Source organism: Mya arenaria, chromosome 14, assembly GCF_026914265.1.
Source record: "Mya arenaria isolate MELC-2E11 chromosome 14, ASM2691426v1".
Taxonomy (NCBI): Eukaryota; Metazoa; Mollusca; class Bivalvia; order Myida; family Myidae; genus Mya; species Mya arenaria.
The window spans coordinates 23,698,485-23,770,573 of record NC_069135.1 but is presented as its reverse complement, the minus strand read 5'-3'; the positions used below and the strand labels follow the sequence as shown (position 1 = coordinate 23,770,573).

The 72,089-nt window shown below is 34.2% G+C and overlaps 2 protein-coding genes across 4 annotated transcripts; one reads left to right on the top strand and one right to left on the bottom strand.

Moving 5' to 3' along the window:
- Positions 1-16,438: 16,438 nt before the first annotated feature.
- LOC128217365 (thioredoxin reductase 1, cytoplasmic-like) lies at positions 16,439-37,378 on the bottom strand. Its single transcript, XM_052924480.1, has 19 exons — positions 37,255-37,378; positions 35,273-35,436; positions 34,684-34,744; positions 34,164-34,250; positions 28,958-29,088; positions 26,756-26,828; positions 26,247-26,315; positions 25,772-25,822; positions 25,216-25,253; positions 24,506-24,610; positions 24,149-24,264; positions 23,707-23,932; positions 23,403-23,492; positions 22,998-23,071; positions 22,341-22,497; positions 21,846-21,953; positions 21,307-21,402; positions 20,345-20,479; positions 16,439-18,871 (listed from the first exon to the last, which is right to left on the bottom strand). Exons 1-19 carry the CDS (start codon positions 37,334-37,336, stop codon positions 18,809-18,811), a joined length of 1,926 nt encoding a protein of 641 aa, XP_052780440.1. The 5' UTR covers positions 37,337-37,378; the 3' UTR covers positions 16,439-18,808.
- A 162-nt stretch (positions 37,379-37,540) lies between these two features.
- LOC128216875 (DCC-interacting protein 13-alpha-like) lies at positions 37,541-71,515 on the top strand. 3 transcript variants are annotated; one of them, XM_052923577.1, is made up of 23 exons: positions 37,541-37,689; positions 38,152-38,310; positions 38,917-38,988; positions 39,809-39,896; positions 40,259-40,300; positions 40,683-40,789; positions 41,118-41,296; positions 42,642-42,806; positions 44,011-44,092; positions 46,623-46,732; positions 47,725-47,767; positions 48,259-48,333; positions 49,135-49,205; positions 51,872-52,021; positions 52,901-53,031; positions 54,677-54,785; positions 55,434-55,520; positions 56,478-56,559; positions 56,898-56,948; positions 57,483-57,530; positions 60,212-60,232; positions 63,927-64,115; positions 66,710-71,515. In XM_052923577.1, the coding sequence occupies exons 1-23, from the start codon at positions 37,636-37,638 to the stop codon at positions 66,779-66,781; spliced, it is 2,187 nt and encodes a 728-aa protein (XP_052779537.1). In that variant the 5' UTR covers positions 37,541-37,635; the 3' UTR covers positions 66,782-71,515. The 3 variants fall into 3 exon arrangements, with proteins under 3 accessions (XP_052779537.1, XP_052779539.1, XP_052779538.1); XM_052923579.1 differs by lacking the exon at positions 51,872-52,021; XM_052923578.1 differs by lacking the exon at positions 60,212-60,232.
- The last annotated feature ends 574 nt before the right edge of the window (positions 71,516-72,089 follow it).

Genomic DNA, 72,089 nt, shown 5'->3' with positions numbered 1-72,089 from the left:
CTTTCAATATATGTTTTTATGATAGTTAATAAAAACAACTTTGGTTTAAACAAATGCATATTATATTCATTTTTCTGTTATTAAAATCTCAACGAGGAAAAATAAATTTAAAAAAAATCAATACTTTAAACATCTTTATTAAAATTTAGTTTGATAATTGGACTTACCCGTGTCGTTAAATGTAATCAGGAGAGTCTCATTTAGAATCTGACACAACAAATGCCGGAAGTAAGGTGGGCATGATGGAGGTTGTCTTAAACTGCTCAGTGCCTCCATAATAACCTTTCTAAAAAAAACAATTAAAAAAATGTTAGGCCACACCTAATTGATGATTTGATCCGCGAATTTCTCGCAATTATGAAAACTGACAAAGTTATATTTTATTTTTTCACTAGCTCGCTCCAATAAATTTTGGTAAAAATATCAGGTACAACTCATTAATTTAAAAAAATGAAAGTAAAATAGCATTGTATGTTGTTTGTTTTTTTTAAAAAAAATGCTTAATGCAACTTCGAGTGCTATTCCACATTTGTGGCGTACTTTATTAAATTATATAAAACTTAATTCTAAACTACGGACTCAAATGTTTTGATAGATTCATACAATCCTTAGCCAGAATCATGTGTCAACAACTGAAAACGTCTACGGTGAACCTTGCAACAATCTGAACATAACAGTTTTTAAAAATAGTTTTTTTTTAAAACTTGGTTGTCAAAAGCAAACTAACACAAGCTTTTGTAGATTGAACAAAACGCTCCTGACATCGGCACCAACAGAGAAACATGAATTTTGATTGGAACGCAAATTCATTCAAAAATCTAGACTCAAATGATCTGAATGTTTATACAACCCTTTGCCCAATCAAGAAAAAAATGCCCCTAAATGAAAACACTTCTTAACATGACTGTCCAAGACTGAAATCACAAACTATTTTGTCAATGACAATGCCAAAAGCTTTCCAGAACCTCTTTTTTAAAACTTCCAGTTAAGGAAGCATTTCGTCTGATCAACGAAATGTTCAAGTATTGCTATACTAATGCTAGGAGCTCATTGTCTGCACATAAATGAATTCACTGCAAGTTTACACTGCCATAGCAGCAGTCTGAACCGTAGCAATTACTAGAATAGTCTTTTTTTACACGTTGATAACCTACGGCAAGTTGCCACAAGCTGTTGGAGAAAACAATGCTTCTGGCATTGGCCTAAACAAGACAAACAGGATTTTCAATTGGAACTCAATTTAATTCTTACATACATGTAGTAATAACACGTTTCAATTTCTGTAAGCCCAAGTCCCACCGATCTCCGTACATCAGTAAATGTCTACTTATTGGGGCAAATAGATGAGAATGACAGAGAAAATGGATGAATAACATTCTAATGCAATAAGGAAATTAAGCATGTATATATACGTATGCCCAAGACGTAGTCGCACATGCAAATTAAGCAACTGCATTTCAATGGCTCTGTAATTATTTACGGTCGCTCATTGAATCTTTGAAAATGTTGCCTGTGAGTTCGACTACTGGAGACAGGGAAAACGATGCTCAACCGTTTAACTGATAATTCGCAAAAAAAAAACAAGTCCAGTGATTAAAACTCAAACTTTATTATTATATTTCAGTTGTATGCGTACATATAACGGCGTTCAGTTACAATAACTAACACTCTCCATCGCCGGCTTTCTTGACCCCCCTGGAAAAGAAACAATGACTGATTACATCAACAGCTCGTAGATTCATACACATGACCTTCAGTATTAAAGCTGTACTCTCACAGATTGACCATTTTTAAAACTTTTTTGTTATTTTTTGTCTTGGAAAAGAACATTTTTTGCGTAAATATCTGCACACCAATGATATAAGATTGCTGACAAAAAATCAGATCATAGATTTTCATATTTTCGTTTAAAAATTAATGTTTTATGACTTAAACCGTAATTAACGGTTTAAGAAAAATGCCTCAAACATCAATTTTTGAACTTAAATATAAAAATATGCGATCTGATTATTTGTACCAGTCTTATAGTACTGGTTTCCATGGATTTTCGCAAAAATTGGCTCATTCCAAGACAAACGATAAAAAAGTTGTCAAAACATTTAATCTGTGAGAGTGCAGCTTTAATATAAATACTAGACTATCATCTGGTGGGAAACATGCATACATTGCTTCACATGCACTACTAAGTTACACTTTAAATTATCATTAATAAACTTTGTAGAGATACTCAAATACTCATTGCCAACTTTGGAGAAATCAAGTGAAGCGAAAGTGCGTATAGACTTATATATGGGAAATATGATTAAACAGTTCTCACGAATTAGTCTTTAAACAATACGGAATATACCGAATAACTTATTGTAAAATAACAGCTTTCATCACATGTAATGCATGTATCGTAAAGAATTACTCACTACTGATTGTACTTCATAACATACGCCGGGCCACAATATCACGAAAGTACTCACGTCAAATCCCAATCTCATTCTCTTTCCACTTTACAGTATGACATTATTCAAAATGACTCATGTTTTACTAGTTTAAAGCTCTTTCTCTTGTGCATTATGTTGATTAAATTCATTACTCACTATTCGAAAAGGAAATATTTGTATAGCACCAAACAAAACTCAAAAACAATAAATAAGACTCAAGAACAGTTTTTGATCTCAAATATTCTTTTCTATAAAATATTGACCAAAAAGTTTAATCAACACTGTTATTAGATAAAAATGAGTTGAGATTGAGATTTGACTGAAGTATTTTGTGATATTGGGGCCGGATGTAAACTAAATTACATTTAGTACTTACACGCAGTTCATCATACACTCGTTGCCATAGGTGATCCCGTCCTTACCGCATACGGAGGCATGAAGCATTATGCAAGGGCTTGATGGACACAGGCCGTCACTTTTTTGGTGTATTTCTGAAAATAAAAACTTAAATATACGGCCATCATGTAAATGTTTGCAGTGTCCCAACTGGCGCTAAATAATGCATCGATTCGATCTTTTTTGACCCCAGAAGTAGATACACGCTGGTATTTAGAGCTCTAACTCATTGAAAAGTCTGATTCGGGCAATGGAATCGAATGACTTATTTATGTCAATGGAGGCCGCTTACCTAACGTATATGTAAATATATAAAATAAAATTGTATTTAAATTACCCTTATATATTTATATATGATGTATTGCCATGGGTATTCTTAAAAGGAGAAAGCTGTACACATGTATATTATCCCATATCACCATAGGTCAAACTAAGTCATGTGCAGTTTATAAAGACGTATTCATGTACATACGCGCATTGTCGTTCACAATCGTTGGGATAGCTCTTTCCGTCCCTCCCACATACGGGCTCATAGACTTGGGCACACACGCAGGGTTTCTTGCCTCGGGTAACTGTCAATACAGAAAAAAGAAAAGCTTGTATATATATTATTATTATTATTATTATTATTATTATCAAACGCGTTATTTTATTCATTTTGTGTAACCTGAATATTCCTTGGAAAGATTCCAGTTCTTTAATTCATTATAGGATAAACAAGTTCAGTTTTCACGTACACTAAGAAAAAATAACATTTAGTTTAGAGCTAATTCAACAAATCCTTTTTAATTTTCCTTCATATTTTGATAAAAAAAATCATGGTACAACATATACTGACTTTTGTACTGTTCCCGCTACAATGTACAATTTGATTTGAAAATATAACTGGAACTTAACTTTGTGAGATATTATGCACTCATTGCCGAAATAAATCTGTCTATCTATCTAGACTATTATTATTATTATTATTATTATTATTTGATAACAAGAACAACAAAAACTAAAAGAAAAGATGAATTGTCCATTTCTATGATAAAACCGCCAAAACAGGATAATCAGATCGGAGATCTGATAGAAAGGAAAAGACAATGAAGATATAACTCAATACACAGAACTCCAATGGGGGGGGGGGGGTCACATGTAGATAGTTTAACTTTAATTGACTGAACTAAATCCTATTAATTATAAATATCGTTTAACTTTTCCAATCAATGATGATTGTACTTGATAAATTTAACAGAAAAAAATAACTCTTAAATATAAATTTAACAAGACCATGACAAACTACTCTCAGTAATTACTTTCCATTCTACAAGTTAGAAATCACCCGTCGGAAGAAATTTCCCAACCGTTTTGTACCTTTAAAATTTGAATGCAAGTCCTATCATAAAGTGAATATAAATGGCGTTTTATTTCCCACTTTTTTAAAAAGCAAAATGATCTGTATGGTTTAATGAGCATACTAAAATTAAAATCCTCAGCCATTGTCTTATTTTAAAATAAGAATTTAAGCTGACAATGGAATTCTTTGTAGAGGTTTCCGATGATACAGCCTTCGATGAAATACTGCTAATATTGTTATGATGAGTGTAAAGTCATATAGTCAAGTGACTATATATTAAATAACATTAAAAATGTGAGGTAATATTTTTAATATAGAAATACTAGCGATGTTGTGCAACTATCAAGACAAAACTGCCTGCTTAGACCATGCGGGCTGATATATATAATTACACTAAACAAAATTCAGTACTTTTTACAAAAATCAAGCGAATGAAAAATCAGACCCAAAAATGTTCGAGCCAACGGGTATCGAATGTACATGGATTTGCTACATGCATATCAATGCCATTGCAGCCATGCAGAAATTGTACTACCCACATAGTATTACTAAATGTGCAACTGAAGCACTGACCGCCACTAAAATATTACAGTCAACTAGTACGAGTCCACGTTCAAAAATGAAGCCTCAACGCCAGTAACAGAACAATCTGTGACCGAACAACAGCGGAAAACACTCCTTGCTTGTCAGCGTGGTGTTCCATTTTTTAATTTAACGCTAACAGTTTACGAATATATCGTGCAGCCTTCGGCCTTAATATATTAATTATTATATCTGGCATGTTTGCGTGTACCATTTGGCTTATTTAATACGGGTCAATTGTTTTCAGGTTAATATGCAATCGCTCCTTTTAAGCAAGGTTTATATGTTTAAAAGCAAGTTTCTTGGACAATTTGTATAAGTGCATGCATGCTTTCTAAAGATGGTATTAAGTCAAAGACTATCCGTTCGACGGTTTTTCAGACTGTGTAGGAGGTCAAATCCCTTTCTTGCATGCTTTATCATCATTATTGTAACTGATAGGGCCATGAAACGAAAGCTATGAGAAAGTTAAATGTCGTCCATTGCAAGTTTTTTTCAAAAGATGGTCAAAGACATTATGGGATCAAATTAATTGTGCGGCCAATTCTAAATCAATGACAAAAACTTAACACATGTCACATTTTTAACCTGTCTGTTTTTGTTTTGTTTTTTGTTTGTCTTTTCCATATGGCATTTCCCCGACGGTTCTTGCCCTTTGGAGTGATGGCGAAGGATGGTTAGACGGGTCACAGCTGTGAATTATATGTGTACACGTGTGTACTATGTATAAAAGGGTGATCAGGATTATCACTTCATTAGCCGACATCGTTGCTACTTTCCGCTTGAAATCCACTGGTAAGATTTTATTTTGTATGTAAGCTTTGTGTGTGTAAACACTATGTGAAACATTTGTGAATGCATGGTTCAGTGTTTACACGGTTGAACATTTGAGTAATCTCTTTGATACCATCTGATTTGTTTTTCACAAACTTATGTTGCAATGTTTGCTTTTTTCTCAGAAACAATGAAGGTCCTTGTACTGTGCGTTGTTGTTACTGCGGTTTTGGCGGGTAGGTATTTTTGTATTCATTTACATACATTTAGATGAAAGATGGGATTTAGTTCAAATACGATAAGCCATACGGCCCATTAGGACAAAACACTAGCAAATATGTACAATGGAACATACTGCTACATATAGGTATGTAATAATAATAATAATAATAATAATAATAATAATAATAATGATAATAATAATAATAATGAGGAGGCACTTTATGTTTGTTTAACAATGCACGAAAGAAATTAGTAAGTTGTGATACATTGCAAAAATACACTGTATTTCTATTTAATGTATAACAAGTTTTAAAAAGGTATCTCATTATAATATTAGATATTATGCCGGCTAGATAGACGGATAGTATATTTCGGCAATGAGTGCATAATGTCGCACAATTTGAAAGTTAAGTCTCAATTATACTTTCAAATAAAAGTGTACATCGTAGCGGCAACAGTACCAAAGTCAGTATATTTAGTACTATGACTTTTTTTATAGAAATATGAAGGTAAATTAAAAAGGATTTGTTGTATTAGTTCTAAACAAAATGTTATTTTTTCTCAGAGAACGTGAAAATTGAATGTGTTTATCCAATTATGAAAGTACTGGACACTTTTCAAGGATTCAATATTCAGGTTATTTAAAAAGAAATAAAATAACACGTTTTTAAGCAACAAATAAAGGCATTTCTGTATTGACAGTTACCCAAGGCAAGAAACCCTGCGTGTGTGCCCAAGTCTATGAGCCTGTATGTGGGAGGGACGGAAAGAGCTATCCCAACGATTGTGAACGAAAATGCGCGTATGTACATGTATACGCCTTTGTAATCTGCACATGACTTAGTTTGACCTCTGGTGATATGTGATACTGTATACAGCTTTCTCGTTTTAAGAAAAACAATGGCTATACATCATATATTAATTTGTAAGGGGTCGTTAAAATACAATTTTATTTTATATATTTACATATACGTTAGGTAAGCGGCCTCCATTGACATAAATAAGTCATTCGATTCCATTGCCCGAATCAGACTTTTCAATGAGTTAGAGCTCTAAATACCAGCGTGCACCTACTTCAGGGGTCAAAAATGATCGAATCGATGCGTTATTTAGCGCCAGTTGGGACACTGCAAACATTTACATGATGGTCATATTATATTTAAGTTCTTATTTTCAGAAATACACCAAAACAGTCTGACGGCCTCTGTCCAGAATGCGTTTGCATAATGAGTTATGACCCCGTATGCGGCAAGGACGGGATCACCTATGGCAACGAGTGTATGCTGAACTGCGTGTAAGTACTTAAAGTAATTTAGTATACATCCGGCCCCAATATTCCAAAATACTTCAGTCAAATCTCATTCTCAGCCTCAACTCATTTTTAGCTCATTACAGGTTTATAGTGATTCTTAATTCTCTATGTTATCCCTTTTTAAAGAGCATTTCCACAAAGATAATGTTGATTAAACTTTTTGGTCGATATTCTATAGAAAAGAATCTTTGAGATCAAAAACAGTTTTTGAGTCTTATTTATTGTTTTTGAGTTTTGTTTGGTGCTATACAAATATTTCCTTTCAGAATAGTGAGTAATGAATATAATCAACAGAATGCACAAGAGAAAGAGCTTTAAACTAGTAAAACATGAGTCATTTTGAATAATGTCATACTGTAATGTGGAAAACTGAGTTGAGAATGAGATTGAGATTTTACGTGAGTATTTTCGTGTTATATGGCTTAAGCTATGAAGAATAATCAGTATAGTGAGTAGTTCTTTACGATACATGCATTATGCGCCAATCAATTGTAACCACGCCCCCCCCCCCCAGGTCAAGGGAATAGCGGGGACTTTGACTTTCGGTCCAGCCAACCCCGGGTAAAATCCCCGTCCTGCGGGGACGAACTGATGGTAAAACCCCGGCCAAATGCCCCCGCACCCCAGAGACTCAATATAAGGCCCAATCTCCACTAAATTTGGCACTAAGACAAAACCACCGCGGTCACCCGGCCCTGTGGGGCCACCTGGAAAGTAAAAACACGGCCCTTTTCCCCGGCTATCCCCTGTATATCCCCGGACCTGGGGGGGGGGGGGGGGGGGCGTGGTTACAATTGACTGGTGCATTACATTTAATGAAAGCTGTTATTTTACGATAAGTTATTCCGTATATTCCGTATTTTTAAGATTAATTCGTGAGAACCATATTTTCCCTATATAACTCTGACTTTCGCTTCGCTGGATTTCTCCTAAGTTGGCAAAGAGTAATTAAGTATCTCTACTTAGTTTATTTATGACTATTTAAAGTGTTTCCTAGTGGTTCATGCGAAGCAATGTTTGCAAGTATCCCATCAGATGGTAGTCTAGTGTTTATATTAATACTGAAGAACATATGTATGAATCTACGAGCTGTTGATGTAATCAGTCATTGTTTCTCTTCCAGGGGGGTCAAGAAAGCCGGCGATGGAGAGTGTTAATTATTGTTACTGAACGCCGTTATATGTACGCATAAAATTGAAACATAATAATAAAGTTTGAGTTTTTAATCACTGGACTTGTGGGCTTGTTTCGCGGAATCATCAGTTAAAAGTTAAGCATCGTATTCCCTGTCTCCAGTAGTAGAACTATCAGGCAACAGTTTCAAACATTCAATGAGTGACCGTAAATTATTACAGAGCCAATGAAAGACAGTTGCTTAATTTATATGTGCAACTATGTCTTGGGCATACATATATACACATGTTTAGTTTCTTTATAGCATTACAATGTTAATCAACCATTTTCTCTGTCATTCTCATCCATATGCCCCAATTAGTAGACATTTAATGATGTACGTGAGATCGGTGGGACTTCGGCTTAAAGAAATTGAAACGTGTCATTACTTTAAAATCATCCAACCAGTGCGTAAAATAGTAGGTATACTAAACATTATAATTCTTCAAACAAATAAATAAATAATCCGTAATGAATAGCATGTGCAACAAACAGGCGTGTAGCTACCTAAACGCGAATACTCGACTGTATCCGCATGATTATGATAAACAAATAAAAAATTAAAAATAATAGAAATCAGCCAAAGTTGCAGAATGCGTACTTGACTTCATGACCCTTAAACTGTCCATTTTCAGTACTAATAAAGCACCTAAGATCACCCAATGCACCAGATTGCACCATGGTTTTTAAAATTTTCCCTGCTCCCCAAGCACAATTATGAATCCACATTAATAAACGGCTAGAAACGCCCCTGTCCACAAATGTTATATCCTCTATATCTCATTCAGATTTGAACAACTGGTTTCCTAATACTTATATTGTTATATGTAGGGGATTTATTGGCATATACTTTCCTTGTGGCAATCAAGCAATGAATAAATGGATTTGTTTCCGTACAATCAACCAACGATCAAAGTAGAGGACTCTTGAACTTGCAAGATGACTTGAAATGAGATTGCTGCATCTTGAACGTGAAGGAAAAGTAAATTTTAAGACTGATTGTGATTGTGCCCAAATGGGAAAAATTTCAGTTTCTCTTTTGTTTGTAAATTGATACGCTATTTTAAAAGCTTCCTTACAATGATTCGAAAACAAATATGTAATTTCTTGTATAAATAAATCGAAGCAACAAAAACAGCAACACTTTTTATGCGATGTTACACCATGACACTGCAAGTATTGCCTGTAAATATTATCCTTTTTTGTTTATTGGCCAAGAAAGACAAATTGAATGACAATTTCACATTTTGAATACTTCTAATTATTCATAACTGTTAAAAATAAATAAACGACCGTTGTTTGAATGATAAATGTTAAGACATAAACTCAAATAAACGTTTATTGATCTCGAGGGATATAAACACGGGAGTGTTTACTTTGGCAACCCGAGTCTATACATAAAATATAATATCACGAACCTGCATGTATTTGCATTTAACTAGTGAATTGATTCGTTATCTGTGGTATGGTTATAGTTCGGTTGGGACTTGAAAATATTTTGTGAACTGTATTGTGTTAAGAACTTTGCCAAAATGAGCAAAGAAAATACAAGACTCTGTGTAGAGGATATAGGAAGTGTTGAACTAGATAATAACAATGCTAACATTTCAGCCATGATTTTAATAGAAGACAAACTCATTTTGGCTGACCGAAAATCGAACGTTTTGTTGATGTTCGACAGCAATTTACGTCACATATATACATACCCTTTTACATCGCGACAAACCGGATACTTTTGGGGCCTCGCCGATCTAGCTGTCGTGGAAAAGCACGAGTTTTCCGTGCTTGTCCCTGGATTCTTTTCGGACAGTGAGGTCTGGTTTTTTGAAGCTGATGATGGTGAAATAAAGCCAACCAAAACGAGGAAGCTAAAATTGGATTCTCGTTGTTTTGGGATATGTTTTCAAAGAAATTATCTCTTTGCCACGTTCGCACCACGTAAACGTGCCGGTTACGTTAAAATGTATGATGTACTGAATGGGGATATGAAAAAGGTATTCCGACCCGAAGAACTATCACTGACAAGAGGATTATCCAAAATCTATGTGGATTCACAATTCAGGATTTTCCTTAGCGATGAAAATAATCGACAACTTCTCGTGTTTAAGCGAGACAATTTCAATGATGAGAAATTGGGGTTTGAAGTTAGTCACAAGTATTCGGTAAAAAGCATGGCCGTGAGCAAGGAGGGTTCATCGTTTTTCGCGACCAGTTCAGAAGACGGAGTAATTCTTATGCATCCTGGTGGTCGGTGGATTTTCAACAACTTCCTTCCGGTCTCAATGCTGGATGGGAAATCTTGTGCTGTAGCAGTAAAGCAATCGAGTGATGAAGAAATTCTCTACATCGCTGTGAGCAAAACCAAATTGTTCTTAAGAAGCTCTTGCAAGATCGTTGCCTTTAAGTTGGTGCCAACAAAGAGTACGGACGTCACAGTGCAGTTAGAGTAAACCAAACATTAGAGCGTGCAAGATCGCTGCCTTCAAGTTGGTGCCAACAAAGAGTACGGACGTCACAGTGCAGTTAGAGTAAACCAAACATTAGAGAGTGTACGATCGCTGCCTTTAAGTTGGTGCCAACAAAGAGTACGGACGTCACAGTGCAGTTAGAGTAAACCAAACATTAGAGAGTGTACTATCGTTGCCTTTAAGTTGGTGCCAACAAAGAGTACGGACGTCACAGTGCAGTTAGAGTAAACCAAACATTAGAGAGTGTACGATCGTTGCCTTCAAGTTGGTGCCAACAAAGAGTACGGACGTCAAAGTGCAGTTAGAGTAAACCAAACATTAGAGAGTGTACGATCGTTGCCTTCAAGTTGGTGCCAACAAAGAGTACGGACGTCACAGTGCAGTTAGAGTAAACCAAACATTAGAGGGTGTACGATCGTTGCCTTTAAGTTGGTGCCAACAAAGAGTACGGACGTCAAAGTGCAGTTAGAGTAAACCAAACATTAGAGGGTGTACGATCGTTGCCTTCAAGTTGGTGCCAACAAAGAGTACGGACGTCACAGTGCAGTTAGAGTAAACCAAACATTAGAGGGTGTACGATCGTTGCCTTTAAGTTGGTGCCAACAAAGAGTACGGACGTCACAGTGCAGTTAGAGTAAACCAAACATTAGAGAGTGTACGATCGCTGCCTTTAAGTTGGTGCCAACAAAGAGTACGGACGTCACAGTGCAGTTAGAGTAAACCAATCATTAGAGCGTGCAAGATCGCTGCCTTCCAGTTGGTGCCAACAAAGAGTACGGACGTCACAGTGCAGTTAGAGTAAACCAAACATTAGAGAGTGTACGATCGTTGCCTTTAAGTTGGTGCCAACAAAGAGTACGGACGTCAAAGTGCAGTTAGAGTAAACCAAACATTAGAGGGTGTACGATCGTTGCCTTCAAGTTGGTGCCAACAAAGAGTACGGACGTCACAGTGCAGTTAGAGTAAACCAAATATTAGAGAGTGTACGATCGCTGCCTTTAAGTTGGTGCCAACAAAGAGTACGGACGTCACAGTGCAGTTAGAGTAAACCAAACATTAGAGAGTGTACGATCGCTGCCTTTAAGTTGGTGCCAACAAAGAGTACGGACGTCACAGTGCAGTTTGAATAAACCAATCATTAGAGCGTGCAAGATCTATGCCGTCCAGTTGGTGCCAACAAAGAGTACGGACGTCACAGTGCAGTTAGAGTAAACCAAACATTTGAGAATGTACGATCGTTGCCTTCAAGTTGGTGCCAACAAAGAGTACGGACGTCAGAGTGCAGTTAGAGTAAACCAAACATTAGAGAGTGTACGATCGTTGCCTTCAAGTTGGTGCCAACAAAGAGTACGGACGTCAAAGTGCAGTTAGAGTAAACCAAACATTAGAGAGTGTACGATCGTTGCCTTCAAGTTGGTGCCAACAAAGAGTACGGACGTCACAGTGCAGTTAGAGTAAACTAAACATTTGAGAATGTACGATCGCTGCCTTCCAGTTGGTGCCAACAAAAGAGTACGGACGTCACAGTGCAGTTTGAATAAACCAATCATTAGAGCGTGCAAGATCTATGCCGTCCAGTTGGTGCCAACAAAGAGTACGGACGTCACAGTGCAGTTTGAGTAAACCAAACATTAGAGAGTGTAAGATCGCCGCTTTCAAGATGGTGCTAACAAAGAGAACGGACGTCACAGTGCAGTTAGAGTAAACCAAACAATAGAGAGTGTAAGATTGCCGCTTTCAATCTCGTGCCAACAAAGAGAACGGACGTCACAGTGCAGTTAGAGTAAACCAAACTATAGAGAGTGTAAGATTGCCGCTTTCAATCTCGTGCCAACAAAGAGAACGGACGTCACAGTGCAGTTAGAGTAAACCAAACTATAGAGAGTGTAAGATTGCCGCTTTCAATCTCGTGCCAACAAAGAGAACGGACGTCACAGTGCAGTTAGAGTAAACCAAACTATAGAGTGTAAGATTGCCGCTTTCAATCTCGTGCCAACAAAGAGTACGGACGTCACAGTGCAGTTAGAGTAAACCAAACATTAGAGAGTGTAAAATTGCCGCTTTCAATCTCGTGCCAACAAAGAGTACGGACGTCACAGTGCAGTTAGAGTAAACCAAACATTAGAGAGTGTAAGATTGCCGCTTTCAATCTCGTGCCAACAAAGAGAACGGACGTCACAGTGCAGTTAGAGTAAACCAAACTATAGAGAGTGTAAGATTGCCGCTTTCAATCTCGTGCCAACAAAGAGAACGGACGTCACAGTGCAGTTAGAGTAAACCAAACAATAGAGTGTAAGATTGCCGCTTTCAATCTCGTGCCAACAAAGAGAACGGACGCCACTGTGCAGTAAGAGTAAACCAAACATTAGAGATTGTAAGATCGCCGCTTTCAATCTCGTGCTAACAAAGACGGACGTCACAGTGCAGTTTAAATAAACCAAATACACAATGGCAACGATTTATGGAACTACATGGGGCCTCTGGAAATCATTTGCTTGGCTTAAAATGGGGTACGCGCTCCAAAGCACATGGACTTCATCAAAACAATACAAAAATCAAATAATTGTTTATGACGACTTGACATTTTTCTTGATGTCCGCTACAGTTTGTTTATATCACAGCGCATCAGGTTCAAACTAAACTTGAATAGTGGTACGCAGATAGGTCGTGGTGTACATTCAACACAAATAAGAGTGCGAAATTTAGGGCAACGTGACCCGATGCGGTTTTAATGTATGATTTTAACTTGTCAAATTTCCTTCTTTGCCTTAGAGGTATAGAATGACATAGTTTGCATTCGTTTAAGCACGACTCTTTACAATTGCAATCTCAAGAACTGAGTTGGAATTCTTTTCATAGAAAAAATCGACAAAAGCAAAATAAAATATTTTAAGATTGTCATTCATTCTCCGATTCTTTATTGTTTTTATAAGCCTTTTACTTCACAGATGGCGCAAATACGCGCTTTTGAACTGTTTTACTTTATTTGTATGCATAGGTATTGGTTTCGCATCGATACAATACATCTATCTTTGAGTCCTTTGTAAAAGCTGGGAGTAGTATTATTGGTAAAAGTAAGTGCTACATCTAGATCTTTAAAATCTGGCCTGAAGGTGTGGCAAATGATAATTTAACAAGAGATGTTTGTCATACATTATGCCTCCCCCTCCCCCCTGAGCGCCATGTCAGATTATATGGACAATTGAATGAAATATGCATGGACCGAAATGACAGCTGATTTGTCACTGACATTGGATGCCGTTGAGGCAGTTTTAAGAGTATGACCATTCAAAGTTTGAGAATAGAGTGTGTTATGACCATGACCTTTGACTCTATGACCTCAAAATCCATAGGAGTCATCAGCTGGTCACCAAAAATCTAAATGTCAAATTTGAGGGCCATGGGTGCAGGCATTGACAAGTTATAACACAGACAAGCTTTTTTTGTTCAAGGTCACTGTGACAGGTCAGACACAATTCCAAGTCAGGTTCGAGGGCCATGGGTGCAGGCATTGTCCAGTTATCACTGGAATCATTTTCGCATTCAAGGTCACTGTGAACATGACCTTTGACCCAATAACTCCTAAAATCAATAAGGGTCATCTCCTGGTCAGGCCCAACTTCCATGTCAAGTTTGATGATCATCGGTTCAGGCATTGTTGAGATATCACTGGGAGAAGATTTGTTAACTTTTTTGGGTTAAAGGTTACTGTGACCTTGACCGTAGCCCAATGACCCCCCAAAACAATAGGGGTCATTTACTGGTCAAGTAACCAAAAACCTCCAAGTCAAGTTTGAGGGCCATGGGTGCAGGCATTGTCGATTTATCACTCAGCCTTTTACCACTCAAAGCCACTGTGACCTTGACCTTTGGCCGATGACCCCAAAAAACAATACGGGTCATCTACTGGTAAGGCCCAACCTCCAAGTCAAGTTTGAGGGCCATGGGTGCAGGCATTGTCGAGTTATAACACAGACAACCTTTTACCATTCATTCAAGGTCACTAAGACCTTGACCTTTGGCCCGATGACCCCCAAAAACAATAGGGGTCATCTACTGGTTAGGCCCAACCTCCAAGTCAAATTTGAGGATCATGGGTGCAGGCATTGACGAGTTATCACACGGACAACCTTTTACCATTCAAGGTCACTGTGACCTTGACCTTTTGCAGGACGACCCCCCAAAACAATAGGGGTCATCTACTGGTCAGGCCAAACCTCCAAGTGAAGTATGACGACTATGGGTGCAGGCATTGATGAGTTATCACTCGGACAACCTTTTACCATTCAAGGTCACTGTGACCTTGACCTTTGGCCCGATGAAAGCCCAAAAACAATAGGGGTCATCTACTGGTTAGGCCAAACTTCCATATAAAGTTTGATGACCATATGTCTAGGCATTGTTGAGTTATCACACGGACAAGCTTTAAAATTATTTTACCTTACCATTAAAGGTCACTGTGACCTTGACCTTCGACCCGATGAGCCCTTTAATCAATAGGGGTCATCTACTGGTCAGGCCCAACCTTCATGTCAAGTTTAATGACCATACAGCCAGTAATTGTTGAGTTATCACTCGGACAAGCTTTGGTCTACCGACGGACCGACCGACCTACTGACCAACATGTGCAAAGCAATATACCCCTCTTCTTCGAAGGGGGGCATAATAATATGTAACCATTAAAAGGGAAGGATTGAATGTTCATACATTTCAGGACATAATTTCATCAATAACAATGTACATCAAGGAATTTTTAACTAGAACTGTAAGCCATAGGCTAACGAATACCCCCCACCCCTCCATGTCTAGGTTGTTTGCCCTGGAGTTAGGCCGGACAAAGCTAATTTTGCCTACAAGAGGAGATAACTCCAGTCAGGGTCATGTGACCTGTACCAAATTCACAGAGGCGAAAGTTTACAACATGGCCATTAATTTCTGAAAGTTTGATAAAGATTTGTTGAATAATAACAAAGATGAATCCCGGACAGGGCTTATTTTGCCTACTTTAACACATCAAGGGGAGATAACTCCAGTCAGGGTCATGTGACCTGTACCAAATTCACAGAGGCGAAAGTTTACAACATGGCCATTAATTTCTGAAAGTTTGATAAAGATTTGTTGAATAATAACAAAGATGAATCCCGGACAGGGCTTATTTTGCCTACTTTAACACATCAAGGGGAGATAACTCCAATCAGGGTCATGTGACCTGTACCAATTTCACAGAGGCGCAAGTTTACATCATGGCCATTAATTTCTGAAAGTTTGAAAAAGATTTGTTGAATAATAACAAAGATGAATCCCGGACAGGGCTTATTTTGCCTACTTTAACACATCAAGGGGAGATAACTCTGGTCAGGGTCATGTGACCCGTACCAATTTCACAGAGGCGCAAGTTTACATCATGGCCATTAATATCTGAAAGTTTGAAAAAGATTTGTACAATAACGACAAAGATGAATCCCGGACAAAAAAAAACCGGACGGACGGACAGACAGACGGACGGACAACCCGATTCCAGTATACCCCCCCAAACTTTGTTTTGGGGGGTATAAAAACTTTGTTTTGGGGGGTATAAATACAGATAGAGGATGCATATACATTTATGTATCAGAATCTGTCCTATTAAAAGCAAAATATAACTGAGTTTAATTCATGTCAATTTACTAGGTAGTGACGTGCATCTGAGAACCATGACTTTAAACTGGAAACAGACCAATAACAAATAACAACAGAATGCCATTTCATACTGGATTTATTTATAATTTAGTATAATATGAACTTGTTTCATCTTAGTTTGGGTACAGTGTAAGATATACCTACTATTACTAAGGGATGATACAGCTCAGGAACCAGGGTTGAGGGCTTTCAATTTCAGATAATAGAATAGTTGTACAGTTTACTGTTTGCTGGCTGTTTACATTTAAATGAGAAGAGTATCTTGAATTGGATCTAAATGGCTCAGGGCTAGTATTCATAAAACATCTTAAGTCATTCCCCAGCTTAAGCCATTTTCCCCATGTCAATTATCCCACTTGTCATATGATATAATAACTTAATAATATATAAAACACTTAATTGTCATTTATTTGATGTAATATATAAATTTCATGTTAAAATCACTTTTCTTTAAATCCCACTACATTAAATCCGACTACAAAAATCTCAGGAAATAATCTTAAAAGATAAGAATTGTATTAAGATGTTATATTAATTCAACAGAGATCTTAGCCCCTTAGTCCTGCATTTGACCAGAATCTCTCAGGATTTGGATGTAGATCTGTCAGCGTCCCTGAATACTTTAAGCCGATCATTTTGTTTTTAAATGAAATTGTTTTGTTTTAAAGTAAATGATTTTTTTCAATATTAAACACTTATGGATGAGCAAAAACTTGATAATAATAAAACTAAGACAACAAAACAGTAAACACACATCTGAACAATAGCACTTTTTATCATATCATGCAAGTAATTATTGTTTCAGAATATTGCTGTTACAGGCAAACAGTCTAACAATTTCAACACATCTACAATACTAAAATGTCAATCTCCTCACAAATATACCCGAAACTTTTCACAATGTTGCCAATATGACTATCCATGTAAAAATTCACTGGCAAGAACGACTTAGAAATATGATGTTACTGGCTTTTTACACAAAAATAACAATAAAACTAATGTAAAGACATTCTGTATTTTTGAGGAGAAAACATAACAAATCCTTGTGACAAAGCCATCATTAAAAAGTATTCCAAACGTTTATTAATTGCCAAATTATTAAAATCCATGGTATGTTTGTACGACTTAAACATTATTGATTCAAAAGCTGATCAAGACAACAAATTTACAGTTTGAATAGTTTATTTACAAAGGCGTCAACTTCAAGATCATACATAATTATAATTTATTTTTGTCAATGAAGATAGAGTATGTTGTTACAATAGCCAAAGAAACAAGCACACTTTCATTTAAATCATGATTCATGTCACTTCAAGAATTTATCTTCATAATTATACACAATTATTGTGTAAACACTAAGCACTGTGCTTTATAAAGCACTTTTTGGTCACATATTTATCACAAAATGTTAAAGGCTTGTGATTGGCTTACAAATAGTCATAGTATAATGCCAGAAAGACTAATGTCGAAAAACATATCAATAAAGTACTTGGCAATATTAATAGTAAACAACTACCCATGCCTCTTATGACCTTGAAAATGATATAATTCAGCAGATTTATGAAGATCTAATACCAATATGTACCATTTATTATAGCATCTTTCACATGGATTCATGCAAATGTGGGGAAAAAATATAAAAATATTTTAAACGATTGAATGATCACACCATTTAGTAATCTTTACCCCAGCTTATTTGAAAAGAATTTTCCAAACTCTCATTAATACTCTTTTCAGTAATTTATTACTCCATCATACTATGAGTATGTCCAGTTAGCCAAAGACAAGCCAAGATTAAGTAAACTTTCGTTCACGTATAGTGAATCAACCAAGGTAACATCAAGACTGGTTTAGCTCCAACAGGAGTTTACAAACCAGTCCATCATAGTAACAGAGCACAGTCTGTCTAACCAAGACTGATTCACTTAAATTCAGGGTAGCCCTGCTGCTGAAACCACTAATCACAAAACCAGTCCGCACACTTTCCATAAGACACAATTGGCACCTTTAAAAATGGACATCTAGTATTTGTTCATTTTTTTTACCACTTTTTAAAGCACTGTTATTTATATCTATCATTAACAACCTTAAACATATGTTGTCTAAGCAATGTATATTAATTAGTTTTAACTTTAGATCACAAAATAACTCTCTTTTTTAAAATGTCACATTTTGTTTTAAAGCACTGATGATATCTTCCATATTTTCTCTTTCACTATCCTTACCAAGATATTTGTATATTTTGATATGATCACTAAGTCTTGTAAAGAGCTGATACTGATTTCATTAAAAACACATTCTTAAAAGTTACAAAGTTCATTACAATTTCTTTTAAATATCCATCTTCTCTGGTGCTCCAATAGTCTCATTGTCTAGAGTCGACTGGTTACATTGGATCTGTGGTAGAAATCAGCAGCAGGGATTAACCTCAGCAACCAGACTGGCTGATATCACCACCGCTACGCTTTGTCACATCCAGTACTGTCATGACCTGAAGAAGAAACGTAAGATAACATGTACATGTATACTAGGGTTGTCATCTAAAAATAACATATAAACTATGAAGAGCGAATGAAAGGTATTTTTACTTTTAAATCATTTAAATTTAAAATTTCATCAGAAATTATTCTGAAAAGCATGTTTGTGTAAGCAGTATGAATTGCAGTATTGTTATCAGTTCCACAACCTTGATTACATAAACCTCTACAAAACCTCTACAAAGATTTAAAAATGCCTGAATGTCCAAATTGTTAAACACAAACAAGAGTGCAGCTCGTTGGTGCCAAGGCTCCTCTATTCCCTCTCATAACCTATGAGACATAATACAGTTGAGTGTATAGTGAACATAAGTACCAAGTTTCACGTTAATATCACTAACACCAAGAACATTATGTACCAACTGTTATAGTAATATTTCCAAGAACATGATGTTGTGTACCAAGTTTCATGTTTATATAACTAACAGCAAGAGCATGTGTAACAAGTTTCATGTTAATATTCACTAACAGCAATATCCTATGTATCAAGTTTGATGTAAAAATCACTAACTGAAAAGTTTATGTTACTGCAGTAAAAACCCTCTATTCAGACCACCTATGGGACAATGAGAAACTGGTCTTGATAGCAGGGGTGGCCTCATTACTGGGTTTGTTACTGCAGTAAAAACCCTCTATTCAGACCACCTATGGGACAATGAGAAACTGGTCTTGATAGCAGGGGTGGCCTCATTACTGGGTTTGTACTGATTAGGTTTGTGAATGGTCAAGTGGTGGAATTCTATGGTTTCTACTATGTACATGTACATGTATTACTGAATAGTGGTTATATGGGGCTATAGGGAATACTTTTCAAGCAGAGGAAAAAAATAAAAAGTTATGTCATTTGTTAACTTACATCATCAATTGTTCAAAGAATAACATGTATTAAAACAACATGATTTCTATGTCCTGTAATTATATTTTCACAGTAAGTCTCCCCGAAATCCAATCAAGAGCATTAAATCAATCAAAAACTCATCAATTATCAAACACTTCCGTGTTTTTCACTCTAATTTAGACCTCTATTATAAAGCAGCTACTTGCTGTCGTAAAGTGGTCGGTGAATATCCTTAAACCGTCACACGTGTTGTCAACTTCTTTGTATTATGTGTCAATTGAGGTGTGAACACAAACATGTATATATATATATATATATATATATATATAGTTTCTATGCGGTCGCATTAACAGTCCAATTGGTTGTAGTACTGATTGCCCATTTTTTCAGAGTTTACGACCATTGAATTATAGAGAAAAAAATCTGGTATAAAAAAATTGGTCTCATTAGTGGGTTGATTGTAAAAACGGGGTGGTCGCATAAAGGGTTTTTACCTATAATCAATTTTCTTCCAACAATGTCATTTGGCATTGATGACAACAACAAATCTCAATACCACAACTCTGTCTTTATCTGAAAGTCATCTTACCTCGGCGCATGTGGGGTGAATGCCGATAGTGGAATCAAAGTCTGCCTTGGTGGCATTCAGTTTCATTGCTACCGCGAAACCCTGAGTAATCTCCCCTGCATTAGGACCTATCACATGGAATCCTATTACACGCATCTGAAAAATGGGGGGTTAAAAGTTGGCTTGGATATGGTAGTAAAAAAACAGATTAAATTAACTAATTCATGAATGATTATAATTCAAAATTAGCTCGGAACTACATAATTTCATCTAGTATCTAACAGTTAACTGTTTTTCTCTGATAATCAAGGGGCAATAACTTGACAAGTATTTACGACAGCATAAATTGGACTTGCTGCACAAATATCATGCAAACTGTCAGTGTGAATATGCAAACCAAGTTTCATATCAATATCTTCAATAGTATTTAAATCATGGCCAACACAACAATATATGTACTAACTGTAACAACACAACAATATATGTACTAACTGTAATAACTATGACATGGAATCTATGACACTATCAGACTCTTGAAAAACGGACAAAAACACTGAAAAGGGCTACTAACGAGCATTGGTTTTTTTCTCTCTTTAAAACAGGGGCATAACTCAACAATCAATAAACAAGAGTTTTGGGCCTTGCTATGTATAAAGTGTCTCTTGTTGCAATTGATGTACCATGTCTCAAGTGAACATCTTGGATGTTGTTTTTTTAGTTATGACCCAAGACTATTTCACACTTTTGCAAGCAAATCCGAGAACAAATTTTAAGTTGAATGTTTAATTTTAAGATTAATTGTCAATGATTTGGTCTTTAAGCACTTCCTACTTAACATGTTTGCATAAGATAAAGGAAAATGCAATTTTACTCATAGGATATGTTTTTTTGCAGAATTCAAAGAATATTCAAGATCAGGAATGTTGTATTGCATTACATAAAGTATTTCCAAATTTAAGCATTAAAATAAGTACTAAACTTACATCATCGGGAATGAGACAGATGAGTTTGGCATAGCAGGCGTTGTTCTCCCTCTGCGCCACCGTCCACTCTAGAGGGTGGAAATTGGTGTGGTAAACCTGAGGAAAAATAACTACTTGTGTAATTCATTTGTTTGAAGATGCAATTTGTAACTATTAAATTTAAATAATAGTAAAGACTGCAAATAAGGGTCTACAGCATCAAGTCATCTACACAAGCCTGGGCTCATCTGTGTTATGTAAAGTACATGTTTTACCTGATGGTCATCTACAATATGTTTTTCTTCTTAGGACTTCTGAAGTTATTGATGGGACAAAACTGATTTTAGGTAATTACTCAAATTAAGGGGAAAAGACTCAAGTGACTCGAGCAAAATTGCTGATTATCCAACTCATACCAGATTTTATGCATATAAACATTATATAGGACAACAAACTGATCGCCATAATCAGTAGTGCTGGTGAAACTATAATATATCCCGTTCTTTGAAAAAGCATATACAAATTCTAACACTTTCCTAGCAAAAGTATTTATTATTTACCTCTATATTTCCCTCTCCAAATTCCTTCGCAGCATCTTCCTCAGAATAACCTATACAGCCATACTCTATCGGAGTAAAAACTGTGGTTGCCACTTTCTTGTACTCCGTCTGAAATGATACACAAGAGAACATATGTCAAATGACAAGGAATATTGGTCTCCAGATGATGGCTATTTGAGGCAAGACCAAGACGCAAGACAATTGGCAATTTGTCGTCACAGTGTGGTTTGAGTCTTGTTTTTTTGACAGATATTGCTTATGTGTCTCAAGCGGACTGGCTTTTTGTCTTGAGACTTTTGGCTAATTGATGACTGATGACTTAATTTGCTATTTGTCACTTGTTTGGCAACACATCAAAAAGACACAGTTAATCAACAAATGTTACTGAAAACCAACACTGAGCACTTTCAGCTCTACTACCTCAGCTTATTATGTACAGTATATGCAGTTGTTGCAAAGATATTTTTTCGGTAATAGCCTGTGCAGTACAGTTACCTGTACAGTAGCGTCTGTGAACATTCTCTTGGCCAGTAACTGTCCGGCTTTAATAGCCACAGGGGTAAGTTCCGGTTTGCCCTCCAGGATGTCTCCAATAGCGAAGATGTTAGATATGTTTGTTTGTTCATTGTCGTCAACAGGGATGAAGCCAGTCCTGAAGGGAAGAAGGTTTACCTGGTTACTTGGGGGTTGCCGGTTAGTGCAGTGCTTAGCAACTCACTTATCACTGGGATAGGTTCAATTCCCGGCCTGGGTGCATGTGACTAGATTTTGGTCATAGAGCCGGTCAAGTGGGTTTCTCGGTTACCCCACACCGCGAGAGAACATTCCCACATAACATTGTGCCAATAAAAGTGATTAATGTTATATTGTAACAACTTGTGTCTCAATCATTGCAAATAAATAAGTTGAAACTAAGTACATGTTGTTATGCTCATAAATACCATACATCACTAAAACATTAAAAGAGGTCTAATAAAACATGAAGTTTTGTATTTTCTTGAGAAAAAGTATTCCAGTTTTGACACATTTATTAAGGGAATAAATTTACCAGTTAACACTATAAGTAAATACACTATTTGTAATCATATTAAACATGAAAAACCTTCTTTATTATAATAAATGCCCAATAAAACGAAAAAATTCATTCCTCACTTGTTTGTCGTAACTCCTGCCTTGTCCAATCCAATTCTTTCTGTACACGGGTCCCGACCAATAGCAAAGCACACCTGTAGACAGAAACCTTATTGCAATACAGAATCGATCTTGCTTGATTAACTGAAATGTTTGGCGAACTGTCAAACTTTTTTCGTAGCATTCAAAAATTACATTTTAAAAAGTTAAAAAAAATAGTTAAAAAAATCATATTGTTAATCAAAATCTCTTTAAAGGATTTAAAAATTGTGCGAGGGATCATAAAAATATATATATGCTTATCATCATATAATTGCTAAGTTTAACAGGGCAGTCTAAAAATCATTTGAATCATCTGTCTAGTTTAATGATATAACAGAGTCATCTTTAATATAAAATTAACATCTTCAATGCTAAATTTCTAACCGTATTAAACTCATCCTCGAAGGGGGTTCCATCACTGTATTTGCCTGTCACCTTGTATCTGCCTGGTGTCCCCTCCTCTAGCTGCTCCACCTACACAAGGAACAGTCCATTTCAAGTAAGTCACAAACATAATGGAACATACCATTACAGGTTTAAACTATACTGGTGGAGCGCATATTAAATCCGAATGCTTTTAAAGGGTCTTAAGTGTGCATACTGAAAACAGAATTATAGTAAACATGTAATTAAACTCAGTAAACTAGTACACAATCATTTTTTACAGATATTCCAAATATCATTTTACCTTTGTCGGCACACATGGTCGAACAAAGTTGACTCCATGCTTGTCCATGTATTCCCCAATTTTCTCAGCCATCTGTTGGTCGAACCCCCGCAGAAGAATGGACCGGACCATGACAGAGACGTCTAGGCCAATTGCCTTGAGAAATCCTCCGCACTCCAGGGAAACGTAGCTGGCTCCGACCATTAGCGTCTTGCCAGGGCAGTAGGGTAGGGAGAACAGGTCATCACTAAAAAATAGTGCAGAAAATTACCTGCCTTTCAATAGCAATACTTAAGATATTCTTTTTTGAAGTATTGACACACTCAAATTGTTTTTTTCCAAGAAACTCTTCAAAATAATGAACTCGACCGATCTCCATATTCCATGGCGCCAGGGATGGCAAACATTGGTATAACAAAAAATAAGTTATTAATGCCATTCATAAATGTATAATGAACCATACCTGGTGATACCATATTCCTTGGCTCCAGGGATGTCAGGGTACCTTGGTCTCTCCCCTGTGGCAATAATGAACTTTTCCGCAGTGTACTCAGTGGCCTTGCCCTTCTTGTCTTTTGCCTTTTAAGTACATAAATATATAATTATCACCATTTTACATCTTTCATGTCAAGAATGAATGAACTATTCACATTTTGTTAATCAAAACATTAAAACATCTTAATTTAATTCCACATTAAACTTTTCTTCATATTAAATTTTTCAAAACTCTCCTTCAATAAGAGTACATTCAGACAATGCATTTTTTCCACAGAATGAAATTTTGTGCAAAGGAATACAAGAAGAAATGAAAAAAACGTACGGTTATTTTGTTGGTGTCCACAAACTCAGCGTAAGCGTTCTTGTAATCCACTTTCTTGTCTCTCAGCTGTACCCGATAGCCCCAGTTCAAGGAACCTATATGATCCTTTGGATAAAACAAAATGCTTTGGTCTAGTGATCGAGGAAGCTTTGTTAGATGAATATACACTCTTTCTTAGCCATTTTTATATATTTATTTAAACCAGTGTAGAAAACAAAAGTGCCGCCAAGCAAACTCTAACGCTCATCTTTTGTTGCTTTTTTCCGTCAAACAAGGGGCATAACCAAATTATAATTTAAGCCAGAGTTATGGGTCTTGCTATATGTGTCTGTATTATCCCTGGTTACATGTGTACAAAGTTTAATTTTGATATCCTGAATAGCTTTTGAGTTCGGGCAAAGGCTGTAGTTTTTAAACTAAGACAATGACATCAGACACCAAAGCTATCATAGTACCATGACTTAATTTCTCGGAAAAACAGACAATCTAAAAATTGATTATATCAAGCTTGGCTATTAGATTGATATGATTCATAGGGGATCTTATTGTATCATTAACATACACAAACAAACTTTTAACCCTTAACATGTACACACGTTATTTTCTTGCCGTGAAGATGTCCAAAATTTTAATTATCACAAACAGAAGTTAATCTACATGTACCGTTTTCAGCAACATAACCATATGAGACATATAAAATGTAAACATACTTGTATTGCATTTTTCATTGTGTCCCAGTTGTGTTCCACTGAAATCAGAAACAAGGATTTATTACTACAAACCATCACCATGGGGTCTCCTTCCTCATGTATTTTTTTAAAACGACACAATTGAAATTTTAAGTAATTGCCATAACAGTATGATTTTAATAAAACCTTCAAAGGTTTACATTTAAGACAAAAGAGAAAATAATTTTAAACAGTATTTCATTAAAATAATACTCCACATACATTACCAACCACGCTTTTTTTGCTGATTTTGCTTATCGCCGTAATTTTACAGTCCTGTAGGCATTATTATTTTAATCTATTTTTCACTATACCCGGCAAAATAAGCATATGGCACACTGCATTCATTTTCTGAGAAAAGGGAGTTAAAAATAACCTGCCATAAACATTTCAGTCTCATTCAGTTTAAGTATGCCCTACATCTAGAATTTCATTACTGAAGCATTATTTTGACAATTTTGAGCCTTTCATTTAATGTTTTTCTGTTAAAATTCAAATTATTCAAATAATTTATTTGAAGAAAATGAAGACCTCTAACCTTTCTCTGGAATTTTCCAGCCATAGTGTCTAGCGTCTTCTATACTGTGGCCTGGAAAACCAACATGAAATCATGTAATAATGTTACAAATTATGAATACAAATACTGGTATACAACATTTAATATTTAATACCAGGACCTTTAGAATAAATAACTTAATTCTTATTCAAAATCACATGGAAAAATGAAACAAAGTTAGCTATACAAACTTTCAAACAAGTATTGTTTTTAATTAATTTTAATTTTTCTTTGACAACAAATTCTATTAAATGTGGTGAACTCCTTGATTTTGTTTCCGGCTTGGAGTAAATGAGTACTCAGACGAACTCTTGTGAAAAACTGTTAATATCTTATAAAAATACTGATAACACTTTCCAAATTATTTTGTTTTATGATTATCCTTGAATTTCCATTTACTAATTATAGATTGCAAAACATGAACAAAATGTATAAAATATATGCAACATTGTCATACCCAGAATTGCTGCCTGGTGCATCAGTTTCTTTGGTATACAGCCAACATTTACACAAGTACCTCCCAGACCTGTAAAGCATACACAAATTATAGTCCGGACTTTTCTCACCCATTTGTGAGAATAAATATCTCAATAAATATTGAAGTTGATTTCAGTCGCTAAACTCCATTATTAAAACAGCCTCTAGGGCCCTTTGAACTGTGAAAAATGCAACTTATAAATTATGAAAAACCCAGACTTTCATTATAATGATAATTATGAAGTGGTAGTAATTTGGCTGCATATAATAGTACTACTTATTGTAAATAATACATAAAATACATCTATAGAAATATTTATAAAAGTCCACTAACAAAACAATAGCAAAAAATGACGTAAATCTTCTTTTTATAGGTCATGAGTTAAGATTGTCTTTTTCATCATTTATGATGCCAACCTGTTAAATGATACTTGATGACACATTCTTGTTATATAAGATAGACAAACATCCTACAATATCAGCCCTTACCCCATGTAGTGCCCTTGGGTGTGGGCTCGACAAAGTCAAACACTGCCACTTTCTTGCCAAGACCTGCTGCTGTCTGTTCAGGGAAGATGAAAACATTGTTACAATCATGACAAGAGCCGTCGTAAGACAGCGCGCTCGACTACGCCGCTTTGACTTAGAATACAATAACGATGTAATAATACCAAGTTTGGTCTCTTTATGTCAAACCTAACTAAAATTATTTGATACATAAGGTGACTTTGATGCTGCCCTCCCACCAGCCCGCCCAAACAATGACGCAAGTCATTCAAATAACTTGATTTCCCATTATGAAAATGTGAATATATATACAAATATGCCTTTCAAAGGGAATTAAAAAAAAAATCAAAAAAAATCAAGGGCCATGATTTGTATTTAGGCTTAAAACGGAGTTATGTTTCTTGTTGTACGATGGTCGTAATTTTGAATTTTATTGAGTGCATTTAATGAACGGTATAGAAGTTTTTTTTATTAAAATCCCAACTTGCCCTTCACTTTTACTTGCCTAAAACTTTAACCTAAGTCAATCAGGGGCCATAACTTGTATCAAGGATATGGAGTTATGTAACCTCATTGGATGATGGTCCTGAACATTTGTGTGAAGTATTAAGTCAATTGAATGAAGGGTATAGAAGTTATTAAACAATATCCCAACCTGCCCTAAAACTTAACCCAAGTTCCATAGTCAATCAGGGGCCATAATTTGTATTAAAGATAATATGGAGTTATCTAACCTCGTTATGTGATGGCTCTGAACATCTGTATGAAGTATTAAGTCAATTGAATGAATGGTATTGGAGTTTTAAGTGAAAATCTCAACTTGCCCTAAATCTTTAACCTGCCCTAAACCTTTAACCTAAGTCAATCAGTGGCCATGACTTGTATTTAGGATAATATGGAGTTATGTTACCTCATTGTGTGATGGTCCTGAACAACTGTGTGAAGTATTAAGTCAATTGAACAAAGGATATAGAAGTTATTAATAAATATTCCAACTTGCCCTAAAACTTTAACCTAAGTTCCATAGTCAATCAGGGGCCATAATCTGTGTAAAGAATAATTTGGAGTTACCTAACCTCATCATGTGATGGCCCTGAACAACTGCGTAAAGTATTAAGTCAATTGAATGTAGGGTATTGAACTTATAAGTGAAAATCCCAACTTGCCCTTAAACTTTAACCGGATGCTGACGCCGACTCTGGGGCGAGTAGTATAGCCCACCTATTCTTCGAATAGTCGAGCTAAAAATGAAATTGTAGAAAGCATAAAATTGATCAGCATGCAACTCTGTGAAGGTTTATCAAGAAACATTCACTCAGAAACCATAGTGCGCCACCACAGTATTTAATATACTAACTCCATTTACTGACCTTAAGTCAACCGGTACCCCAATTCTGCCCCCACCCCCTACCCCCGTCCCCCCATCTATCAACACAAAGTAATAATCATAATTGGTATTTGTCTGCTAATGCAAAAAATATTTTATGGACTTACATTGGCTCAAGTTTCAGTTAATAATTCATGCATTAAGATTTATCATTAAACTCAAGCCCCTCACCCCACCTCCCATGAAAAACATGGTCATAATTGTACTATAATTGTCAAGGGATTGATTGTTACAAAGGGGTGGACATATTGTTTACTATGTATTCCGACTCGCATTTGTTAAACACCTTATCAGACACCAATTATAAACCCTCCCTTGTTCACCCTTCTAAGAGGCAGCGAGGTCTCCCTGCTCCTCTCCCATGTCAACAAGGTCATAGTCATACTGGTCCATCAGGGAATTGATCGTAATTAAGGGGCACCTTTGATAGGAGGCACTGATTACCATATAAACACCCTCCCTGTTTCACTCACCTTATCAAATTGAGGTCATAGCCATACTGGTCTGTCAAGGTATTGATCATTGGAAGCTGTTTGTTTAAGCAATTAAACCTTAATTTTGTACCAAACACAATGCATTTATAACCTTTATTTAGTACTTATTAGTAGGATAAATGAATACACCATCCCTGATTCACTCCCATTGGATGCCCCCACCACCATTTTATCAAATGCTGGCATAGTTATTTTTGGTCTGTCAGGGAATGGACATTGAAAGCAGGTTTCTTCTCAGCATAAAACCTTAATGACTAAATATCAATGGGATAAATAATTGGATACCATCCCTGATTTACTCACCTTCGAGGCAGCAAGGCCTCCTGACCCCCCACCTATCACAATGAGGTCGTAGTCATATTTGTCTGTTGGGGGATTGATCATTGGAAGCAGTTTGTTCTCAGCGTGGGCCTTCAATGTGGCATCACACCCGCCTGTAATATAAAAGGCAGATATATAAGGTGTGGCTTGCTCATATAAGTTATATCATGTTGTTATGTAAAATAACTTATTTAGCTAATCAAATTCATGCATGTATTAACTGTCTGCATGGTGTGATATCTATTGGAACAAGAAAATCCAATTTTATCTGGTAGTGTTCACCTAGGCCTAAAAATATATACATTTGATTCCGATTACTGACCCTACCTAAGAAATAGGCGCCCGACCCTAACATTTTAATAGTCAGTTAGGAAAAAAATTGTTTACTTTAACACCATTCTCCAATGCTACCAATAATGTTTTAACGTAAAGCCTAATACAAAAATAAATAATAAAATAAATAAAAGCCTACCTACCCTACCTGTTTTTTGGCTGTATGTTGTTAATGAAGCCAATGAACGTTGTCAATGACATAAAGGCACAACTTTGTAATTGATTTATCAAGAAGTTAAACATTTTCTACGCCAGTTACAATTATATTGAAACTATTTTCAAATAAATTAGTTTTTATCAGATTGATGGTATGTCATATGTGTGCAAATAAGGCCATCAGGAACATGTACAGTAATTATGTTCCACATATTAACTACTTTGAACAATATCCTGGTTATTGCCAAGGAAAGTCTTTGTACGATGACAACTCCCTGATTATGACAAATACCCTGTTGCCAAGAACATGTGAACATACCTTCATTAAGATCTTCCACAGCACTGCAACAACTTCCTTTACAAGAAGCTGTAGACCCCACCTTGACTATTTGATAATAAACTATTTTACACTTGTATATGAAATCCACTTTCATATAAAATCCACATTCATCCCACTATATAAACACTGCTTTTGTAATGATTACAATTCAATGATATTTGTGAACATTGCAATTTCTAACCATCCCTAGACTAAAACATGTTCCCTTTCATACAGAAATTCCACCTTTAATTCACAAGATCCAGATATAATTGCAGTAGTTTTGCTCGATATCTTTTTTCTTTCAGGTAACACAAAACAAGCATGCAGGGCAATTATTTCAGCGTCAAGTTGCACAGATTAAAACAAGACTGTAGCTGAGGGAATGCCAACGCTTGTCCGCTTGTTTGATTTTCAGATGAAAAAGGGGAACCACTCAACAGCTATTCTAGAGCTATGCCCCTTGTTACTAATGTATGTGTTGTCTCTTGTAATTCTGTATCAATTTTCATTGAATAACTTGTAACTGACTGGGAGCCTTTGAGGTTAAGGCCCAGTTAATTCATATTTTGTTTCATTAAAGGGGCACATTATAGGTTAGACTTAATACATGCTTTTTTAATGCATAATTGTTTTTTACTCATTTCATTTTAGTGATCAAAGTTAAAAAAGCTTATGATTTGTATACTTATAAAAATATGTTAGGGATATTTTTGCGCTTATTTAACTGGGGAATTGGTGGCCATTTAGCTATTAATTAAAAACCTCATTTATAAAGGCTAATAATTATTTAACTGTACACAAAACATATATAGGCTTTTTTCGTGTGAACATTCAAGTCAAATGTGATTTTCAGTTCATTTAAAATTTATTATACATGTGTAAACCTATATTGTGCCTCTTTAGAAACAGACAAGTAATGAGAAATTCAATTAGTTGGGTTTTTCCTACACTGCCAAACACAATTAATGATCATTACATGTATTAAATAACAAGATCTTAATGTTTAATTTCCATCTACGACACGAAAGCTACCGATGAGAACTGAGTTGCACATGAAGCGTTATATCTTTGAAATCAATACCAGAATCAGAGTAAGTTTCCAATCACAACCAATGGATGCAACAAAACAAGACAAATGTCAGCACTAATCTTACTCCTGACATTTATATACAGCAAAATCATTCCACTATAGGCCAGTCATAAAATATTTTTAGGTTCTCATCCCTATGTCTTTGTCCAAAACACTGCACAAACTCCATTTAATTGGAAGAAAAAAAACTGTGTTAAGGATATTTGGAGATATGGGAAAACAACCCTAAAATTTATAAATACCTCATTATTTTTATTGAAAAAAAGGAACATCCTCCCAAATGGCAAAGTTAAAAACAAAATCTAGATCAGAATCCGAAAATTATTTGATTGGCCTTTTAATACTGAAAAATCTCCCACAATTCGAATGAACCTGTAATGTAAAGTGTCTCCGCAGAATTATATCAGCATTACCATCATGATTGAAAATGTGACATGTGCTAAACCTTTTACCGCAAACATTGTTACATTGATTCTCAATTACCACTAATGAACTGCCTTCGATGCTGAAATGAACATATTTGTTAAGCTTTCACATTCAACACCATGTGGAAGTAAAATTGGAATGCTTGCAAAGTCATATATTTATAATGCTTGATAAAGTTCAGTCGAATGAACTGCAGTTAAAATGTCATTTAATAGTTAAAATAACATATATACAGCAAACATAACACCAATCCATTTACTTGTATTTGATTGTACAGAATGGTTGAACTCATGATTGCACATGTTTTAGGCAATAAGTAAAGTGTGCAATATTTTTTTAAATTCTCATCTGAATCTTAATATTAACTTGTTAATGGTCACCGAGGGTATGAGAAATTTGAAATACAGCACAGTCTAAGTTTTCATCATATTGGTCAAAGACCAAGTTTGTTACAAATTTATTAGTTTATTGGCAGACTTGACTAATGGTATAGATGTCTGATTCTGACCCAAGTGGTTGTGTGTTCAATCCCCATTAGGGGTGTTTTCTCTTGGCCCCTTTAAACGGACACCAGTACTGGTTTCTAGCCAAGAAATGGCCTCAAGAGTAATGCATATATGACAGCTTTAAGCTTCAAAATCCAGCTAAAATAAATCAGTATAATTTAGGAGTATATTGGGACCATCTCATCAGGGAGCACACAACCAAAATCGTTATGATCATCATCAGATTTTAAATTGAAAACTAAGCAAGTGACAGAAATAGAATTAACAAATTACATGTAAATCTAAACTAAAAATGTTTGTAATAAATTATATCTTATTGCATCCAAGAATATAAAGAACTTGAAAAAATCTATTGTGCGATACAATCATCTCATTTTGGATAGGCTATAATGGAACTCACTCACCGATCAAATGCTGGCAAGAATTATTTGAAACTTGTTGAAATTGAGTTATTTAACATACTTTTATAAATAAATACCAAACACCAACTAGTACCAGTATATATACTCATATGAACAGATTTTTTTTAAATTTTATTATCAAAGACTAAAATGATTCAATTTTAAACAATTGAAATGCCATTACTTAGGCTTTTCGACAAAAAAAAGCAAATTCTGTCACATTTTCAATAGATTATTACCACAAGAGCTCTAATTTTAATTCTTGATGATGTTTTATCAGTGGAACAAGCATAATTGTGATAGAGTCCCTTTAGTATTTACAATTTAGTGGGGGGGTTTCCAGCTCTTTCTCCCCTCCTGAAAAAGTATATGTGTTTCCCCGGTCTGAGGGAAAAGAAACATAAGAAAAATATCATTATTTATGATGAGCATAGACCTCTATGAACATGTGGATAGGTTTGTTGAATAAAAGGTTTGAAAACAATTGAACATTGTATGAATCAGGTTATTAACTAATAGTAATTTTCCCCTTTTTGCCAAAACGAAGCTACTTTCCCCCCTTTCAAAGGTCCCCACCACCATTTCCTTTAAAGTGGAATAAAACACTACAATCATACTCAGCATTATATATACACATTTTTAGACAAGATTTGTCAGTGCTCATTATTATAAACACTGTTTCAAGAAACACTGTTTCAAGCCTGTTGCATCTATTTAAAACAACATCTTGCTAAAAGGCTAGATGAACACATTATCTTTGTGCTTGATTTTTTTATCCATTAAAATTGTTATAACATACACAATTTTTATTTCAACATTAAAATGATCGTTAGCAGGATTTTTTTTATCGGTTAATAATAACAGCAGAGGTGGGATATTATCAGCAGCTGGTGTCAGGTTGATAATGACCATGTTGAAAGAAGAAATCAATGTTGCTGCCTACCAGAGCAACAGATAACTTTTTACTTAAAGTACGCTCTTATGAAGTTTCCTAAGTGTAATGTTGTCACCTTGGTTTCATTCAATAAAGTGAAACGGCGATTATTAAAGTTTTATAGGTACATTAAAGTGCAAAATTGCAAATATATTTCAAATGGGATAAGCTTGATCCTAAAAGCAGAACTTAGTTGTTTTATAACAACGGACAGTGCTTACTTCCCCTTGCTTTATAAAACACAACACTCATCAAGGGAAATCACTGCGTAGGAGTTGAAGTGATTCTACACAAGTTAACAGGAATGATTGATCCTGATATATATATGGTCTTTAATTGATCGTAGTAACTGTAGGCCCTTGTAACATTTTGTAATTTTTTAAGCGTTTTTCCGCCAATTACGACCCTTATCTGTACCTAAGTGTTATCTACCTAGCCAATTTCAGGTGCATGCATACTTATTTGAAAAGTGTTCTCTTTGAGCAGTACATTTTGTAGAGAAAACCATTAAATTGTTACTTTTTTCAATGAATATTTGTTTGTTTGAATTCTTAATGATTTTATATCATTTAAGGTACCTGATCCAAACATATTATAAATTATTTTGATGTCATTTGAGTGCAGGACAGGAAATTGTAAAGCATTTAGCAGTACCAAAAATAAGATACAAACATGGTGTTTCTGCCCTTCAAAGACTGCACAATATGTCCTTAATGTCAATTTTCAGTTGAAATAACGAGCAAATATGCAAACTGCAATATAAAATACTTATTTAATATAAAGCAAATGTTCAGATACCCACACATTGAAGCACAAAAAAGAAAAAGAGGTTCCTACAGCAGAAGCATTAAGCGTTTTTAAAGAAAATAAACATTGTATTCTACTCGTACTCCCTTACCTAAATGTTTGCCGTGAATGAAGGTACCTAGTTAGGAACTGTCCTTTGCCTGGTCACGTTAAATTGCTGAACCATAATTAATATTGTAGTAAAAAATAAAAATCCTAATCATATTTTCTTACCCAGATGTTTGCCTTGAATGAAGACGTTAGGAACTGTCCTTTGCCCCGTCAGGTCAGCAAGAGTTGCCTGGATTGCGGAACCATCCTCTACAAATCAAACACAAATCAATTATTATACATGTATGGGGGTTTTCCTTGACTGCTCAAAAGGCAATATTTGAGACTAACCACAAGTTAGTTTTCTGAGCTAAAATGAGTTATGGACATATCTGTGTTCAAAACATGTCCTGATTACATCGCAGGAATTATTTATTTCAAAATACTCATTTTTGACATTTGACCATTATCATCCTAATAACTGTAAGACCAATAGAGAGATTTACTAGTCGCATTATAACTGTGGCCAAGCAAATGCACATTCAATGTATTATTTTGTTAAAAAAAAAAGTAGTTGATTATCTAGGGCAGTCGTAATTGGATTTAAGTCAATTTTCACCAATTGCTATGCTAAGTATGAATAAAAATTGTTTTAAGGAATAGATTTTCAAATTTAAGCCGACATTATAATTAAGCCACATACTTTCCTGGTCCAGCTCGATAGCCTGGTAGGTAACATCAATGGACTTGAACAGATCCTTAACCTGAAAACAAAATAATTCAAGTAAATTGAATATTGTTAAGTTTATACAAAGCTGGATTGTAAAGACAGTTATAAGCAGATGTGAATAAAGTTGGTGTCCGTTTCCTGGCTAGAAACCAGTACTGATGTCCTCTTGAAAGGCCCTAAGAACCTTCCCCTGGTGGCTTCTAACCCTAAAACTCTTCAGAGAGAGGCCAATACCTTCACCCTCTGACCATTCGTTCATTTTTACTGATCGTATAATGATATAACAATCAAAACAAGATCATTTCCTATTTTAATGTTTGTTTTTGGTCTCGATTTTTGTCAGCTCTGATTCTGTTAGTTCAAGAATGGGATACATGTACTCAAATTATGGTCCACTTTGACAACCTTATTAAATTAGCCGTAAATGTATATTTATACAATGAAAACAGATTGCCAGCTTCCTTATACAAATTCAAATTTGCACACATTTTATGGTTAATACAGCCCTATCAAAGTATAACATTATGTTTCCGTAGCCGAAAAATCCACAAAATATGCTCACCTTGACACAGAAAGGGCATGTTGACTTGCTGAAGACCATGACCTTGTGCGTCTTAGTAAGGTCAGTGACATACGCACGAGCATCCCCTGTTGGAGGCATCCTGCCTGGCAGGTACAGGAGTGGCGAGCCCTGGCGCTTAATCCTTGAATCTAGCCCCAGAAGGCCTGAAAAAAAGGCATATAAACTTACTAGATGCCATCGATGGTGTTTAAATTTTTTGTTTTAACCGTAGTATATACACCTTATTCAATCATGCAACAAAAATGCTCAAACTTTTTCTTTCCTCTCTTTATTATCTGTCTTATCTGAAAATCAAACATCAGCTGTGGTAAAAAATTCTGTAAGGAAATATTCAGCAGTTATATGCAAGCACTACAAAACAGGCATGTTTTTTGTCTGTATTGTTCGTCCTTAATCTTAAATTATTGTTGTATTGTATGTGTTTAATTAACGGAAGCACATAAGTTTGTACAATGATAATTAATCATTGCCACTGAAGTTTCAAAGTCCTAGATTGAACAGTTCTCAAGTTAATGTGCAGAGTCTTCATAAGACCGTTGACTCTGACCTTTGCCTACTGACACCAAAAGCAGTAGTGGTCATCTTCTCATCAGGTGCAACCCAAAACTGATGTTTCACTGTCCTAGGTCAATTCCCAATTAACTGTAAGTTGAATTGTATGGATTCAACTTAATAAAGCAATTGAATGTGACCTTGAAGCTCAAAACCAATAGGGGTCATAAGATGGTCAAGTGCAACCTTCTGCTGTAGTTTCATGGTCCAAGGTCAAACAGTTCTCCGGTTATTATGCTTAAAAAACTTATACCGACTGACCTTCCTACCATCCAACTGACATTTTACAAACCTTCTTTCAAAAGGTAGCAAAAAACATGACAGTATCCTTATATTTCTTCAGCTATCAACTAGACAGTTCACCCTCGTGTAAACAAAAGGTAGCCATTTTTTTACACTTGCACTTAATCGTAATGAAAATTCTGATTGGTCGATTTGTTGGCAATTTGTATTTTTCGGACCAGTTTGGTACTGGTTTCGTAATCGAATAACATGTTCCAAAGGATAAGATTATTGATTGGAACATTGGGAACTATCATTTAAAACATTCCAATGCTCATGACAAAAGTTTATCATTTCAGCATTTCAAAACAACACACGATATCTACACAGTAGTAAACGTTATTTGGTAATGTATTGCAAAGGGAGGCAAATGTTGAATTGTATTTGACTTAGTGTGATACACATCCCGACATCTACACTACCGGAAAACGACATCGGATTGGTAAACAAATGGTTATTTGACAATACCATAGATAAAACGGTGATTTTCTGTTAAACAAAATAAATTATTCTTACTTTAAGGGGTGTTTGATAATTGATAAAGATTAAATCTTAATTATTTTTTACTTCTGGCCATGAAAACTGTCAGTCAGATGGACCGAGACAATAACAATTTTAGTTGGGCCAAGTCAAAATTTACTGTCGGATTTCGCGATGTCTGTTATTTAAAGAAAGAACAGTAAATAAATGCAGTGAACGATTTCAGTTGGAAAACTTACAAGGGAATGATGTCACCATTAATTTATCAAAGTTCTCTCAGCACAGTCAGAACATGGTCTTGCCTGTGTTTGCTTGTTTTGATTGCTGTGCCATTGGTAGAACAGACAGAACAGTAGTTTAATTTTTAAATGACATGTTCTGTATTTTGACCCAGTGACATTGAATATGAACTATCAAATAAACCTCACATAGTTGATCGTATTTTAAGCTAAGGGTCATACAGTTGCTTGAAAATATAGACCCATTAATATTGTATATCACGACAAAAATGTCCGAATAAATCATTTGGCTTCGAAAGTTGCCAGAAAAGTATCCGAAAAAAATGTCCGAAAACAGTTGTTTTGTGACATAACTAACGCGGAAAAAGACAATTTCTGTAGAATATTTCACTGAATAAAATTAAAGACCTGAAAAAAATCCTGAGTTTCTTAACGAAGTTGAAGTGACACTCCCAAATTTCTGCGAAATACGCCTCACAAACGCGCTCATTAATCCAATGAAACGGGCATGTTGCTAAAATTAGACATTTACTAAGTAGTGTGTTCGAATTCCCATAGTCATTGTAAATATCCTAAAAACTTCATAAAAAATATTGTTTTGCTCACAATTAAATAATACAGTTAAATTATGAAAAATCATTTTCACGAAAACTTCGTTTAAATTTTATTATTCGAAAAGATGCCTTTTCTTTGGGACTGAGCTGTCAGACTCCATTTCCTGTTTCAGCACTTCAAAGTTCTTACTCCATTTGCTTGACATATAGAGGGCGTCTCACAAAACCGTTAGCCATGCCAGACATGCCGAAACTGCATCTTGAAGATGCACTAGAAGATAGTCCTCTGGTAATCACTAGACATGAAAAAAAGTATTCTTAATAAGGGGAGGCAATTTCTTTACAAACTAGTTACTTCATGCAACTGTCAAATTTCTGCTCTGAAGTAAATCAGCATATATGTATGCAACATCATGCTGAAAACATATGTATAATATAGTGTTTTTATTTCATATATGTATGATTCAATATTGTTGTTTCTTTAAAGTCAATTTTAATGATGCTTCGGTGTGATTGTGCCTCTCAAAGGGACTCGTTCACAATTGGTAGTGTCAGACATGTATGTGAAAGAATTTGTTTTTTTCTGGCAACTTACATATATATATATAAAAAAAAAATTAAAACTGCCAAAAGTCGTCTCAGAAATGTTTTAATTATTGATTAACATGATTGTATATAACAAATTGTATATCGATTAGTATTGAAAACATAATATTGCAAAGTAGACTTAATAAATATTGTTTTGTTTCAGACAAGGAACTTACTTTCGGTGTTTGAAAAGGATGCACTTGTACTTAAGAAGTACAGTGTGGGTTTACATAACTGCTGTCAACGAGTTATGAGTGCCCAGAATGAATTGTGCGCAGCCACCCAGAATCTTGCTCAACACTTGCGAAACTATGAGCTTCAGGTATGCAAATTTGCTATATCTATGTGTTGTTATAATTAGTGCTGGGAATGGTCATTTTTAAAACATAACCATGGATCCCAAACCGATTAATGAATATTAAATTGATTTCATATTTTTGTATGAAAACTCCAATTTTATATATAAGCTATAGCATAACATTAAAATATTGATTTCTTATGCATTTTATTATTATATAACATATTGTGTGTAAATATATCTGAAACTAAAAATGGTGTTTAAAAGAAATAGGAATACTGGGATAAATTGGTGTGAAAATAATGGAAAATAGCAGCCTTGCAATTTTGTAGTTGATATTGACAGAATCACTATCGATAGTAGCTGACTTTGATCTTTATAATCAAATTTTTATTATAATTGATCATTGGAACAGCACTAGTATTTAATAATGCAGAAATTTAAGTTAATATCTTGACTTTTAAACCTTCACAGTTTCCTGTTATAAAAATTATTTCCTATGAAATGTAGTGGTCAACATTATTTGAAATTTAAAATGAATTGGTGTTTTTTTGCCATAAAATATTAACTGGTTCAGGAACTACAGTAACTGTAATATACTGTTTGTACATTGCTTTCATTTTTTTTCAGAAATTTTCGCTGGAACCTGAGAACAGTGTTCTGACATCCACATTGGAACAGTTTGCAGCATATCTCGATAATGTGAGTTACATGTTAATTAATATCTAAGGCCAGATTGCCTTTGACAGATCTTTTAATTGGTACTCATCTTTAGTTCTGCACAATGATTGATATTTGAATGCTAGACCTCTGAATCTTCAGAAATGTTTAACACTTAATTGACTTTAAAAGTATGAAGTTTGATAGAATCCATAATGGATTTTTAAGAATGTATTGCTCTTACAAATGGGCTTAAACTTCCCAAATTGAATTCATGGAAGAACATAACCTTCCATAATTTTGTAAAAAAAAATGCATTATTTTGGATAAAATTCCTAAGTTGAATGTTTAGAAGTCCAAAACCTGGTGTTAATATTACTTTTATTGCAACATTTTCAATACCAGTAAGCCTAAAACTGAAATAAATCGTTAAAAAAATATTTTGTCGAGTTATGCCAAATTAGTGTCAAACAATTTTTGATCAGAATAGTAACTGTTGTCAGAACAATATGGGACAAATTCTTCTTGTGAGTGACTTAAACTTCCCTATAATAGAGAAAAACTTGAAAAAATGATGGTAAGGATGTTCATACTAAAGAGTTTCAAATTTTTGAGGAAGCACTTATTGTTGATACAATACCTTATTGTAATATTGACACTGGCAGGTCACTGAAGCTGAACCATCAGGAAAATATTATGCATGTAAGTAAGATGTATTCACAGTACAAAGTCCAGCACAAAAAAATCTGCGCAAAAGCTATACACAAACTGTCAGTGTCTGAAGCTGCAATTGCTGTTAAGACCAAAATGGATAATGCTCAAAAAATATGTTTAATAAGACAAATATTTAAATCATTTTCAGGTGAGCTCCCTACAACAGGTGTTATCCGCCCAGTTTTCTGAGTCCATGATGTTCCCAATGACTAAAGCTTTACAGGCTGATCTAGATGGTAGGTTTAAAATTTTGAAGTCTAAATATCAATAAGTTACAATTTATACTTTAATTAATTCTGCTGGATTGTAAAGACTTCAAATCACTCCTGAATCAGTGTTTCCCTGTACTGGTGTCCTTTTTTGGAAGTTTTGACAAAGTGATCCTGGTATGCTTGAAACAATGTCTTTCGCAGGGGTGGGATTGGAGGAGCTGGTGGGGGTGGAGGGAACTGAATTGTTGTGATGTTAAATTTCTTTCATTCCAGGTTGTATTCCTAATTGTATGCAACCTGGACATAGTAATAATAAACATGTTTTGAGTTGAGTTTTTAATGTTTGTTGCATGTGTTTTAAATGCTGTGTTCATTTTTCCTTTCAGAAATTTCCACCATGTATGAGATGTTTCAGATAGCTACTCACGGTACGTCATGAACAACAAACACTTATAGATGCATCTTAAAAAAAAAACACTTCAGTATAGACAGCCAGCATTTTTACTATGTTTTTTGGAGCCCTTCTTATAATTTTCTGTATAATATAAATATAAATATATTATAAAAATAAGTTCATCTCTGACTCTCACAATTGCTATACATAATTTGAAGCATTAAATTTGTGGATTTGTGGTAAATAGATATAGAATTTTCTGGTGGCCATGAACTGATTGACTGCTAAAAAACGTAACCATTTTTTGTAGGCCATTTGCTGGACATGTTTAGATTTGTGGCTGCCTGGTTATACAAATATAATTATCTGCAAGCCATGAGCAAATTTGTGGTTAATAAGTATATGATTCTTTGCAGACCATGAACAGGCCATGAACAGATTTATGAAAGTATCCAAGAAAAAGGACAGGGAGGTACAAGAACTGAATGAGGAGCTGTATGCAATGAGGAAAAAATACCACCAGGTATACGATGTATAGTTTATTTGTTATACTTAAAAATGGCAGAAATTTATATGTTTATTGTTTCCTTGGAAACAGATATGTACACCCAATAGAGTTGGACCTTGTTTCACAAAAAAAAATGTTTGGTCTATAATTACAATAGAAGCCAAGATTCATCAGCCTTCTACCGTAATTGGATTGTTGGTTTAGCTTGTATTTTTGGATTATAGCAGCATATATTAAGGCAAGAAAACTAGTTCCTATTTTGTATGAGACGTCCTCAAAGTGTCCTTTTAGTATTGAAACATTACAATATCACAATTTTGGTTCACACATGTTTCATTTTCAGACTGCCTTGCACTACTATTCCTCCCTGAATGCTGTACAGTACAAGCGAAAGTGTTTCTTACTGGAACCCATAGTGGGCTACATTCACGCCCAGCGAGCTTACTTCAGTATGGGCTACGAGACTGTGTGTAAGCCCGACATCGAGACCTTCCTGCAGAACATCCAGGCCAGCATACAAGGGTAGGTGATGCAGGAATTATTACTTGTACCATTTTGGAGATTGTTTTCTTTGTTTTAGTTTATAGATTAACCCACATACTGGAACTGTAATGAAAAGGCGGAGCTTTACTATGCTTTAAATTGTGTGCAAATAAATTACAATTCTATTCTATTTCAAATCCTTGACAACATGGTATGAAACATTAACTTTACCCACAACTCTCATGTTTTAACTTAAACACTCGCTCTGAAGAGCACGTGTATATTTTTAAAACCTCAGATTGTGGGTGCAGTAAATATAACAGTATAAGTTACCATATCTTTGGGTACAATTCTTAGTAAAAAAAAAATCAGCAAGCAGCTTCACACGGATATTTGTTGATAAATAATGGATGAAACTTGGAAATCCTAATTTTTTTCAAAAACATTTTGGTGGTATTTTGATTAACTAAGTCTGAGTGTTGTTGTCCCAAGTGGCGTTGTCCTACAACTTAAACTTTTACCTTTACTCATCTCCAAAAAGGTTCAGAATATTGAATGAAACTTGGTAAACATATTGCATGAAACAATACACACTTCACAGCAAGGTGAATCACTCTGGCATTGGTAATTATTGAGTAATGCCTCGCCCCCCTTTTGACTAAAAATCAATAGACTAGACTAAGTGTTGCCATTTGCTGCCATAGTGCTCTTGTTATTTAAGTGTGATCAATAGCAATTGCTGGAATTACCTTCCAATATTTATATCAAGTCTTTAACAGAGTACATGGGGAACTACAGAAGCTATTGCTGGAATTACCTTCCAATATTTATATCAAGTCTTTAACAGAGTACATGGGGAACTACAGAAGCTATTGCTGGAATTACCTTCCAATATTTATAACCCGCTTTAACAGAGTACAAGCGGAACTACAGAAGCTATTGCTGGAATTACCTTCCAATATTTATAACCCGCTTTAACAGAGTACATGGGGAACTACAAAAGCTATTGCTGGAATTACCTTCCAATATTTATAACCCGCTTTAACAGAGTACATGGGGAACTACAGAAGCTATTGCTGGAATTACCTTCCAATATTTATAACCCACTTTAACAGAGTACATGGGGAACTACAGAAGCTATTGCTGGAATTACCTTCCAATATTTATAACCCGCTTTAACAGAGTACATGGGGAACTACAGAAGCTATTGCTGGAATTACCTTCCAATATTTATAACCCGCTTTAACAGAGTACATGGGGAACTAAAGAAGCTATTGCTGGAATTACCTTCCAATATTTATAACCCGCTTTAACAGAGTACATGGGGAACTACAGAAGCTATTGCTGGAATTACCTTTCAATGTTTATATCACTTCCTTAACAGTGTACAGGCGGAACTACAAATAGAGACAAAGAAGACAGTGGATATGATTGACAGTATAGAGCAGCAGAATCAGCACTCGTACTACGCAGAGCCTCCCATAAATATGCCATATATCCCACCCAATATCAGTCTGGTGCAGAAGTCAGGGTATCTTTTCCAGAGAAGGTAATATATTTAAGTGAGATTGGGTGAAAATAATTGGTAAAATTGTCAGAAGCTAAACATTCCTACTACCATAAATGACTGGGTATAAGACGATAGGGGGTATAAGACGCAGACCAAAAATCCAAAATCCATGAAAAATCTGAGAAAAATACTTTGAATCTATGTTTTGGGTTAAAGGACGCATAGAAAAATTGTCTGCCAATTTCGGCCACCATGTTTGTTGACAATGACGAAAAAAAAAAAAAAATGAAAATGGTGATGGTTATCTTTAAAACCACACAATGATAATGCAAAATATGTTTCATTTGTATTCGTTTCTGGTAAGGATAGGCACTGAAAAGTACTGAGTGTGACAATTTCTTTCTGGATGGCACTGAAAAGTCTTACAATTTGTAAGATTTCTTTCTGACAGTATATCGTAAATGATAACCTGTAGAGAATGAAAAGTTAAGTTATGCGAAAACCTTATATTGTACGGGTTTGTTCTCAAAATGTCAACACCTACAGAAAAGAATAAAGAATGTGGAAAAGTGCGAAAAAACAAGACCATTATCGCATCAGTTTGTAGTATTGGTATGTTAAACAGGTCTAAATGCAGGGTGAGTTTTTCACACCTTATCGTACAACTGACAAAAAATATTTTGACAGTGGCCAACTTTGCTTTTTTATATGCATGTTTAATTATTGTTATATTCAAAATATTATTGAATAATTTTAATAATTTTAATCGTACAATATTTTTTTTTAAATTATAAACGTCTTACGATATACCATATCTTGATCTTCAACTGCCGTTTTAACCCGTATATACTTGATCGATATGACGCAAGTAACATCCCTTTCTACATAAATCTAAACAAACTCAGAAAAAAAGTTCAAAAGCTTGTTACTGGTTATTAGACGCAGGCATTTTTTTACATGGAAATCTGAGGGAAAAAAGTGTGTCTCAACAATACCCAGTCATTTACGATATTAAAGCTGTCAATCTCCAAATAATATAACTAATAATTTGTCATTTTCTTCAGCAATTATTGAGCTGATGCTTAATACAGTGGGAACTTTGAAGGCGTTCACTATAGGTTACACTTGAAAGTTTCAATTTGTTTTTGTTTTGATAAACTTCTATGTTTTTATTCATTAGACTTTAATAGTCAAAACAAAAATGCATGTTATGCCCGTTTAATAATTCTGTCCATTATTTTAGCAAACAGCTGATAGGCACAAAGTGGGACAGGGTGTTTTTCTTCACACAAGCTGGGAACCTGATGCGCCAAGCTATGGATGAGGTAAATCTATTTCCCCATACGCCCAGAGGCAAACAAAGTGTTATTGAGATTGTTTTTTATTTTTAAATGGGCTGATATGAATCTTTGTTAAGGTGTCTACAGGGTATCTTTCAGTTGGTGTGCACATGAATTTGATTGGTTAATAGATATATTATTTGATAAATATTGACCAATCAAAAAACAATTGACTGTTGTCATATATTTAGATTTTGGTGTATTATGGAATGAAAACCATAGTGGATTGGGATTTAGGACAGTTGAATTTAGATGAGAATATAGAAAAGACTTTGGTGTAATATTTTTGCGCATTAAAGACGTATTAAGAAATAATGATATTTTTATTTACAATTAAATACTTAACACCTTGAAATTTCTATGACAAGTTATTACAAAGTTAAAATTTATGAATTTATCAACTTTCTCAGAATTGTGTATATTTCCATTAAGTTGTTTGTTCTTTGGACAATATTTTGTTGAGGTAGATGTACTGTTAAAGATCTCGAAGTCTCATAATAATTTTATTAATTGATGTGATATGTCACTTTTTGATTAAAAAAAAATGGGCGAGCATAATTTTGTGTAAAAACACAGATTTCTTTTAACACTTGGATTTATATAAATATATTTGATGCCAAAACTAAGACATGATTTGCTGTAATTCTATTCCACTTGTATGCATTTTTTTCACTGATTTTCTGCAAACATATCATACTTGTTCTAAAAGTCTTCTTGCTATCTAAAATACAGGTGTTTACAGTTATTTTCTGATCACTTCTGTAGATTTAAATGTATAGATCAGAGGTCAGATGAAACTATAATCACAATTCTGTCTTCTTTACTTATTTACTTTCTCACAATCGTTTACTGATTCTGTTGTTTACTGATACTATACTAATATCATGATCATAAAAATATATTTAATGTATCACAAAACTGTCTGCTTTACTAATGTAATCTATTTACCATCGTTGACTGATTCACCTTATTTATATATTGATTAAAGCATTTTGTATATCACAAATCTCTGCTTTACTAATTCACTTTTTCACCATGGTTTACTGATTCACTGTGTTTTTGAATCTACATGTTTATGTATAGAATGGCAAGGTAGGGTTTTCCTATCTCCAAACATCTCACAATAGCACATTGCACTTCCCCATACATGCCATGTATTATGGGTATTATGGGGGGCTGGAAAATACCCTGGAGTTTCTCTTTGTAGAGGTTGCCATTTTCCCGTCAGGAAATAAATTTTCCCGGTGGGGAATGAATTTCTCCCTTTTGGGAAAATTCTTCAGGTGGGAGGGTGAATATCCTCTGCAATTAAAAGAAAATAAATAAATTGAACAAAACATTTTCTTACAGCATATATAACACTTAATACAATACTATTCAGTTTAAAAGGAATACTAGTTAAAATAAAAACTTGAAAAATCAAAAAAATCCTCTTAGTTGTCTCAGGGAAAAATCCTCTGGTTTTCTCAACAAGATCCCCTGAAAATCCTTAAGGAAACATGGCATGTAAAATTCCTGTTCATTTAATGCATTTCACAAAGTCAACATTTATAATGATATTTTAAAATTCATTATCTGCACCAATTATGTATGCTTTTCCATCTTAGAACACAAATGTATACATTTATAAAACATTGTAAATAAATTGTTTGATTTAAAGGTTTATAATTTGTATTTATTTTAATATTTAGTTTGACAAGTCCACAATACAATAAAAAGAAATCTGCAAAATATAACTTAAAATATGACACAAAAATCATGAACATTTGATTTGATTTTTAGTTGCAAGTATCAGACATCAAAATGTATTAGAATTCAATGCAATTAAAATCTACAGGCAAATGACTTCATGACTCAAAGAAGTGTTCATGGTTCTGTGTTATTAATACTTAATAGTTTGTCTGTTGTTGAAAAAGCCTTTGTGTCATTGTTAGCGCCATCGTCATCTTACACTATTTTTTAACATAACCCATAACTAAAAAACGCTCATTGATATCTGAACAAAACTTGGTTAATATGTTGCTGAAGACAATATGAACATCTGCAACAAGGCGGCACTTGTTTATAATTGTAAAGTTATAACCCTTTTTTCACTGAAACACAGATGAGCCATTTTTCTGCAGCCCTGTTGCCTATTTAATAAATTCCATACAAAATTCCCTTTTTACTGTATTTAGGTTCAGTATTTAGCACATGTATTTTAGTCACTCAATTGCATGAACATCTTCATTTTATCCCACATTGCATATGTTTACTTGTTTATACATGTATTTTAGTAGTTTATTACCTATATAATAAAAGAAATTCTCACTCATCATAAGTCACTTGAACTTATTGTTTTTATATTAATATATATGTTAGATTAAGGTCACTCATTATCTACATGTTAAGGAACATAACAGTTTGAGTTGCATGCAAACTGACTGATGTATTGACCCGTATGCTTTAAAAAAAATGGAAATGTAGATCTACATGTATTTAGCTGACCTCTTGTCTTTTCTACTACCATATACAGGTAGCTGGAAGTCTTGTTCTTGACCTTAATGATGATGGGGTGTTTGCCGAACCGGGGGAGGCAGATGACAGACGGAACGTCCTCCAGATTAACACAGCAAAGCATAGAAGGTATGATAGTCTTTTTGCCACTTATGCAGTTTTGAAGATCACCCTAAAGCCATACCAAATCCATTCTATGTTTAGAGTCTGCAAACAGATAGGTTTTGGGCTCCCCTATTTAAAAAAATCAATATATATATGATCAAAGATCTTGTGGAATATTTTTCATGTCCTTTTTGTAAGTAGAGAACACAAGAGTAAACGACATTGACATTTGATATCAGAAAATGATGCAATCTGTGTGATTCCCATGATCAACTCACTTAGATCAGAAGGTTTACTTTAAAAATCATTTTGCAGTCAAAATCTATCTAACAATGTGAATGGTCCAGAATGGACTAAAGAGGCTCTGGTGTCCATATTTTTGAACGAATGTCACTCATTTAGTGTTATTTTCTCTTTTTTTTTTTTTTTTTTTAAAATAACATTCAAGCATTCTGCGGCAATTGTGAAATTTGTTAACATGTTTCCTGTCTACAAACTTCAGTTAAGTATATGCCCTAATGGCACAGTTTATAAGATTGTCACACCAAGGGTTGACGCTAAACATATAAACAATTGGGTATGGCCTAACTCTGAAACTGAAAAACAATGTCATGGAATTGACCAATGATTTGTTTGCTTTTTGTTATTAATATTGTTTCAAAAGTCATTAGTTTGTGGTTTTGATGTGGTTCAAATTGTTCAAAACTGTTTAATACTTGTATGTTTGGAACATTTCTTTGCTTTTACGTTATTGATGTGGCTACAGAAGTAGATGTATATTAAATAAGACTCCATCATTTTTGATAATTTATGAAGAAAATATTATTTCATTTTTCTTCGTGTACAACTGAATTGAATTTTTTGTCAAAAGATTGATTTCTGCTGGTATTAATCTCAATCGGTTATTTTAAAAATCAATCCTTTTTTTTCAATTTTTTTGCTGATGTGCAAATAATGCAAAACATTAATTAATCAGTGTTTCATTTTACCTTATGATTTTGTTTTCCATATTTCAGACATGTAGTTCTTCAGGCTGAAAATGAGAGAGAAAGAGATGAGGTATGAAATGGTTTCCACAAAGTTAATCAAAATATGGTGTTATCAATTGTGTTTTTATTAGCTCATCTGCAATTCAAAGATTTTGGTATTGTTTTGTCATCATTGGTGTAATTGGCATAGTGCAAACACATAAACCTTGCACATTACCTGTAGAATGTTCTAGACATTCAAATAAATCATAGACACATGTTGCCAGAGACAATAAACAAGTGCATATAGGAAGGGTCATAACTCTGGCTGAAATATATTTGTCAAACATTGGCTTTTGCTCAGATGTATCATAAGCATTTAATTTGATATTACTCTAATTGTGAAAACAATCATCCTTACTGGTATGAGCATTATTTTCATAGTCAAAAGGGTTAGATTTTTTTAGGCAGATCAACCTTACACAATAATGAAATACATGTAATTTTTCATGTTTGCTAAACAATAATAGATAACACCTCTGATTCACAACATGAAAAACATGTGTATGTATTTTATTTCAGTGGATTGCAACATTGAACCACATAGTGAAGGACAGTGGTTTTGTAAGAGGAGATAAGCAGGTGCCACAAAAATCAGTATGTATACTTTGACATATTGATAAGTATTCCAAATAGGGTCATTGCTTTGAAATAGTACTATTTTTTAGGGGAATAATATTTTAATGTTTGTAATTCCAAGAAGAAGAAAATTTTGAAGTTTTGTGATGATCTTGGTGTGGTGTCATTTGCAAAACTTTCAACCTTGGCCATATAGTATCTCAAAAAATCTTCAAAGAAAAAAAAGATGAGGTATTGTGATGGCCTTGGTGTTGTCAGCATTAATGTTGTTGGTTTGCAAACACTTTTACCTTGGCATAGCTAAAAAGCATTAAAAATATTGAAACGAAACTTGTAACACATGTTGCCAAATGGGTATTATACCCACATAATTCTTGACTGAATTGTTGTTGAGTTTTGCTTCCTGTTTGACTGATTGAGAAAGAAACTGACAATAAATGGCGTCCAAAAATTTAAATTGTACAATGTTTATAATTCATCAGAATTATCATGGAAAGGACAGTGGGAACATTAATGTAACCGTGTGTACGATATGTATAAGATATGTATAAAGCGGCATTTATACTGCCTCGCTTTAGAGCTAGCTTTTATAGCGACGTGGTAGCGTGGCGGCCTGCAGAGCAAGAGGCCTTGTGTTTGAACCACGACAGGTGCACTGTATAGCAATTTGTGCAGTCTGTTACATTAATTAATTTCAATTCAAGAGAGGTTGTCATACATGTATTTATATTTAGATGAGTATCCTACTGACACTGAAATAACATATTGGAAATTTTACTTTTCACGGAAGTGTGCTTTATGATTTAAAAATATTTTCAGCAACGAGGAAGCAGTGTTTCTAGTCAACAATCTATGTCTACAACTTCTACAACATCCCCAGAAAAAGAGAGGTACATGCCTTGAGTGTCACTGTGGTTTTCTTTATCATTTTGAGCTTGTCTGTTTTTATTGTGAAAGCCCTTGTGTCGATGATCTTGACTTTAGCGTAGTGTGGAAAAATAAACCTATGTTGAAACTAAAAAATTGTTCAGGATATTCAATGGATATCTTATCTTGGTAAACCTGTTGCCAGAGACAATTTTCACACTTACTCTAGATAGCTTTAATAACTATTTAGTTATTCTCCTTGTTGCACTATAACAACAGATAAGCGTTGTCTTTCAGTCCAGCACTCTTGTTAATTTATACATAAAAATTATTATCTAAATTGGATCTGAAGAGTTTGCTGAAACACTTAGTGTAATAATATCACTTAAAAGCATTTAGTCATTAACAGTCATAAATGTATTAATGTATAAATGTATGTGGGTTAAAAGACCTTTTTCAATTGTAAACAGAAAACAATAGTTAAGTTACATGCATATTTTGCTACATGTTTATTGTATCACTGTATACTGGTAAGATTGATAGCTTTGTCATTGCTCTCTTAAGAATTTGATCCATAGCTTAGTGAAACCTATTGATACATTAAAATATAAATATTCTTTAAATCTAGCCTGTCCTTTCAATTAAAGGATCTTTCTTAAGTTGTTTTGATGCATGTGTTTGTGCATGGGTATCGTGTTTATTGTTCATCAAATACGCAAAATCTTCAATCTGATTTTGGACTTCAGTTATTGGTGCTGCTCTCTGATGTATTCTTCATTTTTTTTAATTGCAAAAAATAATTTCTTATGAATCTAAACTCTACGATATTCAGGTATGCTGCCATCCAAATTAAGATTTTGGTGAATGAGCATGAACTCATCAACTAGCTCTGCTACATGTATATAATATAAAGAATTTGAGCAAGCCGGGAAAGCTTCTTTTTGGGCTTGTTCACATGTTGACCACTTGGTACGCAGTATTTGCATGTGAAGTTTATGCAGCCTATCGCTTTGCTAGCTTTGCTAGCTGCATGTTTATACACTCAACAAAATTAATTAAGGGTCATGTATACAGGGATCGAAATATTGATACGGAATACTTTACTGCTGGAAAGGTTGCTTACAGACATATTGATAATTTCTTTTAGATCACTAGAGTGTACCAAGAGGTTTATACCGTATATATCCCATAAAACACGCAGGGCACATGTCTATTTAAAGACCCTGTGTGCTAAAAAAAGAACCGTTCTCCCCCAAATTTGAGTCAATAAAGTGAAACCTGATCAATATCTGCTGCATTGTAGCTGTGTACATACCATGACCCTGCTGTGAAAATTAAATGGTCCAATGAACACATTGTTTCAGTATATCAGTACACATATTTAAAGTGACACTCTTATTCAAAATCAATGTATACACATGTATAACAAACATCAATTTTTACTGATAAACCTTTAACTACTTACTAAATAATGCATTAATGGAAAATATTAATTACCGATAATAAGATTGTAACCGTGTATTTAATAGCAGAAAGCGCAAAAAATATTAAATGATTGGTGAATGCTAAAAGATTAACTGTGGTCTGCTATAGTCTCCTTAGGTAGAAATACCATGATTCCTGCACATTTCTTTCAAATTAAACTCGGTATCCTTCATAAGAACCATTGTGTCCGACATTTATTCATTCTTTTTGGAATATTAAAACAATGTTATTAATTCTGATAAATCTTATTTGGGAGTAAGAGTGCATCTTTAAGCAATTTTATCACAATGTCATTGGGAATGTTTTTTCTGTATATGCATGGCGTCAGCTGTCTGTGAGGCGCTCTGAAATGGGGGCTGTGGGAATGCTTTTCATTGTAAAAATGTGCATAATTGGGAGGGTCAAGTTTATCATTGTTCATGTCACAGAATCAGAAAATAGACCCACAAAAAGACCCCAGGGGCATCTATTAGGGCATGCATGTTTAATAGGACATTTATTGTATGTGAAAGATTATATGGAATTGAAATGGGAAAAAAACATTTATTTAATAAATCACTCCTTATTAATTTTGTTGGGTATTGTTGATGCAAAATTGAAGTTTTAATTTTAATTTCCCTGGCATGTTGAATACGAAATATACCACAATATGGACAGGCTTAATCATGATGAAAAAATATATGAACCTTCGAAAAGGATAATCGGTACATAAAATTGTTGGAAAGTTGTATTGAAAGGTGGTCTCGGTATCCTTTTAGGCAATGTTACAGTCAAAATCAACAAATTTGATAATTTTGTTTTTCCATTTACTTAAATTACAGTATTAATTAAATTAATTAATTCAAGTCAAAGTATAATAATGTCAATTTATCATATAAAACAATCTGAATTTGTGACTACACAAGAATTTTTACACAGTTTTATAGGTATCACAGTTTGTTAGAACATTTACACCTTATTGACAAGCTGTTAAAAGGACGAGAATTATGCATAATCACACAAGGTTTCCGATAGGAACTAAGAGATTTCAATTAGTAGCATAGCAAACAGTAGTTGCTATTTTAATCATTATTCACATCAACTTTGATTATTGCTAACTAATTAATAAAAATTATTGTGGTACAATATTTTTTTCGTATTAATGTGACAAGAAAAGAAGAAACTGTTAAGAGTGGGTACACAAGTACTCCTGATTGCTTTACAGTCCCGCGACCCCAGCCCAGCAGTCGGCAGCCCCTACGCCATCAACGGGGCCCAACAGCCCATTTCTGGCGGAAACACCGATACAGTTTGACTTGTGCACCCCCGATGATGCCACGCCCAATGTTAACAAATCCCTTGCTGGGCCCCCGAAGTTAGTAGCCGTGCACTGTTTTATTTGTAGCTTTTATTTGAATAATATTGGATGAAATCATTTTATAATCGCACAAGTGTTTGATTATTAATATATTCAGTTATTTTTATGAGCAGATAAAACATTGCTAAAGAAGCACATCAACCTCGCATTTCTTCTTAATATTTACTATTTAGCTTGCCATATTTATTCGGAAAAAAAGTAGATATTGTCATGGTCTTGGGGCTAGAATTGTCAGCATTTGTGCGCAAAATTTTTATGCCTGGCATTGTACATAATCATCAGAAAAAGAAACTATACACTCATAGCAAGGTCCATAACTCTCACTTAAGTTATTTTTAAGTGATTCTCCTTTATCGAATGAAAACAAACCTTACAATCATTGGCGTTCAGTTCTTGTTGTTCTTGTTTAAATTTGAAAATACCTAAAGAAGTCTTCTATAATATGCTGTTATAACGGAATTATGCAAAAAACACTGCAAATGAATGAAAACTATATAAGTGTAAGTCAGGTTTTGTGCTTAATAATGAAGTAGCAGAATTTGATAGCCAACAGGTTATTTGCATGTTATTGTTTTGATAAAAAAGTTAACAATATGCAATTATTCCATTTGTAAGCATAACTGTTTCTGCATGCTAAAAATAGAACTTTAGACTTTGAATATATCATTTAGATTCAAATTTGTGCAGCTGTAGTGTTGTTAAGAATTTGTAATGTTTACGTATTGTTTGGTTTTGTAGTGGAGTGGTTTATTGTGTGTGCAATTGTTTACTTGATGGCTAAAAAGCTTGATTGAAACAGGTACCAGTCTTGAAAAAAATTAAAAGTGGTCTAAAGCTAATTATAAAACGTATACTAAATGTTACTTTAACCTTCAGGAGAATTAATCCTTTTGACCAGTCGGCCACAGATGTAATAGATTCATTGGACCAGGCCATAGACAATGCTGCATTTGTGGAGAGCTTTCTTGTCCGATTTCTTGGCTCAATGGAGGTGAAACAGGACAGAGGTACATACTTCAGTTTCTTGCTGCCAGGGTCGTGAAGTTTTTTGCTACCAGGGATGGGATTTCCCGCATATCTTTTTTTTTTAACTGTTTGCTTTTGTGGTGATTATAAACACATACAAACATAAAACAATTGACACTTGAAACCTTATATTACCTCAATTAAGCACAATTCTATACATTTTTCTTTAAAATTCATTATGTTCAAATTCTTCACAGCCCCATGCATTGTGCCCCTTTCTTCTTTAGAACCGAGCTGTCCCTTTTCTGCAGCACCCTGTCCCTTTTCTGCAGCACCCTGTCCTTTTTAAACTCTGGCTTAAACCAAAGTATAATACACAGAATAATTTGATTAAAAGTATTAGTTTGTTTCCAATTTAAGTTATTCATTATTTTTAAAATCAGTTAGAAAACAAAACAAAACAAAAAAACTTTAGAGAATAGCCCAGGAGCAAAAATGTTACGAAAATCTTGTTAATAGGTACAGTGTTACAGACACTTGACTTCATGAACATACAACACCACAATACAGCAGAAACAGAAAACAACTGCAATAAAAAACCTTTATTAATAGATGTAGGTGTTACCATCTTGGAACTGTCAGAGAAATAGTAAAGTCATCAGTAATAGTTAGATGATGTGAAGTTACATATTAATGATTAAGAATGGGTGTAGTGCGCGTAGTAAACAAGCCCTTCTTATTCAGTAAAATATTACTTCAGGCATGTAGAATTGCAAAATAATAACTTTCTAATAAGACATTCTGTGTATTAGGTCTATTCTATTTAAACACACCCCTCCCCAATTGGATCAAACCCCATTAAGAGGTTATTGAACTGTTTAGAAGCAAAATACAAACAGGAACTGCCCCTTATGGAATTTCTTTATTTTGCCTTCCTTTGGTGTGGTCGATTTTTAAATGGAAAAGCCCTTACTAAATCAATCATTACACAAGAAGCCAAGTCAACAAACATTTTGATCACCCTTCTTATGTACTGGTACACGACAATAACTGCTCAATACTTCAGATAATGGTGCATTTGAAACACCTCGGCCACTTTCCATCGAAAACAACCTCGGATGTATATGGATGGTTTACAATGTCAGAAATCTTTACATTTAACTACATGTTTATGCTGCAAGTAGATAGCGTAGAAATTTCAATTTAGCAGTTAACTCTTGGGAATCTTAGGGATATTTGATTTAAACATATAACCCCCGGGGGGGGGGGAGGTACTTCTAAATTATGCAACCCCCTCCAGAAGCAAATTTACGCTTTTCGGAGTCCAAATTAGTGAAAAAGACACCCACCCATATAGGTACTATTTAAATAATTGCCTCCCCCCCCCCCCCCCCCCCCCCCCCCCCCCCCCCCCCCCCCCCCCCCCCCCGGGGATTATATGTTTTACTGGAATAGCCCTTAGTTAAATATGCAATAACCCACTTCACTGGCAATCATTTTAAACTTCGATATACAAAATACACGCTAATACATTACAATTAATTAATGCTGTCTATTATTTAAAATTTAATGAACTACTTCCATTGATGTACCAGCATATATCCCTGGTTGGTTTGATGGAAAATGGTGGACGAGTTCCGAATGATATTACCGGTATGTTGATTTTCAATTTTAAATGGTTTTCAGGGGAAAAGGTGGTGCATGAAACAATTCGTCAGATAATGGCAGCTAGGGCGATACACAACGTGTTCAAGATGACAGAGTCTCGGATGATTGTGTCTAGTGAATCTATGAGGTGACATTATTATAAGTATTTACATGTATTTCTTCGATATGTCAGAAAATGGCAGCTTCAGCAATACATAAGATATTTAGATGAATCATTTCGGGATGGCTGTGTCTAGCAAGTGTATGAAGCAAGTTTATATAAGGTATTCACGTAGTGGAAATGTACAGGTATTTCTTTGATACATCAGATAATGGCAATTAGAGGAATACATTACATATTTAAGATTACCTGAGTCCCGCATGGTTGCCTTTACTAAGTGTAAGAGGTGAGCTTATTCTATTTGTAAGAATTGTTCAATAAACTTCGTTCAGGAATGAAATACTCACATCATAGGACTTCTTGCCCAAACTTTGAAGGCTCTACTTAGCCAAAATATATGTGTATAATACTGTCATACAGGACCCCTGTTGAACGTCCATACCGGAAGATGGTTAGTTTGTTAGTGGTCCTGCTTGATCAAACCTTTTACCCCTGGTTTTGACAGTCCAGTGTCTCACTGATCCTCCACTCAGTCCTTGGTTAAAATCCAAGCAGGTATCAATAAACTTTGTGTGGCCTGAAATTCAAGAACTCGACTTTTAAGTCCCATTTAAAATAGACCCAAGACAAGATACAGGACTAGCTGCTATAACCTGAAACAAAATTACTTTACAGATTGGTCGAGCCGTCCAGTAACACAGTGCGAGTACAGTTTGCCCTTGAAGATATTTCATACTGGGCTGCCCATCCAGAAAACAATAGGTAACTTGTATATACCGTGGTTTTTGAAGAATTTTTAGGTCATCCACCCATTATAACAGCAATTATTCTGGAAAGAAAATGATGTTATGAGCAGAAATGCTGTAAAGTAATGCTGATGTTTTCAGTTATTTTCTGGAACAAATATTATTTTTTCATCATCATGTGGCTTTGTATTATAGCTATGTAAATTTTTAGCTTGTAAGTTTTTTGTAGAAAAAGGTTTAGGTACTGCCATAGCCTTTGTTATATTATTGTCATTCTCAGCATCATAATGCAATAGTAACCTTTTTTTGTTACCAAAGAATATACACACATGTACAGCAAGACCCATAACTCTAGCTCTAATACTTGTTGAGGTATGCGTCTTTTATAAAATGAAAAACAGCAGCGTTGATGTCTTCTATGTGGAGCTTTAATTTTATCATATTTTGGTTTTCAATATGAAGTTTGTTTCTTTTATGAATGTACATGTTATGAGTGTTGCTGAAAGTTTAAATTTTAATAAACTTATTAAATAATCAATTGAACTGTTCATGTTTTCATAAACCATCTGGTACTGCTTTGTTAGTCGGATAAGCGGAGACGCTTCTCACCTAGACAACCTGTGTTTAATTCCTGGCCTGGGCGCATGTGAGTTTGGTTTCTAATCACCATGCTGGACAAGTGGGATTCTTTGTAACAAAAACAGTACCAGATGGTTTATGAAAAACATGAACAGTTCAAATGATTATATAATAAGTTTATTAAATTCCTAGCCTGGGCGCATATGAGCTTGGTTTGTGATCACATAGCAGGACATGTGGGTTTCCTGCGGGTACTCCCGTTACCACCACACCACAAGACCACACTCTCGCGTAAAATCGTGCCAAAGAGAGTGATTAATATAATGTTGAAAAAACTTGTTTCACAATCATTGTAAAATATATATATGTTTAATCTAACTGTTTATGTTTCCAGGCTGTTTGGTTTCATAACCAGGAACAAAGGAGAGGGGTCGTACGCTTGCCATATCTTTGAGTGCAATGTGTCCTCTGAAGAGGTATGTACTCAATTCTGCATTGTATAAAAACAGTAAATTTTTGGTTAGTTCAAAGTTATCCAAAATGTTTATTGATTGGTCAATATTTATCCAATAATAAATACTAACCAATTAAACGTTTTAATGAGTCAACTAGCCAAAAGATAACCTGTGGACACTTATTTATCCAAGTTTTATACAATTTGCTGCTGGTGTTTATCGAGGCCTGTAATATGTCAGTCTTGCAAACACTAAATTGACATGACACACTTTTTCACTGACTATGTACATGACTATATACATGACTATGTACATCACTATACACATGAGTATACACTATGTACATGTATAATTCGCAGATTTGCTCAGCAATTGGTTCAGCAACTAAAATGGCGTTCCATGCGTTGATGGTAAGTTCTCTTGTCATTGTAGAATGATTAAAACGTGTCAAAATGTTCAAAAGTAGATACATGGACTGTTGGTATCGTTGACTCTCAAGACCTATTATTTAAGTAAATGGATACTTTAAAATAAACAACTGTTTAATGCTAACTGTATACAGTTATTTAAAAAATAAAATAAAAACAATTTATCAAACATTGAGAATAGTTTTTTTTTGTTTGCATAAGCTCGAGGCTTTAAGCCAAAATTAATAAACAGATTGTTTGGTGTTTCCCTACTTATATCTATAGGTGTGGGTTCCCCTGCATTCTGTTATAAAAAAGGAAACAAGAAAAACATATGAAGGCCAGTTTTTGCAGATAATTTTGTGAATCAGTCGGGGGAAAATAAAAACAAATCCCCTAAATTCCCTTTTGAGAATAGAAATATGACATCTAGAGAGGCTCAAACCAATTTGTGTCGCAGATATTGTTATGAAATGCCAAACAAACACTTTATTTATCATGGCCTTATGACTATTCTTTTATTTGCTATTTTTCTAGGAGAAGAAAGCTGCTGAAAAGATACAATCTTTGAAAAATAAAGAAAAGGTAGGTCAGATTTGATCTTACTCCCTCCGGCTTAAACTTCAGAGTGGCTTGAAGTGATATAATCTGATTTCTGTAGACAGTTTGCAAAATTAATTTGCTCTTCCCTATAGGAAAATGGTTTAAATCTGAAATTTTTGTTTTAGAAAAAAAAGCTACCATTGCCTTACCATTGTCGATGAAGGAGTGGTGAAAGTCATTGTCACAAAAAATTAAATGTTGGCCGTTATGTTGTAGTTTCTTTAAATTGTTAATGATTTGGCCATAAAACTTTGTACATTTGTTCACTATGATAATATTCATGTGTGTGACAGATGACTTTGCCTTTTAAAAAATATTTTTGGAGTTGGAGTTATGCCCCTTGGAAATTGAGACAATTTATGGAGTTATGCCCCTTGGAAATTGAGATAAATTTACCAGTGTTGGCATTTCCTTTTGGGTCTCTTTAGTAGATATAATTGTGCTAGCAGTAATATTTTTGTGAAAGGAACTTGGTCTTATAGTGTATTTTATTACCATCCCCCCTGAAGGTTTCAGTGGGGATAAAACTTCTTGAGACAGGCTTGTTCTTACTTTTAGCATTAGATAAAGCTGATCATCTTTATAAAGCATCTTTATTATTTTCTTCTTTGCTTATGGTGAATCAGGCTTTTTGCATAACAGGTGATAAATGAATGGACAAAAAAGTTCAACATTTGATTTCATTTCTTTAAATTTTGAATGACATGTGATGGAACATTATACTTCAAACATTTGATTGCTGTTAGGAATTTTTTATGTATTTATTTTTGAAAAAAACGATTTTAGATCAATCCCTGAATGCTACATCAGAAGGCAACATTTTGCTTAAAATGAAAACTTAAAACAAAGATAACTTTTTTTTCTATACATTTTTTAAATGAAGCAAAGAGCAGTCTATACGGATTAAAGAGCCTTACCTTTGGTTTATTACTGGAGTTTGATTATATGATTAGTTTACTCAAACACTTTGACAGACCTGTTTCAAAAATAATGTTTTGATAGTGCTCTATCAGGTAGGGGTTCTGTGAAAAGGTTTGTCATAGTGTTTAAAAAAACTAAACTCTCAATCAAGCTCTGGTAAAATATAGAAGGCGGGGCATTGTAATCCGCATAGACTGAGCTATGTTTCATTTAAAATGAAGAAATAGTAAAGTTATTTTTGTATTTAAAGTCTTCATTTAAAGCAAAATATTGCCTAAAGACGTAGCATTTATGATGCAATTTATCTCGTGCTATACACACACTGTGTATGTTTAGATCATTATAAATGTACAGTGAAATGCATCGTGCAAAAAACTTGTAGTAGTTTTACACATCAGCATGTCCTTTCTTTATTGTCTGTAATGACACTCTTTATACATTAAGTGACAAACATTTAAAATATATGTCATGAGAATTTTTAAGCCTGAGTTTGTTTTTCAAAGAATAATATTCAATGGTCCGATTTTTCAGAACATTGTTAAAGTTAACAACGGAAAGTTAACAACGGCAGAGTTGTTAACTTTTAAAGGTGAACTAGTTGATCATGTACTCATATATCTCAATAAAACAAGCACATCTTAAACTGTAGTCACAAATTTTACTAGAAATATTTTAGATCACAAATGTGTCTATGGAACTTCCTGAGCAGTACAGCTTAAAAGGTTTACAACAACGTTCTGAACAACTGGCCCAAAGAATTGTCTTAGCTTTGTATTGTTGTAAATATTGACATCAGCAAAAATATTAAACTTGGCCGTTTTGTTACTTTTTCCTTTAGGAAAAAAACAAAACAACACAACAGCATAGGATCAGTGTTATCCCCTGCTGTGCTCCAAATAAATCCCAAATATGTTTTGGAAATTATTATTAAAGAGAAAATGATCATTAATCATTATTACTTTCTTTGAAAATAATCATAATTAATCGATTACTGTCAAATTATGCAGTAATCAGGGAGTCATTGATTACTAGAAAAAAAAAGCAGAGTTGTAATGCTTAATTTAATCGTTAACTTTTTGTAGTATTTGAGCCTAATTGTCTTGGTGGTTTTTTTGTGTAACAAAACAGGACTGTGACAGCTGCATATTTACTGGTTAAGGACTATTTGTTTGCCCTTACCAATTATTTTCCCGCCCTTTAAAATTGTTGTTAAGCTTATCCAGTATGATTGTTTCTCTTACAAATCATCTTGAAATGTTACTTTGTGTTCAAAAATGGAAAAATAATATATCTTTCTGTAAATTAATTATCTATCAGCAATATTGAAAATGCACCATATATCTCCCAGCAAGGTTATGGATTTTTACCATTGGACAGAATAGAAAATATTTCATCCCAAAGTACTTCATTAAATGGAGCAACATTTTCAATTTTTACTAAAACAGAAAGAAATAACATATTTTGTTGTGACATGTCAATCAGGAAGATTTAATCAATTACATTGTTGGGCAAATTATTGGTACAGTTCACTGTCATTTCAGTTCATTTTACATGTGAGATCATTCTAAAAATAACCACGGATTATGAATTTTACTATGTGAAAATCCATTCAATTATATTCGGGTTTCTTTAAGTTTTTCAAGAAAAGCCTCCAATTCCGGGCGAGAATAGTTCCCTAACCAGTATGATTGCAAATAGTATCTATGTATTTTTGTTTAATAAAACACTACATAAATCCATAGGAAGAGGATTGTGAAGATAAGGTACCTTCTAAGCTTATGTCTCTGATCTGTTCATAATGTAACCCCCGTGTTTGCCATATCTGTACTGGGTATAGTTAAAATGCAAATATCATTTAAAAAAAAAATAAGCTGTTTATTTTAAGGAAAAAAGTGTAGCTTTAACATTTGTAACCATATCACAAGCGTGGTCATGAGTCAAATGTATCTTAAACAATTATGTTTCGAAGGCTCCAATGTCATCCCAAAAAAAATAATTCTGGTATTGTTGCAGCCCTATTCATATCCTGACTCAATTTTTCAAAGTAAACATTTCATTTTAGACCCACCGGTAATTGTAGACTTTTATGCATACAGTATAACCTTGCAAACGATTTTGGTGAGAAAAAAAAAATCCAGAAAATAAATGAGCTATTTTTTTGTAAATATTTCTAATTTAAATCCCTTCAGTGTCAGCTTTGCTTGTATGTTCGCTTTTCCATGTCTGCCGGAATATATATATAAAGGCAAATATATGGTATTTCATTGACAGCATTATGTATTTTGATATTACCTTACCAGGGTGAGGAATCATGTGACTTTTAAGGTGTTCTCATTTGGGGCACCACGTGTCACAACAAATGTAAACAAAGATTCAATCCTTTGCCAAAATTTCAGGAATTTATCATTCTACCAAATTCTGTAAATTTGAAATTATGGCTAAGGATTGCCTCATTAAAATACAAGCAAATCTAAAATATTTCACACATGTAGAAGCAGAAAATTGCATAGATATTTTCAGGCTTAGAAATATTTTCATATCATTTCAGTCAAAATCTTATTTAGATTTAATTAACGTCACTTACTTGATTGTTTACATCAACTGTGACACATGATGACCCATGTGAGAACCCCTGTAAGTCACATGATTCCTCACCCTGCTTACTAAAGATATGGCAAACATTTACGTGTTTGAATGCTTCCCGTTGGAAATGTACCTGGTTGCTTGTGCTCTCACTTACACAGACAGTAGCTTTATGCCAAGTTCAAGGTTATGTATTCATCATACATTTATATAAAAGTTATAATATTATTTAAATGCAACTAACTATTTACATTAATGCATTTGGGGTTTTTTCAATTTTCATTTGTTTTTGAAACATCATTGCAATAGTATGCACCCTTCTGGGGGCAGAAAGAAGGGTGTCAATTAAAGCCTCCAGAAAAGTGCATACTATTGTATGTTAATTGTTATTGTAACTTTGCTTTGTGCCTATGAATGTGTGTTTGTGTTTCGAGCAATGTTAAGTTCAGATATACTTTTCTCCTCATTAATAATAGTTTTTGTCTTCACTTCTATGTCAGCACGAGCAGAATTGAATGAAGAAGAATACCTCTAGACTTCCTTTTATTTGTAACTTTTATTTACGATTACATAATTTAAACATTATACAAATGGCTATTTGTCTGACGAGGCAAGTTAGGGGGCATTTGTAACAATCTGGTGATATGTCTTGTTTGTTATAAGGGTATCAAAAACATATTAAAGATGGTAAATTATTATCATTATTGATTTATAATGACTGTTAAGGAATACATTCATAACTGGATGTCTGGTTATCGCTGTGGTTAGCACACTCGCTTCTCACCAAGGCGAACCATGTTTGATTCTAGGAGTGCTTGTGAGTTTGGTTGGTGGTCACCAAGCAGGACCAGTTTAGTTTTCTCTGGGTTCTCCAGTTTCCCCTACAACACGAGACCACAAACTAAATTATTACACATAGATAGCATGATATGCTTGGAAATATAAAAAACAAGAATCTTTACTCTTCCTATTACTTATTCATTTATTTGAAACAAAAGAAATGATAAACCAAATGTAAATAAAGAAATACATTTTTAAACATTTAGGCATATTAAAAGGTAACAATCACTGTTATAGTTTTTGTTGGCATGTAATCATGGAAACCATAGTGTATTGGTTATGGGAAATGTATCCAAAGATAGATTGGTAAATTGTGTATAACACACTATGTAACTGTAATAATCATCTCTATGTATATTCAGACAATGAATGTTCAGTTCACTTGATCACTTAGTGTTCACTGTGAGCTAGAATTGTGATTGGTTAATGTCTGTCATGTGACCTGCATTGTTAATTCCGGGTATTTTGCTTGTAAACACTCTTGCAGCCATTTTGTTTTTTCCTGATGTTTCCCCAAATGGTCATAAGTAGGTCACACTGATCTAGAGGCCATATTTTGTCCAATCTTCCTTGAAATGTAGATCAAGTTTGGTACTGACTGATCCAAAAAGCAGAAAATAAGGTCAACATGAATGTTAAAACATTTTGTTTACGTTCTTATGTCCTCATTGTCTACCATATATTGTTGAAATTTGGCCAAAATGTTTGTCTTGATATGACCTAGGTCAGATTTGTTTGTGGGTAATATCTGTTGGAAAATCAGGTCACTAGTGACGTTAAAAATATCTTTTTGACACTCTATCTTCCTCATAATTCCTACCTGATCTTCATAAAACTTGACCAGAATTTTTGCATCTAGGAAAAAGCTTCTTTGTTTATGAGCTTTGTCTGATCAAAAACAATCGTTTGAAAAAATATACATAAAAAAAGCTCAGGTAAGCGATGCTAGAATTTTATGGCCCTTGTTTCTTTTAATAACGTTCAATTTCCTTAACAGTTCACATAAATCTAACGTGTCTGCATGATCATATATGTTTTCAGATTATTTAAACTCTGGATAATGATTTCAACCACTGATGCAAGATTGTATGATGGGACATAATACATCAATTTATCATGATTATAACTAGAAGATACATGTATTTAACTTCGCTAATATGTAGAAATATTTTAAATCATGTAAGTTGTATAATGTCCCTTATGATGTGACTCTGCATCATACAATCTGATGTCTGTGATTACAACTTGTATGTTTCTCTGCATAGTTTTCTTATGACTAATACTGTACATGGAGAGCATGCATGTTAGTTGTGGTTTCTTGTTAGTATGCATTTTAAATATAAATGATTATGAACTCCGTAAATGTTAAATATATATCTATCACCGAATGTTTAACAACAACTTTAAATAAATATTCAAAATTATTTATTTTGTCATGGATCAAACAAAGCTTATATTTATTTAAAAAAAATGTTGTTTTAGTTGATTTATAAATTATACTTTAAATGCAATTAACTTTTCATAATGCTGTTGATTAGAAGAACATTTGGTTAAAACCAGATTTTATCAGCTTGTCCCAACACTTACTGTCATTGATTTATCAAGATTTTGAAGGCCCAAATACCATTTATCTTACATACCATGCATTTTGGTATATTTAAGCTAACTGGCTACCATTTGACTTTTGCCTTAAATGTAAGGAAATTTTTCCTTTATTTTTGAATGCTCATGTTTGCTTTTATCAAACAGTATACTATAAACTATATATTTATATTTGGTAAAGAGCAAACAGTATGTGGATAAGTATGCCTATTGGGCTCAGGTTAAGTAGGACTTGTAAACTATAAAAACATTAAGTTAATGCATCACCTATTATGCACTGACCAAATGTTTCCAACATGAATAAACCCAGTCCTTAAACATACTCTATCAGCAAATTACCACCAGCGAATATCATATGATACCATTACATTGATGTATAATAGCATATTATAAGTAATCAAATGCTTAAATTTGTCTTAATACTTAATATAGAGCTTGCTACTGGCCAACATATCGGCTCTAGAGGATAAGGAGGACGGAGAAGTGGAGGAAGCACTGCCTACCACACGTCCTAGTGGCACTGGTCACTACATGCATTTGATTGGTGATGATGAGCAAGACATGCTTGATGAAATGGATCAAGAGATGAGCAAATTAGACGTAAGCCAGGATAGCCCAAGGGTGAGTTATAGGGTATGTTTGGCATTGCCCATTGCTCTGCCCAGTGATAACTGGTCGTTTTATACATTTGCTTAACCCTTTACTTCATGTAAACCTAAGCCATTTCAGGCTGCCAGTTCATGGCTTATCAGTTCATATCAGTACCCCTACTTCATAGGAGATTATTGATATTATTGGAATTTTAACCCTAATGTATTACAAACCTATTTTCTTAGTATTTCTTTTGGTTTAATCAATAAGTCATCAATGTAAAGTTTATAGAGAATTAAATTTCCAATCCAGTCATATAAATTTTATTTTGTTATCTAAATTATTTCCGCATGATATTCATAAACAAACAGAAAAATATGTCAAATTTGATGAAAATTAATTTTTATTACACTTTTATTTATCAAACACAACACAAAATATTATATAAACAACATATTTTTATAATTCATTTAATGCAACCTGAATAGAAACAAAGATGGACAGAATTAAAAAATAGTTCTCAACAAAGAAGCACGGTATATTTATATATATGATACAGAAGAAAAAAAAGTTGATCAACAGTCACAGTACGTATAACTTTCGGTTATTTAACACTACAATGAACAAATAAAGTTATTATTCAACTACTAAATGAGGCCTGCATGTTATTGTTTACTAAATTTATATCGTTTATTGCATGTCCATGTATTGTCATTTGGGTTTGATTTTAAAAATCCTCATTTCTCGTATCCTTGTGTGCGTGACGCCGAGGTCTGAATTCTCGACGTCGTACTCGATGTCTCAAACTCATTTTAATTGAAGCCAGAATGTTCCGATTCGTCAGACAAACACTGAAATATAAATGACATTATTCAGGAATGTTGTATTAAACTGAAGTTAACAAGGGCAGAAATTAGCTCTACATTGCATTCTTGTGTATTCGAAAACACGTGTTTCAACAGCTGATCGATGTTAAATTGGGTCATGTCAAATTTTTACAATAGGGATAGTCATTATTTTATAACACATTTGTACTTACTTTCAATTTGTAGAAGCAGATGCGCATTTTTATGACCGGATTAGCGAAACAGAAGTGACACATATGTCCCATATAATGATTTATGGCCTGTGTTTATACAAGCCAGATGATTTTTTGTTTATCCAACATGGCCGACATTTTGACACGTTTTCGAACCATGACCTGTGACGTCAGGCGCGTGATCAATAAAATATAGTTGTATTATTGGTAGTTAATTATAACTTGCAGTATTGTGTAAATTTCCACGAGGAAAACGAGACAGAAATGCCCACAAACCTGCGCAGTCAACGTTTTACGCATCTTTGATACCAGTGACCTTATTTCGCGATTTTCCGAAATTCGTTAAATAGTAACATAGTGTTTTTTTTAGTGCATTGTATTTATCGATGTTTATACTTCATGAATATGAATTTATAGCGCATAAACAAGCATCAGGTATGAAAATAAATGCCCCTACATTACGAATACGTAGGATTACGTATCTATGAAGCTATGGATAAAACGTTAAGATCCGTATCTATGAAGCTATGGATAGATAAGTAAAATTGCGTATCTATGAAGTAAAGGGTTAATGTTGATGAGCAAAACATGCTTGATAAAATGGGTCACAAGATGAGCAAATTCAACGTAAGCCAAGATAGCCCTAGGGTAAGCTATAGAGTATTAGGGACACTGCCCATTGCTCTGCCCAGTGATAACTGGTCACTATATACATTTGATTAATGCTGATTAGCAAAATTAACATGCTTGATAAAATGGGTCACAAGATGAGCCAATTGGATGTAAGCCAGGATAGCCCAAGGGTAAGTTAGAGAGTATTAGGGGCATTGCCCATTGCTCTGCCAAGCTGTAACTCCTACATAACCTTGTTGCTGATGAACTGGACATGATGGATGAAATTGACCAAGAGATGAGCAAACTAGATTTGATCCAGGATGTCACTGGTGGGAAATAGATGTTAGTGGACCATGTGATTCATTGATATGAAGGCTGGAGGAGCATGGACATATCCATTGTTTAGTGCATGTACTTGACTTCTTGTGATGTAGTCTAAGATTAGGAAATTAGACAGTCCAGGATAGCACCATGGTAAGTAGTTCTAAGTACTAAAGGGTTGAAGGTCACCAGGTTAGGTTCAAGGCTACAAAAGGGATACATATACATGTATGTCAATACTGCAAGTCAATTGCCTTTATAGTTATGAACAAGCTTATGATAGTCAGAAGGTAGGTTTGACAGGTGGATGCCTTAACAATAATTTTACGGTTATGAGTGTCACTTATTTGAAGGATAAACATCAGTCCTAGTCTCAGTGACCTCATGTACATAAAATATTTCAAATTGCTAGGCATACTTTGCTGAACAACTTCATTGGAATATTAAAAATACTCAGAGCTTTTGAAATCAAAAACAGTTAACATGATTTTTTTGTCTTGAAACATAAACCTTCAGCCTCCAATTAAATTTTGAACTGATCCTTTACTAAACTTATCCTTGTGGTTGAAGTAAATACTCTGTATACTTCATACTGTATTCAAATAAAACATTTTGCCTTAATATGTTTGACTTTCTCTCTTTTATGCAGGATGCCAGTCTGCCAACTAGTCAGGGTAGTGAATCCAAGCCTGCGTCGGGTGGAGAAGAATCATTAGCCTGAGTTATCTCCCTTTTAACAGGTGTACATCGAAATATTCTTGTGTTGTGATATTTGCTTGAGATGCAGTTATTTGGGCCCTCTTAGATGGGTTCTGCTTTATAGTGCCAATATGAAGTGTAACCTTCATGAACAAGAGTTTATTTAAGGGTGTTAAGTGTATTGTTAGGGTTAAAATTGGTATTTTGTTGTATAAAGATAATATGAAAATTCTTGATTTTTAAATTTTAATAAAATGTCTGTTTCAGTTATGGATGTATTAATGTTTTTGTTTTTTGTTTTCATTGTATATAGAAATATATTGCATGAAGTGTCTTATATTTCTTGGCATTGTTGTCCATTGAATTGTGGGAAGTTAACGCCAATAGACACCAACATTAAAATAAATTGGTGTTGGAGTTCATGACTTTCACTGTGTCATTATTGTTTGTGCTATAGTTGGTACTTGTAAGTTGTAACAATCATGGAAATAATATATATAAATATATGTCTATATTTACATTTGCCCATACACTTTCTGTTAACAAAAAAATTGATTCATATTGTATGACACGCAAGAGTATGTGATGTCAGTGTTTGTTTTGATATCAGGCTCTTGTTGGATAATCATGAAGTCATTTCTCAAATGATAAAAAACGTTCAAATAATTGGGTATTCGTTTATACAAACCATTCTTAAGCAATAAATACACAGCTGCAGAAGTTTTTACTGATTGTTTATAGTGATAGATATTCATTGAAATATAATTACATGGTTTTATCACATTTTTTCGTGTGCGAGTACTGTTTGATTGTATTTATAGGGAGAGCTTGCAAAATTCCAAAGTAGTTTGGAACCATCAATCATAAAGAATCTATGTACATGTTTCTCGAAATGAAATCGCAAGGAAATGTTTAAGGGATGGCGATCTCTTCGAATGGGAATGGAATCAATGATGTGTTTTTAAACTCTGGCATCGAAGTTAACTGTTTTTATCTTGTTGCAAGATAACAAGTTGCTCAGTATATCTGACAGGTATTTATTTAATTTATTTTGCAAATTCTAACAGAATGATTCAATTTTCAAAAGCGTCACTTAGGCTTTTCAGCGAAATGTGGCATATTCTGTCATATTTTTCAATACTAATAAACAATAGTGCTAATTGGAACTTGAGTAGATCTTGTTTCATAATGCTACAAGCATTTAAACCCATTTCACCTGATTAAAAAATCAGAATCTGACCCAATTTGGTGTCTTTTTAGCTAAGTGTTATATATTAAATCATTGCAGTGGTATTTTGTGCAAAAAGTTAAGTGCTACAAACATTATTAAACATTAAATATGTTGTATTTAATCAACTTCTTTTATGGAAAGAATACTTACACAGAATGAAGTCAATATGCAAATTGGTAGAGTTTGTATATGCATGAGAATATTTCATTATTAATTGATCATTGGTTGGCTTTTAATCTCGGATAAGATCATTGTTAAAAAAATTGGTCCAATTTTCAACAAAAGTTTTAAGTACATTTAGATAGATAGTTATGAAAATTGCTATCTTAATAAGGTGTGGTGTTGTTTTCTCTCACAAACTTGTAGACTTTTTTTAATTGTTCTTTGCTATTATTATGAAATGCTCTTATTTTGTTAATGTACTGACGATGTAAGGATTTTGTATGTTCAAAAGAAAAATGTAAGTCCGTACTTATAATATGCTTATTGTTAAAAATCTGTTAAACTGTTGATGCCGAGTTTGATGGTTGTTGTTAGGTTCTTTTTAAGCTTCCAATGTAAGTTAAGATTATTGCTTGCTATTTTATGTTTAATATGTGATATGTGAGCATGGTATACCTTCAGTTAGAAAGCCATCTATCGTATATAGAGAGAATATTATGTTAGTGGTCATTCAATACAGAGTTAATTCCGAGCTTTCTAAAATTGATAAAAAACGAGCCTTAAAAATGATAACACCAACCGTTTATTTTGTCCAAATGCATTCACACACATGTTTGCTGTACTGCTTCCATCAAAGGATAATTGTATCCCATATATTTTTTCTTTCGCTGAGAACGTTAAAGTACCATGGGGTCTGTACGAAATGAGCCAGGTTATCACACCATGATATCCTTATATCTATTTCCTTTTCTTCAATTCTTCTGAATTGGTCTGTTTTTGACTGGAAATTGCGGTCACTTTTTCCTGGTGTCACTCATGGTATTTAAATACACTTTTAAGTCGTGATGGCTTCCGACAGGGTCAACCCATTGTGGAGCAAATGGTTGTGAGCAGACCTTAACTCTAATGAACTAATAAACAAATACACATATACTACCAGAAGATGCAGAAGGTGCACTGTGACCTCATTTTAATAAAAGCACCAGCATTGATTGAGGTGCATCCTCAAGTTAACAGAAACACTATCGTTGCTTGAGGTTTGACCTCAACTTAACAGAAGTACCAACTTTGCTTGAGGTATGACCTCAACTGAACTACCAGTGTTGCTTGAGGAACAACCTCAACTTAGAAGAGGCACCAATGTTACCTGAGTTGCAACCTGTACTTATCAGCACCAAAATTGCTTGAGGTGTGACTTCAACTTAACAGAAGCACCAATGTTGCCTGATGTGCAACCTCAACTTAACGGAAGCACTTGCCTTGCTTGGGGTGTATGTGTATATCATTTTTAATTATGTACGACCTAATAATGTTGAACAAGATGAATATATACTCTATTTGAAATGAATCTCTTACTAGTTAACATTACTTAGCTGAATGATTTTTCTTCAATATAGTTTTGAATGGACAGTTGAAAATTGGGCAATTTTTTATCTGCAGAAAAGAGCAACAACTGTATATCAGCGACTTTCTTTATACAATAAAAAACAATAATCTCTTCCAATAATTGTAATATAATCAGCGACTTTCGAAATGCAGATCTTCCAATAATTGTATATCAGTGACTTTGAAATGCAGAAAAGAACAATAATATCCCTCAATAATTGTATAGCAGCGTCTTTTCAAATGAGTTTGCAAGAAGACAAAATAGTGCTAGTAAAGGCCTAGTTTAAAAAGAATGACTAGCCCCTGTGCTATGGCACTGATGTCACAGCATGTGTATTGCTATTGGCTACTTTCCATTTAGGGCTGTGTTCCAAGTAGGGGACAGGAGAGGTGGGACGGCGGGGCTCACATATACATGTAGAAGTGTGAAACTAGGCCTTTAAGCTATGGATCTTTAGGATTAAGGATGGGAACATTTCATTTAGTGTAAGAATTTATTCACTTTACTTCGTGATGGCTCAATGAATTTGTTATTTGTTTATTTTAGCTTTGCAATGCTTTCAGTATATAATAATTATTGTTATTGTTGAGGATGTATGACGCTACAGTGAGTGTATACCACATGATAAATTAATTTGTTATGCTATTTTGGATGGCAACAGTTTTGTACGAATAATGACTTAAAACAGAGATAACATTTTTTTTGTTCACTATTTTAAATGAAACAAATGGCAGTCTATAGAGTGGTATACACACACTGATGCTACTGTCTGTACAATTCTTCTTAAGATATGATGCATAATGCATAATGCATACTATATATACTGTTTATAGACACTATTCCATGAAATGCTCAATTCCTTGTTCTTCATTTCTAAAAATATGATGCATTGATAAATGAAGTTTTAGTATAAGATAATTTCCTACAAAACAGTCATTCTTGTTTTTATCTTATCTGTAGATGAAAGAGTTTTTGCTAATTAGCTATAAATATTTATCTGTGATATTTATGTTTTCTTCAGTTTTCAACATTATGCTTTTAGAGTTTGTCAGAGGTTAATATTTAGTATATAAACTGTATTTCAAAGAACGTGAACAGCAGTTGACCTTCATGCTTTGATACAAGTTTAATCACTGGGCAGTGCTCTATAACCAACTTAAATAAAGAGTTTAATCTGGTTGTAGAATAATTTGCACTATGGGATGGGGGGGGGGGGTGCACCTTAGCCCTTTTCCCCTGCTTTTGGAATGAATCAATTTTTAAGGGTTTACAATTATCAACTGTTGTATACATGCATTTATTATTTATTTCATGCTTTGAGTAATTACTCAACTTAAAGCATTAAATAGTTTTGCTATGTTTTAAGTATAAACAAGTATTAGAATTTATCATTCTGACCCTAATCTATCAGGTTATCTACCTAGGTATATTTATCAATACTTAAAACAAATGTGAACTACTGTGTTTTTCATCTATATGTTTTGCCACGTTAATATTTTTTTTCTGATTCTTGTGTGACTCATTATTCTGCCTTGTAGATTAACAGATCAAATCCAGCATGGTAAAATGATAAAAAATATCCAAGTACATCTTGTGAAATAGTAATCCCTTAAAGCTTGTGAAATAGTCGTCCCTAAATGGTCCAAAAAGGTCATGTACTGTAGAATCTAATCAGTGCTATTTAGTGAACAAATATTATTATACACCTTAATGGTATATAGTATTTTTTTTAAAGAATTTATGAATACCGAGTATTGCGCTTTATATGTCAGACATAGTAAAAACATATTAAACGGAACATGTTATGGCATATTTATTTATGAAATACTTTATTGCATTGTAGCCCCATTTGTATACTCTTGTTACTTTTGAAGGCCTTCTATTCATTAGTTATTGACCATGCTAATATTTTGTTGTAAAATTGTTCCATTTATTTATTATAGACGTCATGAACAAATAAAAATTTGTGAACTTTTTCCTTGAGTTTTTTTTTGTTCATCTTTTCGGAAAAAAAAGGATTTTTTTTATCTCCGACGCTAGTTCTCAAAGGTACAGCTGAGATACAGTATTTGCCGTGGTTCAAATAAGTCCTCAAAGCTGTATAAATGATAGACATTTTAATAAATGCACCGAATGTGATGTTATATAAATCACTTGGTCAAAGAAACAAGATAAATAGCAGAGGTTAAAAGTAAAATCCTTTCAGTCTTCTACCGAAGTATGATAAGCCCAAAATAAAGCAAAAAGATTTTAGTCAACAACAGGAAAGAAGGCTTCGAAAACGAACACTCAAATCGAGGACACGTTTGGATCAAATGAAAAATACGATCAAAAAGAAGTCAATAATATAAACACCCACGAAAGATAAGTGGCTTATAAAGTTGGACATTTTAATACTGGCCAGAGACCGATATCTCGATTTGAAATAATTTCACAGAAATACCTCATCTACTTAAGCTGTTCAAGCCGTTCAAGGGGCATCCGAGTAAAAAAACTTCCCTCTTCTTTATTATCTCACCTGAGCACTTTCACGAAGTGCTCAAGGTGAGC

Excerpts from the sequence above, each read along its gene's own strand:
- LOC128217365 (XM_052924480.1), bottom strand. The coding sequence starts at position 37,336 with ATGAGCGCGTTTGTGAGGCGTATTTCGCAGAAATTTGGGAGTGTCACT. Across the intron at positions 35,437-37,254 it reads AAACTCAGGATTTTTTTCAG|GCCTTCTGGGGCTAGATTCA; the intron begins GTCTTTAATTTT and ends CCTTTTTTTCAG. Across the intron at positions 29,089-34,163 it reads CATTCAAGGCAAACATCTGG|GCGGGTGTGATGCCACATTG; the intron begins GTAAGAAAATAT and ends TTTATATTACAG.
- LOC128216875 (XM_052923577.1), top strand. The coding sequence starts at position 37,636 with ATGCCAGACATGCCGAAACTGCATCTTGAAGATGCACTAGAAGATAGT. Across the intron at positions 38,989-39,808 it reads TTGCAGCATATCTCGATAAT|GTGAGCTCCCTACAACAGGT; the intron begins GTGAGTTACATG and ends AATCATTTTCAG. Across the intron at positions 39,897-40,258 it reads TTTACAGGCTGATCTAGATG|AAATTTCCACCATGTATGAG; the intron begins GTAGGTTTAAAA and ends TTTTCCTTTCAG.